The sequence below is a fragment of the Magnolia sinica genome, chromosome 4, assembly GCF_029962835.1.
Source record: "Magnolia sinica isolate HGM2019 chromosome 4, MsV1, whole genome shotgun sequence".
In the NCBI taxonomy this organism is placed as follows: Eukaryota; Viridiplantae; Streptophyta; class Magnoliopsida; order Magnoliales; family Magnoliaceae; genus Magnolia; species Magnolia sinica.
The window spans coordinates 101,484,652-101,537,776 of record NC_080576.1 but is presented as its reverse complement, the minus strand read 5'-3'; the positions used below and the strand labels follow the sequence as shown (position 1 = coordinate 101,537,776).

Below are 53,125 nucleotides of genomic sequence, written 5' to 3'. Positions count from 1 at the left end.
TCCAAAACTTGCCTTCCCAACTCAGACCTTACACGTAGGGACAGAGTATTTGAACGAAAATGCCCCTGCCATTGTAAGAGAATTTTCGTATCCGTAGACTTACAGAGTTATAGGTGACGTAGCAGGGGTATTTTCGTCGTCAAATGCTCTGTCCGTACGTGAAAGGTCTATGTTGGGAAGGTAAGTTTTGGATTTGATAAAAGACGCTGGATAAAAGGTAGGGTTTACAGTGGTAATTTTCTGTTACAAGCTACCGCCATATTTGCATGGAGAAATGTTCTGATACCCTGCCGGAGTATGATGATGCTAAGAACGCACTCAAAAGTTACATAAAATTGCATATACAGAACATGATTAATTCAAACTTAAACCGTCCAAATTATGGGTACCAGTTTAGATGTCTATGAACCAAAAAAATAGTTTTATTTTTCTATCTAAGAACGGAATTGCTTCACATTAATTGGACGGTCAAATTGAAAATATCCAATGGTCTTATTTCAAAAAACAAATGTCCAAAAGTCATAAGTTCAGATTATTCAAAAAATGTAATCGTTAGGTTGTAACTTAGAGACAGTGGGTTCCGCAATATAGTCGGTTTTATTTTGAGTTAATATATTCCATGTATGAATTACTAGGTGCCTGCGTATGAGGGGTCATAGGCAGCCAGAGTATCAAATGATTCCCTGTCCCTTCTTTCTTCTTCTTCAAATCCTCTGGACAAAACCGCTCGCCCAAGGAAGAAAACGAATCTCTCTCTCTCTCTCTCTCCCCTAAATCTACGGAATTCTTCCCTCTCTCTCTCTGTCAATTCGCAAGAGAAGATACAAGAGAATGCAAGGAGGAGATTTCAGCTATTCTCATTATTACAATCAAAACCCTAACCCTAACGATCTTCTCCTTCCTAGCAATCCTCAAACCATCGCCTCTGCCCCTCCTTTCTCTCAGCACTTCTCATCCTCAGATCCCTTTTCCTCTCCATATCCTCAGCTTTCTCAAAATTCGGATCCTACCCCTCCTTCCACCTACTCCCAACCCCCCTTCCCTCCCCCGGATGTCACGTCAGCATCCCTCCAGCAACCCCTTTCCGTCCCTTATTACTCGTACGATCAACATCCAACGGCCGTGAGTTATCCCCACAATCCCAATCCCGATCCGGCCGTTTTGGGCCCTTATCATTCCTATGGCCTGCCGCCACCCACCTACGGAACTCCCTCTGAAAACAGATATGGATATGATGCCCGTCCCGATTTCGAGCAGGAGAGTGTACGGCAGCATTATCAGAATGGGCCCAGCGTTGACGGGCTTGAAGCGGAGGTTTATGCTTACGATGGAGGGAGCGTTGAGCCTTATGGCGCTTGGGGAACTGGGAAGTCGTCTTCTTCATCTCGGTCGGGGTTTGACGATTACGGGAGGGTGACAAGCTTTGGAGAAGACGCAGTGGAGCCCAGTAAGATTGTGAGAGCAGTCCCAAAGGTGGAAACACAGCAGGACGCGAAGAGTGGCGTGCAGAAGTTCCGGGTCAAGCTCTTGCCGGAAGGTGCAGGCCAGACCACCATGGATGTTCTTTGCCAGGTTTGAGCAGAAGACAAAAGACCCATTTTACTATTTTGTTAATAAATGTGATTTTAAATTGGGTCCATTGAAATGTGACTGTTCTATGTTACAGCGTCGCATTAGGTGTCCTTTGCATTAGAATTTGGTTTCTATTGATTTTAGCAGCTACTGTCGATAAATTAACAGATTTTATGTGTTTGAGGGGAGTTTTGGAATGAGCTCTTGTTGCTAGCTTGTGACTTGTGAGGATGTTAAAATGTTTGGTCTGGAGTTAATGGGATTGGAGAGTGACATGTAGGAAAGGATTAGGTGTTTAGAATCAGTATTGGTGATTAGTTCAAACTCTCAGGGCTATGTGTTGTATGGTTGTTGCATATATGTCTATGCTCCAATGGCCTGATTAACCCTGGAATTTTGAGATGAGGGAGAAAAGGTTGCTTGGTGTTTGATGTTGAGGAGGAATCTTTGCGACATTATAATTGGGATTGAGGAGTTCATTGGCTTTTGTGTAGGTTGGGCCGTCTACCCAATGTGTGGGGTTGTGGGGGTGATAGATGACTCTGAAATTCAGAATTGTTATGGGTCCTCAGTTATTCATACTGCCCATGCCTTTTTTTTTTTTGTGTGCATTCATGCCCGAGTGCCTTTTGTAGAGGATTTACTTACTAGAAGAGGAGAAAGGAAGAGCAACGGAGAATGAGAATGAAAGAAAGAGAGAGTGAGAGTTAGGTTGAGAATCTCCCCTCTCCTCACTTTTATTAAGACTGAAATGAAAATACTTTTGGTACCCCACCATAGCACACAAATACACCCACGTGCACACTTATTCACTAATTTCTTCACACTCCCCCTCAAACTATAGCATACCGAGCTTGGGCAATTGGAATGTAGGAGCCAAGGCGTCACCATCAATGCTGTCATTTTTCCAGTTGTCATGGGATGGATCGTTAGATGGAGGCTCCTCCTTATTTCCTATTATGTAACCAAGTTTCCTCTTCCATCCAATATACATGATGGCAGATGGAAACCATTCTAGATAGTTTTTTCCGTCAAGCTTGATCGTAGTTATCACCAACCTAGGAGGATCACTATGATTATGTCCTATTATTAATGAGTTTTATGATCTACCCCTCTGCAACTTTCTGCCATTAAATGATTGGATACACAACCCAACGATCAATGATGAAGGTTCAAACTAACATAGATTTTTTTTTATTTTTATTTTTTTAAAATTTTTTTAAATTTTTTAATTTTTTTTAAAAAAAATAAAAAATCAGAAGTCATCTTTGAATTAGAAATGGAAGTAGGATAGGGGATCCAAAGGTCTCAAGGTGGATTTGGAGCCTATTTACACTGTTTCTGGGCAATTGAGGAAGGTTGATTGCCTTTCCTAGGTAAACCGCACACTGCTTCATTATGGCATGATACTGTAGTAGGGGCTACATTGCAGTGTTGTGAGGAATCTTTCTCGACAAGATCTACAGGTGGATGATGAATAGAGGAAAAAGAGAAGAAATGAGGAAGAAAAAAGGAGAGGAAAGTGTAACAAAGAAGGAGAAAGGAAGGGATCTTATCTCGCTCTATTTCCTTGCAAATGATTTAAATAGTAAAAGAGCAGAGAAGAAGAAGAAGGGAGAAAGTGAATGAAAGAAAGAGAATGGGAGTTGGGGCTGTGAGAACCCCCTCTTCGAACTTCTATTAAGACCAGGATGAAAATACATTATGAGAGGTTTCATCAGAGAACGTAGTCGAATAAAACTTTTTCTCCCCAAATCGACACTCCCCTTGCCATCTCAGGACCACCCGTACACTATCATATCAGATTTCTAAAAGGAATCTAAAAGGAGAACGGTTTGGATCATACCTGTCTCGATTAACGTCGATGTAGAAAAAAAACTATGTTGATGCTACTCCTTCACTTAGGAGATTTCTCCCTGATCTATCCCAATATGGAGAGGTGAAAAAGCCCACGTCAAATCCTTTGGTAGGTGCCAAGGTCGATGTATACCATCCACGAAAGTGGACTACATGATTACACGTGCAAAGGAGACGATGAAGGAGATGGAGATGAATTCTCCTCACTCTCTCTTCTCACGTGCCTAAGGGGGTGAGCGTCCATCGCTTTCTTCAGAGGTAAGCCCTCCCGTTTGGATATGATCATATATCTATACACACACATATGTATTCATATACATGTGTGTGTGTGCGTGTGTAAATGAGGGGTTAGGGTTTCAAGGGGACATCCAATATGGAGTTCCGCCACCCTACAAACTTTGGGATAACCCACTGTGAAGGAAGTCCATCGAATCTGCCTCATTCATGGATATACTCATAATCTAAACCTTCCAATGGCGTGGCCATCCACTGGAGATCTTTATTAAATGCTGATCAAATAGTGGACCATTAGATTTGTGGCATCAAATTATCATTTAGTGTGATCAAGTTAGTTTTAATGGTTAAAACAAAACTTCAACAGTTGGAAGCCTTTGAAAAATAGATTAAAACATTTCAAGTGCTGGGCCCAATGAAAAATAAAAACACTTGATGAGTCTCTGATCTTTGATCTAATTAGATCTAGCCGTATACAAGTCCCTAGGTAAAAACCTAGTGGATCCCTTGTTGGTCCATGTAAGAATCATGGCTCCCAATGAAAAGTACCCAGCCATGTCCACTTTCAATGTCTTCGTGACAACCTTGTGGGAAGAGCCAAAGTCGACCAGTCAAGGTCGTGACCCTTACATGTCCTTAAGTCTAAGGATTAATACTTTTTCATGCATTATGAAGTCCTGATCACCAATTTGATCATAGTTCAGGCTAATGGGCCCCTAGACTATTGATTTGATCTCAATCCAACCAATGTAAGTGATTAAAGGTCTTATCTTGAATCCTGTGTCTATTTATAACTCTTAGTTAATATAAATATCAAACCCTTTCTATAACCAAATAACAATTGTCATAACTCATAACCAAGTTTACAGCTTTTAAACTTATATTATAGTTTAATGTATAATACTAGTTGGCATTTAGTGAAGAGGTTAGGGGCATACCATATTCATGACACCGTCGGTCTATCCTAACAAGCCCCAACCCAACCCATTTAATTTCGGGTTGACAAAACATAACCTGAACTCAACCCATATAGGAAATGGGTCTGACCAAACCCTGACTTTGTAGGTTTGGTCTGGATCGGGTTGACGGGTCAGGTCCAGTTTTGCCATCCCTAGGGATGATGGCTTAGTAAGAGAGCAGAAATTTCATTATCTAAAAGCATGGTTTAAAACCAGAAATCTCGACTAGATTTGATCGTTTGTTGAGTTGGGCTCATGGAGAACTCGGGAAAAAATGATGCTAAGAATTCGGTGATTAATAATTTATTTTATATATAAAAATCGTTGTCATCATTTAAGCCTTATCCAGAGATTTAAATGACGATAATATTGGCTGATACTATCGTAGTGCATGTGGCCAATACGATGTACAAGGGGAGTTATTAAATTCCCATATATTGCAAAAAATATCATAATGCATCACTGATATATTGATACATTGCTATATTTTTTCCAAAAACCTTTCATAAAATTTCCCTCTATTGTTGATACATGTGATACATTGTGCTATATCAGTGATGCATTGTAATATATTCCCCCATTTGAAAATTCAGAAATTCGCAAAAAAACTCCACAAAATTTTTTTTCTTTGAAATTTGTTTGGGGGAATCTGTTTTCATACTTGTATTGTAGGATTTATGAATTATTTGAACTCGTTTTGTGGGGCTATGAAGCGAGAGAGTAGAAGGGAAAGACCAAGTTTGTGGGGCTGTGGTTCAATTGTGTAAATGATTTGCTTACAGGTGAAGGATGGAAGAGGCTAAGGCTGGATAAATTGACTTTTAATCAAATATCAAACGTCGAAATCGAATTACTTGAGTCCCTTTACCGAGTAAAAAGTCATGGTTAGAGTTGACTCTTTGCCCTTTTGAGAGGGACAAGGCCCTATGTCCAAATGATATGGCTTTCTTTTAGGTTCTCTGGGAAACAGTGAAAGATGATGTGATGAGCTTCACGTTGGAATTTGATGATAGGGGTCGTCTATTGGCCGGGCTAGGGACTTCCTTCATTGTTATTATCTCAAAGGTGGCGGGTGTGGATAGCTTGAAGGATTTTAGACCGATGAGCATAAGTGGTGGGCCTTATAAAATTCTTGCAAAGGCCTTAGCTTCCAGACTTAGAAAAGTTCTTGCAAATGTCATCTTGAATGGTCAAGGTACTTTTATTGAGGGAATATAGATTATGGATAGCGCATTTGTAGCTCACGAATGCATTGACTCTCGATATAAGGAAGATGTGAAAGGCATTTCGTGCAAGTTGGACCTAGAAAAGGTATATGATCATGTCGACGAGGATTTCTTGGACTACAAGTTGGGTCGCTTGTGGTGCAGGTTGAAGTGGAGAGATTGGATTTGGGAGTGCTTGCAATTGGCTACACACTTTGTATTGGTAAATGGTTCCCCCAAGTTTTTTTTGTCTCTTTTCTTTTCAAGGGCTCTAGGGGTATTCAACAAGGGGATCCGCTCTCTCCTTTCTTTTTTGTGGTGGTGGTTGAGGCGCTTGGCGGGATGTTGGAAAAAGGGCAGGAAGTTGGTCTTATCCACGGTTTTAGGGTGGCGAGTGAGTGCCCTCCGATATCCCATCTTCAATATGCCGGCGACACATTTCTGTTCTGCAATGCAGATGCAGTTATGGTGGACAACTTTAAGAAGATAAGAAGGTGCTTTGAAGCGGTGCCTGGTTTGAAAGTCAACATTGCCAAGAGTGAGATTTTCGGTATGTGGATGCCTAAAGAGGTGGAGAGGAGGATGGCCTCTAACCTGACAAATCCTCCTGTATCTGGGCTGGGGAATCACAATAAGAGTACAAAACTCCCACAGACGCAATGCAATAGCCTTCCACATAGGTTGGTTACAATCAAGCGCTATATATTAGTCTATTACATAGGTTGATTACAATCATCAAGTTGATTACAATCAACATGTTCTCTTTCTTTCCTTCGTTTATGAACCCAAAAAAAAAAAAAAAAAAAAACCCTTCTTACAAACTTTCTTGGATAAAAACACCAGCGTTGGAAAAAGCATATTGGCACCACTGCAAGTTATCATGTAATACATACCAGATGATGCTTTGTGAAACTTAACGTTGTCAAAAAATTCAGAAATTGATCAAATAGTAAAAAACTAAGAAGAAGGTATATTAAATAGAAATAAGTACTAAATCTCATGTTTGTAATATGAATATGACCAATATATATACACATGTAAAAATACAGTAACAAGATTCTGGGGTTCAAGTCTGTAGCGTTAATGGTAGACAGCCTACATTTCAACTGTGAGGCCTTGGGTTTGAGCCCACCTTACCAATCAAAAAAAGAAAAAAAGTCCAGAATCTTATATTTCCAGTTACATGGAAAACTCCACATGGAAGTGATGTGCTAGCTGGTCTGCGGGTAAAGGAGAAGGGTTTATGTCAAGTGGCCAGCTGGATGTATTACTTTTTACGAAGCAGCAATGAGATTCCTGTTTCCATGTGATTTTTGGAAAAAAAGAGAGAAATGATTGTGGAATTGTAAAGCCAAGTCCAAACAGCTGGAACAAGGCTATGCTGAGGAGGCTGATCAGGCATGCCCTTATAATACGTGTCAAGTGGCATAAAGCTCATAGATTTTTTATTCTTATAAAAACACTTGGCCACCTCTAAATCTTGAATAGTGTTATATTGTTGTATCTCCATTGACAAATTGCATAGCGTTGACATGCACAGGTCAATCTTGGAACTGTATCTTACCCAGAGGGAATCTAGTTACATGACAATGCTGAAGGTTGGATAAACACAGATGTGTTGCGAGTCTCATCATGCAAGAGAAAAGTTGACATTGCGTATTTGAAGAAAGTTGGAGTTCCCAACAATCTTAAAATACAACTCGAGAATTCTTGAAGTTGGTTCTCCATTCTTCCAAGGCAATGTTGGTGCAGACTTCAGAGTTTAATTGTTTCTACTTTCTTTACTTTCCTTCTCCAATTATATCACTGACAGTTAAAAAAAGAGAATGAAATAACCAACAGTTTCTTCAAATGCTTCTTCCAAGACTCTAAAGGCCTTGGTACTTCGATGAATGACTTTAATATAATTCACAATAGAGTCCATGTCAGTTCAACTTTCAGTTGCATGGACCTTCTAACAAGCGCCGCTCCTATTTTGAACTGCTTTTGGACTCGTGCCCTGCTCCCTAGGTATAACATCTTCAAACAAGCATTTCCACATTTTGACAGCCAAATATGCCGCCACTTCCCTTCACTCTTTATATGACCATGGTTCAATTCTTCTTTTCTCCTGTGGGTATGCGATGAGCTATATGGGTCATGGAAGTCTCAAATCTAGCTCCATGCTCCATTGAATATGAATTTATTCTGATTATTGTTTTCCATCCAAATGATTAAATCTTGACGAATGTGGTTTATGATCTTTTAGGGTGTTTACTCCCCTATGATTGTAACTGGTTGTGTTTGTAGGAGATATTGTTGAGGTCATGGATGGGTTTGTTTTTCTTTTCAGATTGGTTTGGATGGAATTCGTATGCTTGACCCCAATACTAACCGGACAATAAGAATATATCCGCTTGAAACAGTGACAAGATGGGAAGTAAGTTGCTGTGTTTTCGAAGAACTTTTTCTCGGTGATTCTCATCTTACCTTGATTTCTATTATTTCCTAAATGTATTTTTGCCTTCCATCTTCTCCTTATTCAGGTAAATGAGCCATCTACCTATACTTTCTGGGCTAAAAGCCCTGTTGACATTGAACCAAGGCGCATAAGGCTGCAATCAAACCGCTATACGGATACCACAAACACCATTCTTGACACCGTTACGGCGGCAACTATTCAGGTTGGGTCCTCTTGTTAATTGCACTTCTTACACCTTTATATTTGCAGAAATATAATGTTTTTTTTTTTTTTCTTTTGCTTGATACTTACGTGCTTCCCAACATGTATGACTTTTAACAAAATAACCTTTTAAAGAATCACTTTTAACAAAATGATTTATTTTTGGTCATACAAAGAGAGAAGCATATTCATGTGGCCAACATGAGGCACCTGCACTAACTAAAAGGGTGAATACAATTAAAAAACTAGTAGAAAATCTTGGTTGAAGGATGTTCATGATGATTGATAAAAATACAACATATTATAATATGCCAATTAGGAGCTAAAATTTCATTCAAGTAGGTAAAGTGTCCAACATGTGAAATAAATAAACCATTAAAGTGGTTCTCTTCGTAGCAATCATGAGGATGTGTCTCCCTTAAGAGGGAGAAAACCATCCATCAGACATTCCAGTAATTGCGAATTGTTTTGAATGGCTTACCCACTACTTGAATGGCTTAACCACTTGAGCCAATCGATCTACGGAAACAACTCTGGATCTATTGTAGCTACTAATCAATAAAGATATAGCATTAAAAAGTAAGATTCCACCCAATATTTGAATTGCCACATTGATAAATATAAAAAGGAAAAAGAAAAGAAAAGGGGAAAAAAACAACCATAACTTAAAATTAGTAACAAAATGCTTCTATGAAATCTCTAACCAGGATGTTCCAACTCTGAGATTGGTTCCAGATCAATCTAATCTGTCCAAAGCAGGGAATTCTGTATCTAAAAGGATTTAGCCAAATCATAATGGCCTAAAATAGAATGTGTAGTCCAGAGAATCAAGCCCTAAAATCACTAGAGACTCATCAAAGTCAACAACTGTAATCTTCCCAAAATAAGTACTGTAATAGACATTCAACTCCTAACATTAGCATCACATCGTTCAAATATTCAAGACATGTTGGGCCCCATGGGGGGCCTTATGTTGCATGATTTCCTTGGCTTGGAGAGAACTTGAACGTTCAACTAAATACTAGTAGAAGTCTGCATCCAACTTTGTCAATTTCTTGCGCATAATCCACATGCATTGAGAAAAGGAGCTATTCTCATTAAGTACTGCCTTTATCTGCCTCGGTTGGTGTCTGTAGTCTTTGTGGTCAGTACTTGTCCAACTTCTTCCTTCTATGGGATCTGTTTGCCTTTGTCAAACATAAATTCTGCTTGCACATTTGACATATTGCCATGGTACTTGAACAAGTCGGCCACATTGAAAGATGGTGAGATATTGAAGTTGTTTGGCAACTCAATCTTGTATGTGCTTCCTCTTGACTTAGTATGGCCCGATTTTCTTAGACTTTGAGCTTATTAGAAGCTCCCTGTTGGGAACCTTTCTTTGCATAGATAAACAAAACTGAGCTGTCTTCATTATATCTCAATGGCATTTGTTCATGTCTTGGTACTTGGCTTTGGTCTCTTCAATCTTCTTCTTTATCTGAGCTTGTAATTTTTGGATATTTTTAGAGAATGCGTTGGCATTGTTGCTCATTCAATCTTATATTAATAACAGTACTAAGTCGAGTGCCTGATGTGGGCTTTTTTGGTTAATTATTTCAAATGGGGATTTGTCGGAGATACGATTTCTTGAGCCATTGTAGGCAAAGTTGGCTTGAGGTGAAGCTCAGTTCCACTAAGATTCATTACTGCTTGCAATAATACTCATACTCAACAATAATTTTTTATGCATTGTTATCGTTATCTATCACACGGCTAGGATCAAGAATCATGTATTGGTATCGTCAATAATATCAAATACCGGGGAATGTATTGCTGTTCAAGGGAAACATTAGGACAGTGGTGGAATTTTTTAGTTAAATTTCAAGAGATGTTAAAGGACAGATGATTACAAGCTTAGGACTTGACATATTACAAAAAATAACTATGAATAACAGGTTTCCATTGTATAGGGACCCAAACTATGAGCTGTGGGACAATGCGTGGTTACATCCCATAGCTCGGTGGTAAACAGCGCATTTCAACATCGAGGTCGTGTCTTTGAGCCCATGTTACCTTAAAAAAAAAAACTATGAGCCATGGACAAATATTTAATAAATATGATTTTAATGCACTAAATTTTAAGAAACAGGGCAATACTTCAACATATAATGCACCGATTTAAAACACCCCTATGAAGAGCTCCCCAATTTATTTATTTATTTTCTAGAATTTAATAGGTATTAAATGCCTTTATCATCAATACATGTGATAATATCGCATGTATCAACGATATATCATATTTATTTCGAAGTGATGTAAAAAATATCGCAAGATGTTTGTGGTTTATCAAAAATATCGGGTATAACTTGTAAATTGTATTATTATCCCCATTATCTTTACTGATGAGGTGTGATATTGATAATATTGGCCAATATTTGATATTTTGAACACTACTCAGAAGGTTACCAAAGTTCCTACTAGTTGCCTCGGTTTGCCTGTCGAAGGGTGATATGCACCCAATAATTGAAGCTTATCTCATGGCCCGAATGCTTCCCCAAGTGCAGACTGTGTACTAGTTGTACACGACACCCTTTGTGGATGAGTTAGCCGACCACCTAAGTGTTAGCTAAGTTGACTTCGAAGGAAAGAGAGCACACAAGGGAGGTGAGCAAAGGGACTTGTATTGCATGATATGAGCTTCTTCCATAATATAGCTTCTGTAAGAGCCAGGAATAATAGAATATCCACAATATCAATTGATGACAAAAGAATTGAAGAAAAGTCAAAGGTGTATAAAGCCATAGTTTCCTTTTATGAGAAAATGCTCTCCAAGGATCCTTGGGTTTGATCTCAACTAGATTTCCTCCCATTCGCTAGCCTTTTGGAGGAATCAACAGGTCAGTTGGGAAGGCAAATCACAGGAGACAAAGTAAAGGAGGCTGTGGATAACTTTGGTCACGATAAGGCCCCGGGGCTGGATGGCTCTCCCATGGCATTCTTCCAAGATTTTTGGAATGTCGTGAGAAAAGACATACTGAATTTTGTCAATGACTTCTTCATTAATGGCCATCTCCACTCGGCTTATGGGGTGTCATTCATAGCCATCAATCTAAAAGTGGAAGGAGTTGGAAATATCAAAGATTATCGCTCGATAAGTCTTATTGGTAGCCCGTACAAGATCATAGTTAAAATCCTCGCCTTGCGTTTTCGTGGAGTTGTAGGCGATATCATTTCATAAAACCAAGGAGCTTTCATGGGAGGTCATTAGATTTTGGACAACGGCCTTTTTGCTCATGAATCCCTAGACTCCACATTTAAAGAAAAAAAAAGGGCGGGTGTTTTTTGCAGGCTAGACATCAAGAAAGCTTATGACCACGTTGAATGAGACTTCATTGATTATTTGTTGAAAAGGGTGGGTTTCGGTGACAAGTGGATAAGCTGGATTTAGATTTGCATCCGTTTGGTGGCTTGCTCAATGCTTATGAATGGTGTGTCATAATGGTTGTTACGTAAAAGTAACAGTGGTAACCATTACACGTTAAAAATGACCTGTAAATGCCATTACCTGTTATGCCTCCCGTCAAGGCCATAACGGCCTTGTAATGGTCCATTATGGGGTTGATACTGGTTTTTTTTTTTTTTTTTTTTAAAATTTTTTTTTCAATAAAGAAAAAAGTGACTGTAACAGTTGTTATGGCCCCCGTAATGGATGTTATGGTTCGCATCGTAAAGGTAATGTTGGTGGTCGTTACGACCATCATTATCGTTACAGAATACCTTCATTTTTTCAGAATGGATTGTAAGGAATGAATTGGTGGACCTACCTTTAGGAGTGGTCAAGTTTACATGGTAAAATGGTCAGGTTAAAGCATTCAAGTTGAGATTGGATTGGTTTCTTCTCTCGCATGTCTTGCTAGAATTATTCCTGCTTGTTCATCAATATGTGCTACAAAGGCTTATTTCAAATCATTGCTTGATATTGTTAAAGTTGGATGAGGAGGTCTGGGGTCCAAGGCCTTTCTGGTTTGAACTATCTTGGTTAGAGGAGGGATTTGCAGACTTGATAAAGGAGTGGTGGGTGTCCTTCCCAGATCAAGGGGGAGCGGGCTATAATCTCTTTCAGAAATTAAAGTTATTAAAGTGCAAGATAAATGTGTGGATAAAATAAGTCCTAAGTAGTAAGGAAGAGGAAACAATGAATATGTTAAATGAGTTTCAAAAGTTGGATGTTAAAGAAGAGAAGGAAGAGTTGTCGGAAGAGGAGAGGGCGTGGAGGGAGATACACTCGGCTAAATATAGTGTTAGAATGAGGGGAGAAGAGATAAAATTGAGACAACAATCAAGGGCCTTTAATGCAGGGGCATTTTCACACTGGGCTCGAGTGGGGTTACCTGTGGGATGTAGGGGCACACTTGGGGTGGGTGACCCATGTGATTTGGGGCCCACGGGAGAGGTCTCGTGTTCGAGACTCTTTACTAGGGGTGATTAATGCGCATTTCACATCGGGCTCGAGTGAGGTAGCCTATAGGATGCGGGGACACGCTCGGGGTAGGTGGCCCATGTGATTTGGGGGCCACGAAGGGAGTTGAACCGATGTCTTAACCAATGTGATGTGGGGCCTGGGCTATGAGATAAAGGGATTAATTCGCCATACTCTAACAGTTCGAGCTTTTAGAGCAAGTGGTTAATTGTCCTGCATCAAATTGGTATCAGATCAGGAGCTCTCGTGTTCGAAACTCCTCACTGGAGGTGATTAATGCAGGGACATTTTCACACTGGGCTCGAGTGGGGTCGCCTGTGAGATGCAGGGGCACACTCGGTGTGGGTGACCCATGTGATTTGGGGCCCACGGGGGAGGTCTCGTGTTCGAGACTTCTCACCAGGGGTGATTAATGCGTATTTCACACAGGGCTCGAGTGGGGTAGCCCGTGGGATGCGAGGACATGCTCGGGGTGGGCAGCCCATGTGATTTAGGGCTCACGAAGGGGGTTCAACTGAGGTCCTAACCTATGTGATGTGGGGCATGGGCTATGAGATAAAGGGATTAATTCACCATACTCTAACAATTCGAGCTTTTAGAGCAAGTGGTTAATTGTCCTGCTTCAGCCTTATGGCTTAAAGAGGGCGACAAAAATACTAAGTTTTTTCATGCTACAGCAAGTGCGAGAGCAAGAGTTTATAGAATCAAATCGGTGGTTGTAGAGGAAGAAGGATGAAAGGAAAGCAAAAAGTGTATGCGGCAATAGTTGATTTTTATAAGAAGCTACTCACAAGGGAAGATTGGAATCAGCCAAAGATTGGTAACCTGCTTTTTGATTCAATTTTGTTGAAGGAGGTGGATTTTCTTGAAAAAGAGTTTTTTGAGGAAGAAATAGCAAATGCAGTCGAGGAGTTGGGTGGCTATAAAGCTCCTGGTTTGGATGGTTTTTTAAAATCCTTTTTTACCATAAAATTTGGGGATTGGTTAAAGGCGATGTAATCAGTTTTATTTGTAATAGGTTCATTGCCCCCGGAGCTAGGTGATACATTCATTGCACTAATCCCGAAAAAGGAAGGTGTAGAAAGCTTAAAGGATTACATACCTATAACCTCTTGGGTGGTCCATACAAAATTCTGGCGAAATTATTAGCTTTAAGATTCAAAGCGGCTATTAGTGGAGTCATTTCAAAATCCCAAGGGGCTTTTTGGGCGGGAAGATAAATTGCGGATAGTGCTTTAGTGGCACATGAACGTATTAATGCATGTAATAGGAGTGGAAGGAAAGGGGTGGTATGCAAGTTGGATGTTGAGAAAGCATATGATCACATTGATTGGAGCTTTTTGGATTGCATGTTGGGTCGATTAGGGTGTGGAATTGAATGGCAATCATGGATACGGACTTGTGTGGCATCGCGAAGTTCTCGATCTTGGTTAAGGGCTCTCTGAATGGTTTTTTTCTCGTGTAGAGGGTTGCGGCAAGAGGATCCATTATCTCTTTCTCCGTGGTGGTAATGGAAGCGCTTAGTAGGATGATTAATAGAGGGGTAGATGAAGATCTAGTGCGGGGATTTAGAATAGGGATCCATTATCTCTATATCTTTGTGGTAGTAATGGAAGCACTTAGCAGGATGATTAATAGAGGGGTAGATGAAGATCTGGTGCGGGGATTTAGAATAGATAACTCCGATTTTTAGATGACACATTTGCAGTATGTAGATGATACATTGCTACTCCGTGAGGCCAATGAAGAGATGGTGGATAACTACGGATGATTCTAATTTGCTTTGAAGTTGTGTTCGGGCAAAAGATAAATATTAGCAAAAGTGAATTGTCGGGGGTTGGCATTTCAAAGGATGAGGCGACATTCTTTTTGCCGTTATTTGGGTGCAGGGAATGTTCTTTTCTATCTTCATATCTTAGGCTACCATTGCGCATAAGTAAACCACCCAAACATTTATGGGATAAAGTCATCGAGTGGTTCAAAAAGAAATTATCTTAGTGGAGGAGTAGGTACCTATCTTTAGGGGGAAGGATACCTCTAATTAAGGCAGCTATGTTGAATCTTCTGATCTATTTTATGTCCCTATATAAATGCCCAAAGTCGGCATCAACAAAACTGGAATGAACTAGGCGAGATTTCTTTTGGAAATGCATGGAAGATAAAAAATTTCATCTCATGAAGTGGGAGGATTTATGTAAGCCATGGGATCAAGGGGGCACGAGGTTTAGAAGCTTGGAGGTGTTGAATGTAGCCTTGTTAGGAAAATGGGTGTGGAGATTCGTGGTGGAGGGTAGTTTATGGAGGGAGGTGGTTGGTGAGAAGTATGGTCTCAATTTAGGGGGCTGGTGGACCCGACCCTTGTCGATGTATATATCGACTTGTCTGTGGAAAGTGGTAAATTTGATTAGAAGTAAGGTATATGAAACAGTGGGATTCTCCTTAGGTAATGGGCTGAAGATTAGGTTTTGGTATGGTACTTGGGTGGGGGAGCAGAAATTGGGGGAGTTATTTCCTAGGCTAGCAAGGCTATCAAGAGGGGAGGGGTTACTAGTTGCTAGTTGTTTCTCCATGTAGGGTGAGGAAGTGATATGGGCCTCGCCGTGTAGAAGAAATTTAAAAGATGACGAATTTGAGGAATTGGTTGATTTGTTGAATCTCTTATCCAAGGCGAGGCTGGTCTTATCAGAATCGGATTTGATGTTATGGCTATAAGAGAAGTCCGGGATATTTTTTTTTGTAAAGTCATTCTTCAATATGCTTAGCGGAGGGGGGGCCAACAATGGGGTTAACTCAACTGCTTCCGTTTGGCGTTAAAAGGCTCCTCTGAAGGTGGGCGCTCTAGCATGGCTCGTGGGAGGCAACAAGGTGCTTATTTTGGATAATCTTCATAAAAGAAATATGATTCTTCCAAATGAATGTATCTTGTGCCTTTAGGATGAGGAATCGGTGGATTATTTATTCATTCATTGCACTTTTACTTGGCAAGTGTGGGCTAAACCAAAGTCTATTGGGCAATTGTACATGATTTGGCATGGAGGGGGTACAAGCATAATGGGCTTGAAAGTTTGCCCGCTATGTCTCCTTGCAGATATTTGGTCGTTATGGCTAGAAGGAATAATTGATGTTTCAAGAATTTAGGGGGGCGAGTGGAGGAGGTTTTCGGTGGGGCCAAGATGCTAGTGGTTGAATGGGTTAAAGCCTCAAAGGTAGTTGGCCATCTTCTTGAGAGTTGGGCTGAGTTGTAATTATGTTTTTGCTCTTTGTATAGTGTCTCTCTGTAAATTTCGGCTGCGGCCTGTTTTCAATAAATTGTTGTGCAATGTTAAGGAAAAAAGATATCCAATGAAGTAGATCTAGTCTGCATGTTCCAAAACAGGTTGTAACTTTGAACACCCAAGTCCCAAGGCTTATTTGGGAGCTCCAGAGGTTTGAGACAAGGGGAAGCCCTGTACCCTTCTCATTCATCATTGTTTGGAGTTGTACAGGGCTGGTAATTGGTTAAGGCCTAAGGGTGCATAAAGGTTATAGACTACTCACCCTAGGCTTCCAGATGATATTATGTTGTCCTGTGATGCATCCCCTATTCGGAATTTCAGATAATTTCTTTCTTGCTCTGTGTCGAACCAGCAGGTTCACCATGGGATGATTCAATGTGAAGGATAAGTGGGAGAACAAGTGTCGGTCATCAATCTTTATTTAGCCAAATCATTCTCTTGGGCCTCTACATTTGACTCTTAACTACGGTTGCTGTTCTTCTTGTAATGAACATGAGGGAGCACCATGCATTCTTCAGATTTTGTTACTAAATTGATGCTCTCCGAAACTAATGTGTCAAAGATAGGAGCGTTGTGGTAGGGGTCAAAGAAGTTGTCTGCACTTTCAGGATCTGTCCATGCTAGAGGGAGCTCATCTAATGCGTCGAATTCGTAAGCTTGCTCCCTTTGGGGGTTTTCTTGGGGCTTGTGGATTGGAGTGATGAGATTCAATAGAATTAGGGAAGGCAACTGTGGAGTTAATGAATTAGCTAAACAGGGGATCGTTGGACACTTGGCTGATCTTTTCTTAGTAACACTTTAATGTTACCCATAAAAAAGTTGAAGATTAATATGTCATTTTTCTCTTTGTTATTGTCAGATGTGCTCTGTGAGTGATTGAAGGAAAAAAGAAATTTAAGTGTACTTTCATTTTAATCTTCTTTATGCTAGTAAGCTGTAGTGGTAAATGACTTTAAAAATCAATTTTCTTGTGCTTCGTCGGAATCCACAGCTTAAGGAGATGGGTGGAAAGGATAGCGTTGCTAGAAGCAAAGGATCTTATGATGATGCTGGGAAGCTATCTGTGGAGCCGATGGAAAAGAAAAAAGGTTTTGGTGATTGGATGAACTTGATAAAGCCTGGCAATGAGGAGAAACATCACTGGGTAAGCCTTGTGGGAGAAGTCTTATTTTATTGTATTGCGGACATTCACACTCGATATTTTTGAAGGGTTTCATTTGAATTTTCTGTTAAAAATCAGTTCATTTTCATTATCTTGTTATGCTCCCTCCACCTCTTATATATATATATATATATATATTGGAAATCCATAGATCTTAATGCATTTCTTTAGTTATCATCGTTGTAATACCTGTCTTCAATATTTTATAAAAATTTTAAAGCACTGTGATCCCATCTTGATCTAGGTGGATATGTTGATTTTTAGAAGTCATCTTGTTCTTCTCCCCATACCATGCACTGTATAATCATAAGAATGGCTGTTTATTTTGGATTTGAAGTGAATCATCCTCCAATTAAACTAGTTCTGTCCTTGCAAAAAGTTTAGATTGATGACTTGTTATTCAGTGTCCGCCTATAGATATTTGCAGTAAATACTTGGGCATTATTCTTCCCCATCTGTTTTGCATAGTCATCCAACACATCTAAGCCATTAGACAAGCCTCAGTGTTCCAACCAAACATTTTTTGATTAGTTTTCTGTCTTGTATCTCATACATCAAATTTGCATTTATATTTATTCTTCCTGCAGATGCACTATGAGATATGTGACTTTTGAATTTATGGTTGTTGTTATGTTAGTGTGAATGGAGTTACGGTTAGTTGATGTGGCTGTCCATCTTACTGTGAATGTTTATCTATTGTAATGTCGCAAGGGAAATCTGGTGTGCTGCTCGCGTTATTTGAGGTGCAGTGGACCATTAACGGCAGTCTCTAAGATATAATTTTGGGGTGGGTGGAAGGTCTGTTGTATCCTTGGAGAAACTCCATTTAGAGTCTGATTCTGTTGCCATTGTTTGGGGACTTTGGAATGAGATAAATAGTAGAATGTTTGAGTGTAAGGAAGTTCTGGCGGCGGCTATCAAATGGAGGATTCAGTACATGGTGGTGGGCTGGGGAGACATTCAGAACCTTGATTCTAGAGGGCTTCCCTTACCCGTTCTCATCTGTGATTGGATCCTATTGTTTCTGGCAAAGGATCGGAGTGGAGGCAGCCTCTTTCTAGGTGGTTTTGTTTTGTGGTGATCTTGGGTTTTTTGGGGAGGCCTGTTCCCTTCTCTCTCTTGTTTTCCTTCTCTTTTGAGATGATATGCCATCATTGCCACTTCTTTTGTTTCGCTTTTGGAGTTCAGTAAATTCTTGTTGCAATTTTAAAAAAAGTTTTCAAGTATGGCAAGGATATTTGGCAGGTCCTGTAATCCCAAATCTTAGGATATGGGTACGACAAGGATTGGTTGCTAATCACAAGCATAATCATGTCAAAGTACATTCCCAATTCACATGATTCAATATAACTTCTAAATAATTGATAGCAGTGAAGCTCAAAATTCTAGTAGATTTGGATTTGATTTCTAAGGGGGGATCCCTTATCCTTTCAATCATTTGAGTTTGTGAGTATTTGAATTGGCTCCATCTTTTTGAAGGATTTGAGTATTAAAGGTGGCTAATTCCACATCAAATTGTGGCAACAGAACTAGATGTTCCCTCCTAGTTTATGTTAACAATTGTGGTTACGGGCCTGTGGCCTACCTATTTGGTCTTGGGGTGTGTTAGGAATATTGTTCTTGTATAAGGGGTATTATTGGCATTTTTGCTTTTATTACTCAAGTATATAGGGAGAAAGAATTAGGGGGTGTGGAGCCCTAGTCTTTTCCTCGTAAAAAAAAAAACTCTCCTTTTCTCCTCTTTTTCTAGTTTCTCTTTTCTATGCTAGCTAACATGCTATCAGAGCGATCCTAAACTTAATAAATTTTCCGTGATCGTTGATGTCACCTTCTTTGAAAATGTTCCATTTTGCTCTCTTTTTTTTTGAAAGGTAATAATACTATCAGGGAATGAATCATGGATCACTCACACCCACTACACTGTCATCTAAGGAGCCAAAGACGAAAATGTTCCATTCTACGTTAAAGATGAAAGATGAGCATACGGTCAAAGTCTCATTTGTGGAAACTTCTTTGCCAAATTTTATTTCCTTCAGAATTTGATGTTGAGATGCCACTGCCACCTCAAAAGGATTTTACACAGACTTATTACAGGAAAATGAGAAAGGCTAGGTATTACAGACTATTCCTCTTCAGTCCACACAATGGACTACTGCACCCACCAAGGTTCTTGTTTTTTCTGAATCTCATGAGGTTACCAATGATCTTCCTATTGTCGTCCAAAAAGGTTACATTCTTATATTACCCATTCCATCTCCAATTTGTTACCTTTACCCATTTGTCTATGAATTATCGAAAATTTGTCCGTACATTGTCTGTTGTACCCATTCTTAAGTCAGTCCATGAGTCATTGTTGGATGAAAATTGGAAAGGAGCTATGGATGACGAGATGGATGCTATGTACTCCAATGATACCTGGAAGCCGACTAATCTCCAATAAGGTAAGACTCCAGTCAAGTATATATGGGTTTACACAGTTAAGTTCTTGCTTGATGGATGAATTGATTGTTAAAACGCTAGGTTAGTTGCTAAGGTGTGTACATAGGCGAAGTAGATTATCTTGATTAGTTTTCACTAGTGGCCAAACTTAATTCGGTTCGGGTTCTTCTATCAATTGTTGCAAATAATGATTGACCTCTTTTTCAAATAGTTGTGAAGAATGCATTCCTACATGGAGATTTACACTAGGAAGTCTACATGGAGCAACCTCTGGGGTATGTTGCTTAGGAGGAGTCGTCAAAAGTATGGAGGTTAAATAAATTTAAATATGGGTTGAAACAATGACCACATGCTTGGTTGGAGAAGTCCAGTAGTATGGTTGTGTCGTTTGGATTAAAAGAAGTAAGGTAAACCACCCATTTTTTCCAAGAACTGTACCTCTGGCCACATAATACTTGCTGTGTATGTGGATAATGCTATAATGACTAGTGATTACTTGGAGGGTATTGGGAAGTTTTAGATCTAAGACCTTGGTTTCTTTCTATATTTTATGGGCATTGAAGTGGCAAGATTGAGAGTTAAAATAAATCTATGTCAAAGAAAATATGTTTATGATTTGTTGGAAGAGATGGTTGTGTTGGGTGCCAAACCGGTTGATACATTAATGGATCCTTACCTTAGTATGTACAGGAGACTTGTTGGCAAGCTCATATACTGGACCATCACTAGGCTCGATATTGCATTCTCATTCAGTGTGGTGAGCTAGTTCATGTCAAGTTCGAGGACATCACATCTAGCAACAATTATAAGAATCCTCAGGTATTTGAAATGTTCACATGGGAAGGGTATCTTATACAAGGCTCATGGTGATCTCTACACAGCCGGTTATTCAGATGCAAATTATGCGGGGTTGAGATGTGAGAGAAGGTTGACTACAAGTTATTGCACCTTCCTAGGTGGTAATATGGTTACTTGGAAAAGTAAGGAACGGAATGCAGTTTCCAAATCAAGTACTAAAGCTGAATACATGGTAATGGCACATACAACTTGTGAACTTATGTGGTTAAAGTCTTCTCGAAGAATTAAGATTCAGAATTCAGGTTCCATTGTTTTTAAATTGCGACAATCAAGTTACGATACATATTGCCAATAATCTAATGTTTCATAAGAGAATGAAGCATATAGAGGTTGATTGTCATTTCAGTCAGGATAAGATATCTCAAGGAGATATCCACACACCTTATATTTCATCCCACAATCAAGTCGCAGATTTATTCACCAAGGCTCTTGAAAAGTCCTAGTTCGACAAATTAGTCTCCAAACTGGACATGCATAACCTCTATACTCCAGCTTGAGGGGGAGTGTTAACAGTTGTGGTTATGGGCCTACGGCTCCCCTATTTGGTCTCGGGATGTGTTGGGAATATTGTTTTTGTATAAGGGGTATTATTGGCATTTTTTTTGCTTATATTACTTAAGTATATAGGGAGAAAGAGTGGGGGGTGTCAAGCCCTAGTCTTCTCTTTTCTTAACTTGCTTCTCTCTTTTTCTCTTCTTCTTCTTCTTCTTCTTCTTCTTCTTCTTTTTTTTTTGTTTTTTTTGTTTTTTTTGTTTTTCTCTTTTCTGTACCAGCTAACAGTACACATGCAAATTCCTAGTGTAGATCTTGAAAATTGATAGACATGTGAAATCTGACTTAGCAAATTTGGTTAAAACCTAATTACACATCAAACTATGGTAACCAAACTGGATGGGCCTTCACAGTTCACATGCAAATTCCCAGTGTAGATCTTGAAACATGATAGACATGTCACATGTTAAATTTGACTTCATTAATTCAGTTAAACCGAAAATTTTATTCTCTTACCAAGAAGGTTAGAGTTTTGCTAAGCCCACACAGATCTCTACACAGGATGTGGAGCTGTGCCATAGGAGGTTCAGCAGTGTCAACGAGGTGGTTCAGAAGTCAGGTGGTTAACTCATCAGGTGGGAAACATGTGCTTTTCTGGAATCAAACCATCATTGCTTATGCACATGTGGCCCACTTGATTGTTGAGCCAGGTCATCTACAGTCCACCTGATGCATGAATTGGACGTACCACACATGCTATGTTGGCAGTTGGAACTGCATCTACAGTTATAGCTAAACTCAACAGCTTAACCATGGTTTAATCTTTTGCTATTTCATTTCCATGCTTAAATGTGACTAGCTGGAAATTTTGTTTTCAACTTTAGACCTTTTTTTTACTCTTTAATCTTTCAAGGTCATCACACCTTTTTTTTTTTTTTTCCAGGTTCCTGATGAAGCAGTTACCAAATGTAAAGCATGTGGAACAGATTTTGGAGCTTTTGTGCGTAAGGTGGTGGTCTTAACTCTTAACTGTTTTTCTTATCCACATATCACATGGTTGATAAAGAAGAATATGCTTTTCTGTATCTTGATTGCTTTTCTTTTTCTTTTCAGCATCATTGCAGGAATTGTGGAGATATTTTCTGCGACAAGTGTACCCAAGGCAGAATTGCTCTTACTGCAGATGAGCAATCACAGCCAGTTCGAGTTTGTGATGGTTGCTTGGTACACTCTCTAACTTGTTTGCTACCTCTGCATTCTCATGCCAACAAATTGAATTCTAATGTTTGATTAATCGTTGTTGATTTCATTGGCCGAAGGTGTTTTACTGTAAGTTAATTATACAAAGAGGAATCTTTCCTCCAATTTTCACCTGAAGGGTTAATTCCATTGCTTTGAATATAAATTCCGTTACAAATGGCTTCTGTAATTTTAAACCACCACCTTATATTGTGCGAGCATCTTCAATTTTATTGTATAACTAATTATACGTGAGGGACTGCACTACTGGGGGAAGGGGCTGCCGAATCTTATATGGATTATTGTCCGACAGTGGAAGTGAATTTATTGTCAACTATTTTGTAGTGACCCAGAAATTAGCAGTGTCTCCAATGTTCTGAAAAAGGGAATTGGGATCGTTAATCGCAGAAGGGGTCAACAAATCACATTTCATCAGATCTTAGAACTGTAAATCTTGCATATTACTTTTGATTAAACATCTAACTTCCATCCACATCTATCATAAACCAAAGGATCGAGACTGTTGTCCAATGAAAATGGGATCATATTAAAATAACATGATCTTCAATGTTTAAACATCCTGAATTCAAGCATCATGCGTCACGAGTATCAATGTAATTGTCTTTTCTGTCATTTGCAGACCATCTTCAGCATTATCCCCATTTTATCTTCCTTGGCACAATCTACAATGCTCTGAATTTTTCTTTTTCTCTTAGCAATCAAAGTTAAAGAATGAAAATTTAAATTCCATTGTCCAAAGGATTTGATTTCTTAAGCTTCTAAGGGTCTGTTTGGTTTTCTAATTACGACGGTAATTGGCTGCAAATGGGTTATGATTACTTACACCTGCAATTGTGTGGTGACATCACTGACGTTTGATTGCAATGATTACACTCTAAGATTGTTTGTTTTACAGGGGCATCACTGTAAAATGGTAATTTTATAATGTAAAAATGTAATGATTACAATTTCATTTACCTGTTTACTTTACAAGTTGTAGTTGTCTTTGATTTTTGTGCGATAATTCTCTCTTAAACAAACACCCTGAAATGATAATGATGGCTTATTTACTTTGAATTACACTAGAAATTTGAAAACCAAACACACCCTAAGAGATGTTCGAAACCTTGGATGTACTTTCATTGTTAATACAATTAGAGTCCTTGCTTCACTGCTAGGCCTCTTTTCTTTGCGTTCCTCGTGCCTCTAATGATTATTTACCACTATTGTCAATCGAGATGTGTCTGGGCCCCATCTTTGTTTGGTCTCTTTGTATCCACTAGCTTGATGATTGATGTATTTCTTTTAAAAAAGAACTTTTGATGAATTTATTGTTGTTGGTGAAGGAAATAAGGATGGGAGACTAATTTTCAGGTGCTTTTAGGTCTCTTCTCAATTTGCAGCAGTTAAAACAGTAAGGGTGAAGGGTGTCGAACTCCAATAGATGGTTCCTTGTCATCTTTGAAGATGAAGCACTCGACTGGATATTTATGGAACTTTTCTTTATATAATAAGATTATCATGACTTTGGAAAAGAGAGATGCATAATTGGAAAAAGCTAACTCATCCATAAACGGATACCATTTCATATGAACTCTGTTTTGTGTTTCGAGGATTAGTTTTTCCACTGTGGATGACGTATAACTGCTGGCCCAGATCACCCCACTTTAATTACATACCAGATTATACTGGTTTATGGCGTCATCAATTATTTGCAAGAATCCAGATTCTAGACCCAAGACGCCACTTTGTTACTAAAAATCTCACTCTTACTTTCAAGCTTCCTATTGCTTCTACCAATGACCTTTCCTACGACGCTGCCACATTTCCTTCAATACCATCTTTAAATCGCTCAATCATCTGCTATCTGTAATGTTTGTTATTTCTAAATCTAGATGCTAATATTATAGGGTTTTTAATGCACAATCGCCAAGCTAATACCTGCATATTTGTAAATACGAGTAGCTATTAATATTATATGCTTATATTCTTCATAGGTATGGTTTTAAATATCAGTTCAGGAGTGTGACTGGCTTCTAGATCAAAACTTGTATTATTCACCTCGACTCATTCTGTTTCAGTAATGCTAACATGAATGATAGCAGGAAGTGTGTGGTGAAGATGTCTGCATTGCTGAAATCTCTACCACGTTGCTTTCTAGCTGCCTAACACTGCCCCATATATCACAACCGGGCTGATCTGGCCATCAGGTGGGCCATACATAGATGCAAATGTGCACTGTTGGTGGAATCTTTTAGCCGCCCATTTTTCGTAATACGTGCTCTACCTGATGAATGGTCCAGCTTGATTTTAGGCCATGACTCTTATCCTGTGTGGCCGACCTGATGAATCAACTGGATCTTACACAAATCTGCCACATTATTGAGTGTGGGTGGTGTCCTATTCCTTTGAGCAGTGATTTAAAATATCAGTATTGATGCACGTATCGCACCCCTGGGATGTGGAAACATATCAGTATTCCATCAGAAATATCACATGTATTGGGGAATGTACTGCTATTTGAGGGAAACATTTGGAAATGACGGAGATTTCCAATAAAACTTTAGGGTAAGTTGAAAGAGACGCGATTACACACTTCAAATTCAAAAAATCACAAAAAACAAGTATGCACAACAAGTTTCCTTTGTATACGATCCTAAACTATGCATTGATTGAGTTGTTTGATGCAATTACATGCAATACGAGTTCATATAAATTCATAAATCATAGAATACAAGTATGAAAACAGATTCCTCCTAATAAATTTAAGAGAATGGATTTTTTGTGGGTTTTATTTGCGATTTTTTTTTTTCCCGGATTTTCTGTAGGCGAATGCATTGCAATGTAAAGCCGATACATATCGCAATGTATCACAACATATCGCATGTATTAACGATACATGGAAATTTTATGTAGTGTTTTTGGCAAAATATTGCAATGTATCAATATATAGGTGATAGATTGCAATATTTTGTGTGATATGAGGGGAATTTAAGAACTCCCCTATATATTTTATCAGCCGCATGCGATATTGATAGTATCAGCCAATACTATCAATATTTAAATCATTGCCTGCGAGTAGAGCCTTCACATTTCTTTCTATTCATTCAAGTGTCTTTTAGTTTCTTTCATTCATTCTTTCTTTGTTGCTCTCACTCTCTCTCTCTTTTTAATATTGCACTGTGCCTTTGGCATCGAAAATCATATGATATGCAACTTGAATGGTTTAGGCCATGCCCACCCTTTTCAACTCTGAGAGCTGTTTCTCTCATGTTGCTCAACAGGCAGAAGTTTCTCAAAGGTTGAGTAATGCAAAGGAAAAGATCGGCAAATCTGCTGTGCAGCACAGTCATGAGGATCTTGCTAGGAAGCTTCAGGTGAACTATTGCTTTAAAACCCAACCATTTAATATTATTTGTTTCAGTTTGTGTTTCTATTCTAATATGAAATATCCTATACTTTTACTATCTTTGATATTTCTAGCTGCATGCAATATTTATTTAGGAGGCTGCAATTCCTAATGCCGTTGTAGATTTTCTTTGTTGAAAACAATGTTTAAAACCCAGACTGGATTGGTGAGTTGGATCGATGATGGAATGGGCCAAATAAATGGGTTGAGTCACCAGAACCCATTTTGGGCAAGAAATCATATGAACTATCCGGGTCGGGCCGGTCAGCTGGTCCAGCCATCCGGTTCTTTTTTTTTTCTTTCAGAAACCAACTTTTATTTTATTTACAATTTGTTTTTTAAATGTTGATTGTAAATGCGCTTGAGTAAAGGTGTTACCGTTGACAAGGGGACGCTCCATCGACTGTTCCACATGTGTTTTGTTGTTTAATGCCCTTGTATTTATTCATTTACACTTGCATGAATGTCATGGGTCTAACTTGTCAGTCTGGCAGTTGGACCATTTTGGACAAAGGTATTCAAAAACAGTTATGTGACAGCTGTAATGGAAAAAGTTACTTGTAATGGCCATAACACCCCCATAACGGTCCGTTACGGGGCTGAAACATATTTTCTTTTTCATTGAAAAAAGGTCATAATGGCTGTTACCAGGGCCGTAATGGCCATTACGGCTTGTATTGTAATGGTAGCCATTACTGCCATGGAATACCTTGTTTTTGACTGAACTATCTGCGCGGGTCTTGTTTTGGTTGTTAATTTTAGTTGAAAGGACCTGTCTGGAATGTATAAATTGTGAATATATGACATGCTTTGCATTTTCCAACATGCATTTGCAACATTGTACTAAATTGAGGTTACTCATCCACAGTGCTCATGGCATACATTCATGGTTATCTAGACCATCAAAATAGTGGGCCCCATTGCCAAAACCAGACTGATTGGACGATGCGTAGCATCCAATAGTGGCCATCCTATATAGCATCGACATGGTACTTTGGATGTGGCTCATATAAAGAACTAGTGCTTTTAGTTATTGTTCATCATCGTCTAAGCTTTAATCCAATTAACTGGGGTCAGATATATGAATCCTGTTCCTCTATTCCACTCTATCAAGGGCCATAACTTCAGTTAGATCATAGGTCATCAAGTCTTTTCTTACGTCAACCCATGCATGCCCTTTTGGGCACTCCCCTTCCTCTTTTAGAGTCTTCCACTTGTACCAACTCACTCCTAGCTGGGGTGGTTCTTGTGTCTCCGTTGCACATGACCAAACCATCCAAGTCTACTTACCCTCATCTTATGGCTGGTCCTATAGCTATCCTATAAAATTTCCCTTTTAGTTTTAGTTATTATCATTAACTTTTACTTTTGGGATGCTTGTTTTGAGATATTAATTGTTGATTTTTAGTTTTTTCTGCTATTGTCATTACTCATTTTTAGGAACTTTTTCGTATAAATAAACAGTTTATACTATTAAACTTTATGATTTTAAATATTTGTGTAGATGTGTTGGTGATTAATTGAGGGAGGGATGGACATGAATGCATACAGTTTATTAATTTGTCACAAGCATTTTTTTTTTTTTTTTGAGTAGGTATGGAGGGAGGAGGGAGGAGGGAGATACACATGCAGACAATTTGATATTTTATGGGATGGAGTGAGATGTTTATGGATACAATATAGTAATTTTTGGCAAGCATACATTGGAGTGCACCCCTTGGAGAAAGGGGTGTGCTCTGGTGGCACTGCTACCACTGTAAGCTATGTTGGCATCAGGCATGTGGGGTCCACGTGATGCATGTATGACACCCAACCTGTCCATCAGATGTGTCAGCACGTGTTCCCTCTAGGGCCCAAAAGGCAGGCTGATTCATGGATCAGGTGGGCCACACCATTGGGAAGAAGTTGAGAGGGGACTCTTGATTTATAGGGGCTCACTATGTTGTTTATATGGAATCCAGGCCATCTAGTCCCTTCATATGGCATGGATGAAGGGTTGGACCAAAAAATAGGCTGTTTTGGAATTCAGGTGGACCCGGTGAGGGTAAAGGGTGGGCATTCCCTCCCAAATTGTTCTTTGAGCTGGGGCCCACCTGAGTTTTGGATCGATCTTATTTTTGGGACCTGGGGGTAACGGATGGGTTGGTCGGTGCTGTATGCATCACATGGCCCAACATCTGCTCAGTACTGGTACCACTGGAGTGCACCCCGATGTTCATGGGTCCCCTGGGTTGCATTGCTGCATGCATCACGTAGGCCCCACATCTGCTTGGTACCGGCACCATTGAGTGCACCCTTTGGATTAATGGGAGGGAGGGAGGGAGGGCTATGTTTTTTGGCATACAATTTACTATCTTGTGGCAAACTTGTATTCGAGTCAAGCCCTTGGAGTAAATTGGAGGTCTATGCTTGTCCACAGTTGGGGCCACTATTTTGACAGTTTGGATATAGTTGCTTTGACCTTGTGAACCATGGATGAATTTTCTATAATTTTAGTATTCTGTGGTAAGCATGCCATTTGAGTGCAACCTTGGAATTGGGACAATCGCGTTTCATCCCGGTCTTTGGGATTTTTTTTTTTCCTCGTTTGTGCTTGATGGTTTTTTCCCCCCATCTGCCATTGAGATACTAGCTCAAACCCAACAATAAAAGGTGCATGATGGCATGAACATAGACAAAAAAAGAGGGGAGTGAGAACATCACATGATCGATCATGTTCTCATCGTGCATCAAATTCGTTCCTCATGCATCCCAAATCAATCAAGTTGTCTGTTGCATCTAAACTTTGTTTCTTGGCATCAATGATGCAAGGTGCATCATTTGGGGTATCTGGTTTTATTCCTATCATGTAGGAATGTTTCTAACGATCCAGACTCAACATAGCCATAGATAGGAGAACTTAAAACACTTTTGAAATAAGCCTACTGAATGAATTTTCTTCTTCGTATTCCTTTTTTTTTTTTTTTTTTTTGGAGAACTAATGAAATTTTATTGCAAATGAAAGAACAGAAACTGCCTAGAGCAGACTCTACGCCCAAAATTACGTCAAGTTAGACAAAAAATTCAAATCGCCAATGGGATAGTTAACTAAGGCTTTAGTAGATGAAGCCAAGCTATTACATCCAACACCACCTTCGTAAACACCCCATCGAGTTGTCGATGGTGACTGCGGAAACAGCTCTCATTGTGCTCTGCCCAAATGGAGTGCAAACCCTTGAGGCAAGCAAGCTCCATGATGCTCCCTTTAGATCCAACACTTCCCCTGAGCCAAGATAGGAAAAGACCTGGTGGATGTTGGCATCACTGGACAACATTGGAAAAGGTTGGAAAAGTGTTTCACATGGCTTTGCTGAATATGCAATGCACCACAGGTTCTGTTTCGCAAGCACATGATGCACACATAAGTAACTAATGACCATATTTCTTTGATGCTAATTGTACACCATGAGCACCCTATTTCTTCCTTCCAACCAAGAAAACGTGATAACTCGAGGCGGTCCCTGTACAACCAAATGAACTCCATCAGCTCCTTCGGTGCCCTCGACCCCAGCAAGCAAATCACCACATGGAAGGACTGGACAAAAACTGCTAGATTTCTCTCATTTCTACACCCAAGAATCCTGCTTCATTGTGAGAGGGAGGAAAGCAACTTTGAAGAAGGTTCAGCAGTCAGATCATATCATCCATCTCGTCCCCCAATAAATTTCTATGGTCTGGATGAATCTGTACCACCTGCCCACCTGAAAGTGAAACACAACATGATACAACAATATCTGGATGCTGGGCTAGCCTTTCAATCTTTCGAAAATGACTGAAGGGGCCTATCAATACACCACACCTCTCGAAATTGGACGCTTGTACCATCTCCAACTGACAAACCAATGGCTTGAAAGCTTTTAATCACTCTACATATAACATCCAAATCACTGATGCTCTATACAAAGTGGATTCTTTTGTAAAACAATCTCTCCTTAACACCACATTTACATGCAATCACTTGTTTCCACCAATGTTTTAAATATTGACGATATCGGACGATATATCCCACAATATATCTTGTATCCCATGTGTGCGATACGAAACACACAGGTAGTGTATATATATTCCACATGTTCGATTTAGTGACCATTTTCAATTTCTGATTCCTTTTATTTTGTTGAAATTTTGTTAAATGGTTACAAATCTATTGGTTCTTCATATTTTGTATGAAAAATCATGGAGTTGGAGCTTTAATTTTGATATCCATTTGTTCTTCATGTTCTCCATGTTTTTTTTTTTTTTCGAAATTTTCCTTCAACCAGTTGTCAATTGAGACTAATTTCGAAGCATTTAAGAGTATTTGATGAAATGAACATCACACACTCTAATTTTGAAATTTGAGTGTTGGTGGTCCAATTTAGGGAAAGTTGGGAAATTTTTTGAAAATTCCCCAATTTCTCCCAAATTGCTTGCAATGTTGCACTCCGAACATGAAATCAAGCATGTATGAGGGCCGTTCTACTAATTTGTTAAGTCCTTGTCAATTTTCGAAAAAACAAATAATAAATTTTTAATTAAAAATTAATAAAAAAAATATTAAAGTATATATATTTTTTTTTTCGAAATTTCCCTTCAACCAGCTGTCAATTGAGACTAACTTTGAAGTATTTAGGAGTGTTTGATGAAATGATCATCACATATACTCTAAATTTCAATTTGAATATAGTTGCATTAGTTCAGTCAAACAACGTATAGCTTAAGACCCTATACAAAGGAAACCTATTATGTGTATTTCTTTTTTGAGATGTTATGATTTAAAAGTGTATTAAGGTCTTTTAACAAGCTTTTAACAAGCTTTGAAGTATCACTGAAAAATTCATCCATTTTCCCAATGCTTCCCTATGTTTTCCAAAAAGCGCGATAAATCACCTGATACAAACGATATATCCTGTGCGATAACCGATACGTATTTGTGTCCTAAGGGTGTGATACATAACACGATGCCGATATTTCGGGCACTGGTTTCCACAAGCCCTCCTCTCAAGGTATTACATAACGGTAATGGTGGCCATAACGGTCACCACTGTTACCTTTTATGATATGGGTCATAACGGCTGTTATGGCCCCAGCCGTTTCGGTCTCTCTCTCTCTCTCTCTCTCTCTCTCTCTCTCTCTTTAAAATGAAAGAAAAAACCCGAAAAACCTTTATATGCCCTGTAACGTTGGAAAAAAAAAAATCCAAAAAACTTGTATTTGCCCCATAACAGACCATTACGGGGCTGTTATGGCCTTTACAGGCATAGTAATGAGCTGTTAACGGCACTTACAGGTCATTTTTTTTTCCTCCACAACAGCTGTTACTGCAGTTACGACCCTGTGGAATTTTTTGGAAGCTCTCTCACCTCCCTGAAAATCTCTCTACTTGAAGAATTTTTTCGCAACCATTCATCGATATGGAAAACCTGTCCGAATGAACACTCCTGAATCCATTTTCTCCACTTCTCGCTACACCCGAACCTTTGAGCATATGATATAGGATTTCCAGTCTATGCAATCATAGGTTTTCACCATATCAAGTTTACATCTGATTCCCTTTTTGCCTTCCATATACTGCGAATTGATGCACTTGTGGGCAATCAAAGTTCCATCTATAATCTGTCTGCTATATACCAAAGCTCCCTGCACCTTGGAGATACATTTCCTAGCACCTTTTGTAAGTGGATGGTAGTATTTTAGCATGGATTTTGTAGGGACTTTCAATCAATGTGATTGGCCCGAAATCCCTCTAGGACTCACTCCTTTTTTCTTTGGAATGAGTGTAATAAGTGATGTTCCCAACTCCAACGAAAACACAACTACTTTCAGAAGCTTACATGCCAACTAGTACTCGAAGCTTACATGTCAACCAGTACTCATAAGTTGTGCAACCAACTCTATTAGATGACTAAAAACAAGACCCTATGCTGGGTATTTGAATTTTTCTCAGAAATGTGTTGCTAGATCTGAATTTTTGGGTAATTTATCCTTCCAGGTAAACGGTAGCAATGATAAACTTCCTTGGATGCACGTGTAAATCGAATTGCAAACATTCAGTTTAATCAAGAAGAATTGACCAAAAAGAAAAAGGCAATGTTTCCTAGCATTCATGATAAGTAGTGCTCAAGTAGACAACTCAGTAGTGATGTCTTGTACTAATTTGTGTTTGCATTTGATCCTGGACCTGTAACTTCTAAAATCATGTAAAAGTGGTGTTCCATCAATGATTTTAAGAAGAAAAAAAAAAGAGAGGCTTTCATTGACCTAACAAAGATGTTTTTTTTATTGTGGTGGTTATATTACAGGAGGAAATGGAGAGAAATCACAAATCATCATCATCAGGTAATGTTAATGATTTTATATCCACATTGGCAAGGGCTCTATATGCTGTATAAAATGTTTTTGAGAACCCCCTTTGAGAACCATCGCTGCTGGTCATCAAGAAACGAAAAAAAGTTCTAGGTTGTGAAGACCTTAAACTGTCAAACTTCTGGCTCAACTCATTGTTTGCTTCCTCAGGTGCAAAATCGTCCAGTGGATCGGGGAAGCAGATGAGGGAGGTTGCGTGCCCTATTTGTACTGTCCACTTGCAGGTTTGAATTTCCCTGCTATTTTTTGCAATTGATCTTAACCCCAACCACCAACACCCCCCCCCCCCGCCCTTCTCTCTCACTCACACACATGCTGTCTGATTCCAGGTCCATGTCCCAGACTCAGGTTCTGAAACAATAGAGTGCGGTGTTTGCCAGCATCCATTCCTTGTCAGCGCACATTGATTCATTGTGCTGCATGTGCTGTGATGGCAGCCAGTTGCATGCCTTGAGAAACCTGTATTGGTTCTTGGCTCTGGTTCCAGGGGCCTCACATAATAAGGTTATGGTTTCTGCTGTGTATATGGCTGTATTTTCTTTTAATACAATCTCACCTGATGGAACTGTTGATATCCTGTATATGAATTTCATCTGAGTTAAGCGTGTCAGGGAGACATTGTACATAAAGCAATTTGCATCGGATGACATCAAACCAAAGCTGAGAATCTTCACACCGCCGGCTTTGGATTGACCAAGGATTTTTATTTTTATTTTCACCCACACCCACACCCCCTACAATGGGTACTCAAACCCATGGTCAAGTTGCATCTCTTGTTTCTTTCTGAATAAGAGAAGTGAAACTTGCAGAAATGGGAATGTTACCATTTGCTTTTCTAGAAGCAAGCCAGTGCAAACATGTAACATTACTCTCTTTTCTTTGTTCTGGCTACGTTTAATTCTTGTTGTATATGGTGAGGATGTATATACCTATAGTAGCAATTCAATTTGATTTTGGATCCAAATGCACCTATTCCATCACATATGAAGACCCAAAAGCATTGGGTTTCTAGCGTTATTGCCATTGTGTGGAGCTTTTCATGTAAATAGATATGGGTCTTTCTAAGCGTGCTGCAAAAGTGGGTATTTGTATACAAAGAAAAGGCCTTCATAAAATGCTAGATGTTGGGTTTTCTATCTGAGAATAACTTTGGCCCTCTGGCCGGTACGATGGCTGATACACAGGCACTTAGAAATTGCCATGTGGTTTACAACTAATTCAAATTAATACGGGTTGCAGTTTAGATGTACGGTAAACCAAAAATTAGGTTTCCTGTTATCTGACTTTTGGTTGGTGTAAACCAAAAATGAGCTTATTTGATGATCTGACTATTGGATTGTTGGACATTGGTTGGACGGTTATAAATAAATTAAAAAGGTATCCAATAGTCATATTCAAACAAACTATTGTCTAAGAATCTGAGGTGAGGATTACTCAAATGGTTAGATTTTCGTGTTGTGATTTAAACACGTTGGTTTCCATAAATTCGGTTTAATTTGAGATGATTTATACAACGCTTGACATTTTCTATATGCTTGGGGGTGTGTCAAATAACTAAAGGGAGTTAATTTGAGAAACTGGCAGAGCATGACAGTCGGATATGCACGCACACAGTTCCTTTGGATGGCTAAAATCGAAATGTCCGAATGATGGTATCCATGTAAGATAGGTTGTGGACCTAGAAGAAGAAATGACTGCTTGATTGTATTCTTTTTGTTGATAGGCATTTGTTTGTTGAATTTGGACCTAAGTTCAGAGAGCTGATCACCTACATGCTGCCTTTCCATACAATACATCCTACTTGCTAAGTGGCATGAATGTCCGAATCGTCTTCATAGTTTCCACTGAAAATTTGAAAATAACATTAATATACTGAGATTTGACTCGTATGATTTTATGCAATTTTATCATGGTTTTTTTTTTAATTTTTAATTTTTTTTTATTTTAATAATTATATAGGTGAATTTAAAACTTCAAATATTGATTAATTTATAAATAAGTATTCTCGGAAATTTTATTTTCAGTGAGATTTTCCCATTAATGTCCAAAAAAAAATAAAATCTCAAAAATCTCTCGATTTCCCAAACTGAGAGACTACATAGTTGTTGGTGAGACCACGGTTTCAAGACGTGGACAAGTCCTGCGAGTCATTTAGACCCGATCCGGTTTGACAACTTGGGCTGATTCACCCACGACTTAACGTATTTAGAGTGGATGAAAAGTATGGTGGGGCCCACGCATTTCATGAGAGCTGCGATGTGTCTTTACATTCTACCATACACAGGTGCATGCTTCTATCACAATTGGAACCCTTCATTTGTCATTTGTCTTCCTGATCAGAGCATGATGCACTACTCAAATGCATTCACATACACACACCCCTTGAATGACATGCAATGCAAATGATTCGACAAAGCATATCTACGACAGATATATAACATTAAAATCATGCAACTTTGGAAATGTATTTTACTAGTTTTTAGAATAAGTATATTGCTTGAATATATCCTCATGAAATTACTATTTTGGAAATGTTTTCTATTTCGAGTCAAATCATCAAATTGACCAATGTCCTTTTTCAGCCATTGCCCTTTATATGGTGGGATCCAACTGACCAATTGATTCCATCACCATCTACGGTCTGCTTAATCAGAAAAAAAATATATATTAGGCCAATCCACTCATTGACTGTTCGCACGTGTAATCTGAAAGTAGCCCACTAGTTCATGCGGGAAGAGTGTGTTTTGTGTGGCCCACTAGTTCATCTGCCAAAATTGGAAATTTGGAAGAACACATCTGGGACAATGGGATAGGTTGGACTTCAGCCTTTGGATCTAGTGTCATATTTCAATGATCCAAACCGTTTATATGATAGCCCTCACCTTCAATATGAGCTAATTAAAAAAATAACAACCATTGGATCAGAATATTTTTTGCATTGATCATTGAACCCTAAGCCTTTGAATGATCAAAGTGAAGAAGGAGAAGTGTCTCCAATCAAATCAATACACCCATATTAATAAAATTCCTTCCTCAAGAAATCCCAATGGCCCAGGCCCATATTTCGAATTGTTTTAGGCCAGGCCTATTCAAAATTTTGATTTTGATAGGCTCTAATTACAGACTAACTCCAATATTTCTTACATTAGGATGGTAATAATAATGAAATATATTGATTTATCGGACTTTATATATATATATATATCCAATTTACATCCAAATAAAATAGACCCAGTGTAAGACCTCTAATATTATAATCCTCCATGAGGGATAACATCACACTTGAATAGATAGTGGTTTGATTCTATATGTGTGCACACATAAATTCTAATGCTTTGATCAAAACACACACTTACTTACATTTGAGATTAAATAAAATTTATCTTTATAAATTTGATCAATTAAAATCCTTTGAAAATATAATATAATTTTTAAAAATATTTTGCAAATAAAATCTCAACTTTACATCCAATGGGTACCTTACGTAAGACTCCTAGGCATCATCGCTACAATGCAATCATTTACAATATTCCACAAATCCAACTTCATGGCCCAATCTTCATTTGACTGCTTTTTCATCGTGCTTCTAACCTAACTAAATTTATACACATGCTTGTGAAAATGTACACCAAAATAGGGTCACTTTATCACAACTTTATCAAATGATGTAAAGTAATAAACACATAAGAGTTATTTATGGGACTAGTTTAATCATGTAGTGATAGGTTGGAGTTAATCCATTGCTTGTGGATAATCGGTCTTGCAGTAAGTGTGGCTCGATTTATATATAATGAAGGATCAAGCATTTATCATCTATAGGATCATCACGTGGTGCATCTCATTTGTATGTGCATCTCATGATAATAATAATATAATTTTAAAAAATATTTTGCAAATAAAATCTAACTGATCATTCAACGTGGAAGTGCATCTCATGTAGGGCTGTACACGAGCAGCTCGGTTAGCTTGCTCGACTCGATTCGAAAAAGCTCGGTTCGACGCGTTTGAGCCAAGTCGAGCTGATTTTTTTAGCTCGAGAAAATTTCAAACCGAATTCGGGCTTGACTCGGATCGAACCTAGCTTGAATTGGACTCGGATCAAACCAGTTTAGTGACTCGGTTACTTTGATATTGATGTTGCTCACCAACTGTTTGATGAAATGACCCAACTAAGTGTCACCTGGTGGCAAAGAAGGTATATATGTGAAACAAATACTCATTTTTCTTGATTTTGATGTTGCCTACAAGGTGTTTGAAGAAATGTCTGTAAAAATGGCTGTTGTTGTTTTACAACCGATGAGAAGTTAAGATACAATCTATGTGTTTGTGAAAATGCCACAGAAGCAAACTTGACTCGAACTGGCCTAAGCTATTGACCGAACCGAGCCAAGCTGGCCAGGCTTGAGGACCAAGCCAAGCCGAGTTCGAGCTGGGGTCGGCAAGTGGCTGAACCGAGTCAAGGTGTGCCAAGCTCGACTCGGTTTCACGCGTGTACACCTCGAATCTCATGTGTATATACATCCCAATATACATCACTTCTATTATGTATACATGCACGTTAGCCTACGCAAGAAAGGAACAATTCTATATACTATAATTGACAAATGTCAGTCACACATCCTAATTCTTCGTAGGGAGTATGAACAATCAACATCCTTCAAATGAATGTTCAATCCAAACGGTTGACTATGTGGTTCTGTTAAAATAGACCGTTGATCTGCACAAGGTGCAGTGATAATGAACCAAGATCTTACTCTTAACTCAAAAGCTCATTGTTTAGAAAAGGGAAAATTAGGTGTACAAAAGGGTACATGTGCACAAGATCTGGACGGTTGATCTGTCAGGTATTAATACAGACAGCCATAGCCACACTCAATTAGACAATCCTTACCATCCGATTGGTGAACTTTCTATAGGAAATTTGTTTATGACCATCCATTTATAGTAGTTACCTTCTTATGATATGTGTATACTTTTCAGTTTAGTAGCAAAATGCCATTTCATTTATACTTTTTTTTCTTTTTCTTTTTCTTTTTTCATATCCAAAATCTGTGGGGTGGGTCCCCTTGACTAACGGCCTATCACGGATCGATTCTACGGTTCGGATATACAATTCGGTTAACGGTTTGGTTCGGTTCTACGGGACCTAAACCAGAACCGAACTGTCAATAATGGTTCAGAAAATTTGGAAACTGGAACCGGACCGTTAGCACCTTGGAACTGGACCAAACCGGACCAATCCAACGGTTCCAATCCGGTTACACGGTTCCAACGGTTAAATGTGCACCCTAGGAAGGGCCCCACCTTTTTAATGGTCGATCCTAGCTTAGATCAAATTCTATCCAATTCTAGCAATGGTATTTTTTGTATTTTATTCTTTATCCTGTCCAAAATCAAAGGAGGATTATACTTCCTGCACACGGAGGATTCCCTACATGTGTGGGCCCATGTCTTCAGTGGCCTAAACCGTTCATCTGATGGGCCTTGCTGTGGATAAGAAACAAGCGTTAAATCTTCCATCTTGCTCGTTCAATATTTTGGGCCTTATGGTCTTCTTTCTAAAAAATGTGAACCATTGCTATTTTTTATTCTTTACCGTTTATTCCTTGGCCATGGTATTGGAGGGTTGGGATCTGCCAATCCAGAGATTTACAAGGAATCCCAAATTGACATTGGGACCCATCAAAAGGATGGTTTGGATCCATGATCGTGGGCCTCAAATCTCAGAAACCTTACTCTACATCAAAACATTCAATGGATGAAATGCCAAAAGTTTGGTTGGTAAACAAGCCTGGGATTTCCACAATCCACAGTAATAAATGAGATGGCATTTGTGTGTAGAATCAACGGATGAGATGTCTCCATCAGCATCTCTTTCTATGCATGTCCCCAACTCCACCTGTGGAGGTATTATACAATGTTCGGTCGAAGAGACTAGAGTACCTTCCGACTCTTTTTAAGTTTTTACAAGTGGGGTCCATGGTTCGATTGAAGACGTTGATATGATGGGACCCACCATTGAACAAAAATCCCATATATTAGAAGATCCAAGCCGTAGAATATTTTTGGCATTTTATTGGTTGAATGAGAACGGTTGATTTTTTGGTCACCTATCATAGAGTTCATGATATTAGCACGGGGGAGCATTTTGGTGCATGAACGACTCTCAGGTGGGCCCACAATATCAATGGTTCAAATCACCGAACAGCAGCCCCACTTAAACGGAAGCGGACTGCCTGTGGCACGACGTGGGCTGAGCTCTGTGGGGCCCACCGTGATGTATGTGTTTTATCCACGCAGTCCATCCGTTTTTCCATCTCATTTTAGGGCATGAGGGACAAAAATAACGCAGATCCAACGCTCAAGTTGACCAGAGAAAACAGTGGGGATTGAACGACCACTGTTGAAAATTTCCTGGGGCCCACAGAAGTTCTGGACCAAGATTATATTTTTGTTTTCCCTTCATCCTGGTCAGTGTGACCTTATGAACAGTTTGGATGGATAATAAAACATCACGATATGCCCAAGGAAGTTTTCAACGGTGGTCATTCAATCCTCACTTTTTCTGTGGTGTGGTCCATTTGAACGTTGGATATGCATCGTTTTTTTATATCGTGCTCTAAAATGATCTGAAAAAAAGGATGGACGGCGTGGATAAAACACATACTTTACCTGTGGTCCCTACTTGAGCCACGTCGTGCCACTTGCAGCCCCCTTCCCACTTAAACTGAAATCACGACGTGCAACGTACATTCCGTTGGCCCGAGTATGATCTGAGAAAAGAGATGGACGGCGTGGATAAACAGATACATCACGGTCGGGCCCCACACAGATCTGGCCGGTCCTTGCTACGTCCGGACGGGGGGTCGGACGCAATCCACTTCCGAATAGGCGAGTACTGTATGAATATGGTGCCTCCATACATCATCTACAATGTGATGTAAGATTCTTCAGTGGTACTGGGATTTTCATATGGCCAACCTGTCACATGTATACGAAATCGCATCCGTATAAAAGTTTTTTCCTCACCTTGTAGATCATTGAGCTCAAAGACACGAAGTTACACTCACTAGGTAGGCCATAACTGTTTATTAGGCATTTCTGTCTATTGTTTCCTAACGTGTGGTCCACATGATGATTTTATATACACATTTTTGTTCTCAGTGATCTTCCAGATGAGGTTACCTTTCTGACCGTTCGGATTAAGTCATATGTGCAGATTCGAGTTCCCCTTACCACTTTGAGAGAGAAATGTTCACATGCAACGTTACATGGGGACATTCCCCGTGGAGAAAACAAGCTCAGTAGCCAAATGGCTACTGAAGTGACATCACCAAGCTCTGTGGACCCCACCATGATGCATGTGTTGTATCCATACCGTCCATCCATTTGGAGAGATCGTTTTATGGCATGAAAAAAAATAATGAGATAGATCTAAAGTTCAAGTGGACCCCACTATAGAAAGCAGTGGGGACAGTGACATTCACCGTTCAAAACTTCTTAGGGGCTACATGAGTTTCCGATCAAGCTTATATATATTTTTTTCACTTCATCTATCTCTATGTTAACTTATGAATAGGTAGGATTTAAAAAATAAATCATGGTGGGCCCTATAAATGTTTCAAAAGTGGGTGTGACTGATCCACGGTTTTCTGTGGTGGGTCCACTTAACTTTATATCTATCTCATTCTTTTTATTATGCCATAAAACGATATCTACATATGGTTGGACGGTATGGATACAATACAAGCATCATGGTGGGGTCCACGGATCTTCTTGACGTCACTTCAGTAGCGATTTGGCTACTGACCTTGTCAGTATCTAATCCGCGCCCGAAAACAAGCAAACACGTCATTTCCAAGAAAGAGTATATTCGTCGTTAAAGAGGAAGAGTGCGATCCAATCCAACAAGCTCACGAGAGAAACAGAAAGATGCTGAAGTAGGTGAAATTTCAGTGAGATGCTGTCCATTCCTAAGTGGGCCCATTTCCACTTATTCCTTACATTCTCCTTGCCTTCCTTACATTCTCCTTGCCGGGCTTCTTTTTCACCCTCCATTCTACTAATAAACGATGATGGCATGTGGGCCCATGCTAAGGATCTGATGTAGGGATTTGTGAAATCCATGGATTTGAATTTTCCCTACTTGATGCCCAAGTGTTCATTTGTGAGCTTGTTTTAAAATGCATTTAAATCCAAATCACAATTACACTATCATTAAGGTGATTTGAAATGCCTAATTATGTTTAGCAGCTTGTAATTGAAATGTTGCATTTTCTACTACCATACCGTTGAAACGATCTAGTCGTACAAAGTCTTGGTTCATAACTTGAATGGAATGAATTGCCTCCATTGTGAAAAGATAATAAATCTATCTTGAATGTTAGAATTTTTAAGTATTTCTTGTACACAACAGAGGATAGAAGAAAATGATAATGAAACGATCAGATCTATCGGGTTCACGGCTCAACTTGAATAGTCAATTTCTTAAGACAGATTTGCTGCCCTTTTTCTTGAAGTTCCAGCAAGTGCAAACGAAGAAAATCTGCAAATTGTCTTCAGGATACAATGAACTTTCAATCCGATTTTCAACACGAAAATTTGCACATTTAAATGTTGAACAGATCTCTAGTTTTGACACCGATATGCCTTAAGATGTTCAGAAAAAAAACTCGTAAAAAAGTCAGATCAAGAGTACTTGCACAGAAGATGATATAATATTAAGGATTAAGAGTTTTATTTATTTATATATCATTTATATTTTTATTTTTAACTTCTCAATTATAATATACAGGATTTATATCAATTGAAAGGTTATAGATTTCTTCCTGAAGATGTGATAAAAACCTCTTTAAGAAATCTATATCCATTCACAGTAAATAATTGTCTTTCTATGAAAGGACATGACTCTTTGTCATATGACAGTTATTTCTGTACCCATTCAGACAGGAGCAGTTATCCAATAGGAAAAACTGTATCCACATAAGCGACACGTGGCATAGGTGCCACATATACAATCATGTCACAATTACTCTCAATCATAAAAAAGGTAATAAAACATTAGGGTAGACCTCAGTTCAATACCAGTTGAACCATGATTCAAAAAAAATTTGAATTGTGTGCTAAGTGCGCCTAATAAAGGGCCAAAAGCGCCCAAGCAGCCTTACGGTGTGGAGCGTGAAGCACCGTCCTCGAGGAGATTTGAACCCTGGTTGTATAAGCAAAAACCCTTTTCTCTTACCGATTGACTATACACACTATTTAAGAAAAGTTTAAATAATTAATATATTTATTTACTTTTTAAAAATAACTTTTATTTTTGAAATTTATTTTTATTCTAAAAAAAACACAACATTTCCCCACAATTTTAAAAATAAAATCACAATTACACTATCATTAAGGTGATTTGAAATGCCTAATTATGTTTAGCAGCTTGTAATTGAAATGTTCTAGAATTTAAATATTAGGTTTGAGAGCTTATATTTAAAATCCATTGAATTTTTAGAATATTCATAATACTTTGATTTAATTAACTAAGTCAACTTTAGTATTTTAAATTTGCATATGTGTGATATTTGACAAAATGTTTATAAGATACCTATGTAAATATACACTTTGATAAAAAAATGAGAAAATTTTAAGCTTTGAGTGGACCACAAATAAACAACTCACTAACGTTTTTTCACCATCAATTTAAATGGCTAACATTCGGATTTTAGTATTGCGGTCGATAATTGGATTGTTTTAGGACATCATCAGGGTGTTATGTGTGTAATGTATTAGTAATCTAGTGACACCTTTGTTTAGCGTGCAACTCTCATTTCTTTAGCAAGGGTGTCGAAAAAAGCATTTAACTCCGATTACACTCAGAATTACAATAAAATTTCAAAACACATTAAAATTGTGTATTTCAAATAAGTCCATTTGCACAAATTTTCAAATACACAATGCTAAATGATGGATTTGGGACAAAATTCCCCCAATTCCCCTCAAGTACAAGGTGCCAAAGATCTTAAGTGGGCCACCCTCTTAACCTCAAGTTCAGCTGTTGGTATGTTTCCAATGGGCCTTGATACTTATTAGGAGAAAAATCAGTAAAATTCTTAGTTTTTTCAAATAGTAAAATACAAACTTGCCAAATCTATGAATTGGTGTTCATCCAAACCCCCACCACCATGGCCCCCACCCCCATCCGTGATTTAGTAATCCAGACCGTTGGGCTGTTGGGCACACATGCCATCATCAAGTAGGGAAAATTCAAAGGATAAGATTGTTCTAATAATAATAAAGGTATATATACTTAGTAGATGAATTTTGATACCAGCTCGTAAAATGGGAGCTAGGAATGATAATTGCACTCGCCCCCACATATGAAAAGAAGGCGGTACAGATGTGGAAGACTGGAGCTATGCTTGTCAGGTGGTCCCTACAATGTAAATGCCATTTCCTAAAAGGTGGGCCACATGATCAAATGTCGTAGACGTCTTCACAAAATAAGTAGTGAAGAGGAAGCGATCAATGGTTTGACTGGTGCATACACAAAAGTGGAGATGATATTCAAAGTGCACTCAAGAGCTGGTGCAATCATTGTAGCAAACATTGCACAGATTTTGAAAATATTGAGACGTTTATGCGTAAATCAACCAAACGAAATTGTAGAATTTAATATTGTAATATATATATATATATATATATATATATTAATTCATCTCAATTTCCTCTGATTTGTTGGTGAAATTATCTCAAAGTAATCGTACACTAACCATTATGTTCTTACTTTTTCAGAATATTATAAATAAAATATGGGAGAAAGATATCTAATTTTTCAGTTTTTTAACAAAAACATGGCATCAGAGCTACCAAATTCTAATTTCTCTAAACATTAATGGCAATGTCATAAACACAATTCCTTCACCACTTACCCCCCCTTTTTTTATAATATTATGAAAAATAAGAAAATAATAGCAATCTAAAAACTACCTTCACCACTTAAATCCGTCACCAGCATGATTCCCCTTTTTATAATATTATGAAAAATAAGAAAATAATAGCAATCTAAAAACTACCCAACATATTCACCCATCTACTCTACCACTACTAAATATCTAAATTACCAAAATATCAACTCAAATTATTCATCATCATCATCAATTAAGCTTTATTATAACTAATTGGGGTCGGCTACATGAATCATTTTCCATTGTTCCACTCTATCAAGAGCTATAACTTCAATCAATGGCTTAACATGAGTTTCGAATATCATATTGTTTGGATTCATGTTTGAACTTATGGCATACAATTTGAGGCCACTGCAAGCTTGATACAACCGTCTCCCTTTATTTAGATTGGGGACTAATAATGATGTAACACCCCGGCCCTTCCGGTACTTTGTAGGAACTTGGCTCCCAAATTCTCAGGTGCCATGGGTGCCCTAATGGGCTTTAAATTTTAATTACATTTGGATGATCTCATAAACAATGGAGAGTTTAGCAAGGCATGCAGCGTAAGTAAATCGTAAGCAGTATCGGTGCCACTAAATATAAAAGTATCTAAACCACAAATCTCAAGTCATCTAAATAGGGAACTAGTCTCACCCATACATGACGCAAAGCGACTAGAGCCCTAACCCATATCCCGCGGTAGCTCGAACTTAAACTAAAAGAATCCGTCGAAAGTTTGAAAGCGGGAAGCTCCTCAACCTCATCTATGCTCACCTCGCTCGGTCGTCGAGCTTCGCCTCACCGCAGCTAGTAAAAGGGACTAGTTGGTGTTTTAAAACACCGTCCCAGAGTGGGAGTAAGTAACTAACTCAGTGGTTACTATTAACCTTAAGTTACAACTAGCAACAATTATATGATGAATTTAATGAAAGGCATACATTCACAAATCCCTAAATAGTCTTGTTAATGCATATGCATGTATTATGATATAATGCATGACCTCGCAACAACACTCCCTCGAGCGACTTCCTCTAACGATCGCGCATGACCAACACTCCCTCGAGCGACTTCGTCTAACGATCGCGCATGACCAACACTCCCTCATTGCGACCCCAATTGTCGAGTCGCCAAATTCTAGTTAATGCGATGCATTAATAATGTTAGCCGAATATTTAGTTAATTCCGTTCATCCAGCAGATTAGAGAAACCGATATACCTCACATATCATTGCCTTCAACTGGTTGCAAGGCCAAGATCCTCAATGTGCGAGACTAGGACCTGCGATCCTTGATCCCATTGGGTTCCCCATCCCCGATTCAAGCACATGGGAAGTGCTGAGAAGAAGGATTGCTCGCGGTCACTATGGGGAGGCTCGTCACCCTAGCGTAGGCCGACGGCTTGGACACGGTATCCCATTCCACCATGCCGGCTCTCGAGTCGGTGGATCGGTTTCATTTTGGTTATTATGGGCTTCAGTGATTGAAAGGTGTTCCAGGTTCCATACGGCATGAGTAGATATGGTTAACAACTATGGTTGGTCAGGTAAGTGGACTAGACCGTGCGAGTTTAGGCGAGTACGTGACGGACAACATTGAGTATAAGCGACCCATGTAGTCCAACTTCTGTCGCTCGTTCGCATCCGTCCAAATTCGTTGGTCTAGCCTCAGGATAATCCTACTAACGGGACCACCTTCTCTCACCTCAGTTTCCTGAGTAACTTAGAGATTTGATGATATTCAATAGCACTTCAACAATTTAGGATTTATCATCTAGCACAAGTGATGTCAAGTAGTTATACATTAAACATATAAATTCAAGTTTCTCTATAAATGCGACTATTAAAATTATTACGAAATAAATGTGCAAGTGTGTTGTGTGGGTTAGTAAGGAAGCCAAGAATTTCATGTATCTCATAGTACAAAATACACAAGGGTTAATGCATCATACATGTTATAAGGAAACATTGTACAAAAATCAAGCAAGGAATGAACAAACAATCATCAAATTCATGCCCAATCATGTTGAGGAACAACAAACATTCCATAATCATTCCATGTTGATTGAGAGGATCTAAAATGTAAGGTCTTGCCTAAATTTTCTCTACATTATCCAAATACATCACCCAATCAAATATAATCATTAGATTCATACTAAAATTGGTGCTATGCCACCCAAGAATAATAGTCTGCACCTTTAAGAAGGAATCTCCGATTTTGAGCTCCTAAGGTTAGGTTTTTAGAGAAAATTATTGAAAGACCTAAACAAACATACAAGCTTATGAGATTTGGGATAAACAACTATTGAAATCCTAAATTATATTTGAGATTCAACACTTACCTCCAACCATTGTCGGGAAAGCTCCAACGACGACTCCGGCTACGACGAAGCGGCTAAAGAGGGGATGAGAGGGCAGAGGTCCCTCTCTTCTCCTTTCTCTTCTTTTTTTCTCCCTTTCTCCCTTTTTTTCTATTGCTCTAAGGCATGAAATTCGTATGGGAGGAGGGGGTGCCCAAATAAGGCCTTTATATAGTGTCAGATTTGGTGTAAATGGCCCTAAGGGTTGGGTTTTTACTATACTAGTCCGCCCTGAAAATCGGGGGTCGCGCATACGCTCAACTCCCGAGTTCCCGAGAGTCACTTATAACCGATTTTTATTAATGTGCATTTAATCCGATTTAATTGCGCAGCATGAAATTTTCTGGAACATGAACATAATCACACAAGTCCACTGAAATGAAAGAGATCAAACATAATTTATATACATGACCAAAAGAATAAAAGGGTCGCACATGGTGCCACCCAACAAAATCACAAAAAGGAATAGTAAGTCCAAAAGAATAGAGCTGAGCCCACTGCTCACCGATCCAATGCCCCATCTACAGATCCGATGAGGTCCCGCCCATTAACTGGGAGTAAGAGAACTCGTCCTCCTCCTCGAAGTTTGCATCGTCAGGCTCCACGTAATCTGCATCACCTGCATCTACGGGCGAGTCTGGTTGGTGTTTTAAAACACTGTCCTAAAGTGGGAGTGAGTAATCAACTCAGTGGGTGCTATTAGTCTCAAGTTATAACAGGCATCAATTATAATATGAACTTAATGAAAAGCAGCCAATCATCAACACCTAGCAATACTTATTAAAATGCATGTATGCGGGGTGATATGATGCATGCCCTCCCCACAACGCTCCCTCGAGCGACTCCATCTAACAATTGCGTATGACCACACTCCCTCAGAGCGACCTCGACTTCCGAGTCGCCACCCTAACTAATGTGATGTAATGCGATTGTGTTAGCTGAGTTATTTGTTAAGTCCATTCATCCAGCAGGTTAGGGAATCTGATACACCCCATGTATCAATGCCTTAAACTGGTTGTGAGGCCAAGACCCCCAATGCATGAGGCCAAGACCCCGCGGTCCGTGGTCCCGTCGGGTTCCTCATCCATGACTTCAAGCACATGAGGAGTGCTAAGAGAAAGGGATCGCTCGTAATCATTACAGGGAGGCGCGACACCCTAGCGCAGGCCAACAGCTCTGTCATTCCACCATGCCCGGCTCACGAGGCTGTGGACCAATTTCAAGTGGGTTATTGATAGGCTACAATGATGGTAGGGTGGATCAGGTTCCATACATAGGTGAGAAAATAGGGTTAACAAACAAGGTTGGTCAGACAGTAGGCTAGACTGCACAAGTCAGGCGAGCGAGAGACGAGTGACATCGGGCACAAGGGACCCATGTAGTCGAACTACAGCCACCCGAACACACCCGCCCAAACCCACGGGTCTAGCCATAGCATAGTCCTACCGATGGGACTACCGTCTCTCCTTAGGTTCCTGACCAACCCAAGAGGGTGAGGGTGACTCATAACATGTCAACTATCCAAGTTATCAACTAACACATCAACAACATGTTCTCATGCATCTTAACTATACAAGACGAATACTCCTACCAAACAAGCAAACGTTATCAATAAACAAGGTGCGGTGAGTATGGGATTTGTGAAGAAGTTAAGCACTTCCTCCATCTTAAGAAATTATGAGCATAAGAGTAATAAAGCATATACACAATGAAGCACCACATATGAGGCAAAGAAAATCAAGCAAACATGAGCATACTATCATCCATACACAATATCATGTGAGAGGCAAGATCAACACCAAATTTGAGAGCTAAGCATGCACATCCATACAATTCCAACGAACATATAATTCCTGGGATTTTCTCTAGAATTTCAAATACAACATCCAAGCAATCAAAATCATTAAGCTCATACTAAAACTGGTGCTAGGCCACCTAAGAACAATAGTTCGTAACTTTGGATTTGTAGAAGGCATGGGATCAACCTAGGAGGGTGGATTTCGGGGGTTGATTGGCCGAAATCCCTAAAAACAAGGTCTTGCATATGAGAAATCTAAGCTAATCTCTTCTCAATACATGGGTTTCAAGAAGAAGAGGTAAAGGATCTTACCTAGATGCTCAACGAAATGATTATTGTGGTAGTGGTGTAGGATTTCCTTTGGAGAAGGGACAGGGAGTTGAAAGGGTTGATTCCCTTGGGCCTCACCTCGATCTAAGGTCCACCTTAGCTCCGCCACTCTCTCTTTCTTCTCTCCTTGCTCCCAAGTTCTCTCCATAGTACCCCATTCTCGGCTCCTAGCGTCCATATGCCAGATTTCGATCCTAAGGTCCTACAAGGAGGTTTTTTTTTTTTTATATATACATTTAACTCATAATAAGCATAACCACAAGATTACCCAATTCACAAAGGCAACATCATCATCACATATCCACTAATATAATCATTTGGGTACAATGCTGAAAGGAAATACATAATTAAAAACCAAGCTCCAGAAGATCGTCGTACGCTCCAAGCTCAACACTGCTGCAACCTAACATCACCTGCACGCATCTATCGTGCATAAGCTTATAGAAAGCTTAGAGGGTGGTGTAAGTGTGTACAAGGTAAGTGCCAAGTATTCAACATAATGACATCATCATATAAGACCAGAAATACCGGTAATCCACAAGCCATACAATATCGGAATAAGCAGAAATATTGATAAGATCATGAATTATCAGAGTAAGCAGGAATATTGACAAGATCATACGATAACAGAATAAGTGAAAATACGAACAAGTCCATAAGTCAATCAATGTCAGAATATGCAATATAGAACTACTATACAAATGAGGAATCATAGGTAGCTAAATATCAGATGCAGATGATACAATACAATATACATTCCTAATGAGTAACACAAATAGCATCAGCCATACCTAAACCATATAAATACAAAGATACAATAGCCCAAAATGCCATATGCCACGAATGTTCTGCAATATGCGGTGCGAATGGAATGACCATGCTGGAGTGTGAAGTCGGGATGATGATACGTAGTATAGCAGGCTATGGGGTCCATCACAAGGGACTTATATCCAAACCAGTCCCATACCTAAATTTGGATAATTAGACTCAATATGGTAAACTCCTGATCTCAGGTTAGTCGCGTGCCCCAACCGAAATCCTGGCCATTGCGAAACCACTCGTAACAAATAGTTGTGCACCACCAACCCGAGTGGATAGTGAATGAATGAATGCATGAATGAGTATGCAACTCCTACTCACTAAATCCACATATCAGTACAGTTCATCTCTAGGATCATCACCGAGGTTTAGTACACTCCAAATGGCACTGCCGCTCTCCCAGCCGCACAGTCTAAGTGAGCATAAGAAACCTCACTATCCGCCTTGCCAATAGTCCGTCAATACCTATCCGACACGTCGATAGCCGACCCATTCACGAGCTAGTCAAACTCAGCCTAGTATTACCCCCTACCCTCGGGCGAGTAAGGCCACACCCCCTCCCAACCGACCACGACACGGTGGGAGAAGCGGCCTCCTGGTATTCGGTACTCGGGCGCTCATGTATCCACTCGGTCTCAACGTTGGGGCGTCTCCTGGCCACGGAGGTTTAGGGATTTTCACCCAGGGACATCTATGGCGCCCGTATGCTAGAACCAAATATTTTCGTGTCCTATTTGGCTATCCACGATATGCTTGTGGAGGCTACGGCCCGATGTCGCTAGGGCATACAAGAATCATAATGCGAGATGCATGAGTCATACAATCCAGTCATACATCGATCCGCACATACCGCGTGCTCATGTGAGATAACCTCCACCTATCGTGAGTCTCATAACAACATGCTCAATGACATTTGTATGATCAACCACCTCTCATAACAAACATGCAGATGATGCGTATGAGCATGTATCATGCTGCTATGCTGTCACATACTCATAACCGATATCCACAACCAGCATCGATATTCAGCCTCGACCATGTGGACATTTAACCAACATTGCCCCCAAGGAATGGCCTACATAGAGTCAAACATATAATGGGCCCACGGGCTCACACAAGGGCCTAATATACAACACAATGGGTCTTACTCAAGGGCCACATATACACAACAGGTGGACCCTGCTCATGAGACTAATACATATCACAATGGGCCTTGCCCATGGGCCATGAATACATCACAATGGGCCTTGCCCATGGGCCTCAAATATAGGACATGTGGGCCCTACACATGGGTCTTGAATACATCAAATGGACCATGTATCATAGGCTTAATACATATCACAATGGCCCTCAACTACGGGTCACATATACATCATATAGGTCTCGACAATTGGCCTCGACAAATCGACACCGATAATCTACATCGATAATTAGCACCGACAATCAGCATCGATAATCAACACCGACTACTGGTCACATAGACAAGACTGGGTCCATAGATGAACATCTGATCAACCATAATATAAAGATCAGCCCTCGGCCGTCGTTATATAAAATCTGGTAGCATGGAGCCATCCATCCGTGGTAAATGGGGCCCACTTATTTGGGTTAACCCACTAAGAGAATGATGAGAATGGGCCTGATAAGGCCTAAGGAAGGGTCACAATGTGGACATCTAACCATCACTGCCCAGCAATGTGGACATTTAACCAACATTGCTCCCAAGGAGTGGTCCACATAGAGTCAAACATAAGGTGGGCCCAAATATCCAACAAGTGGGCCTCAAACAGTCATCACAGGTGGGCCTTACACATACAGCACGTGGGCCTACACATCACGGTGGGTCGATACATTGGGCCGCACCATTGGGCCTAATATACACATCACGGTGGGTCGCATCATTGGGCCGCACCAATGGGCCTCATGCAATTCAAGTCGGGCCTCAATAAATGGGTCGGAAACATATCACAATAGGCCACGACATACGGGCCAGAAATACGTCACAATGGGCCGCACTAATACATCAAGGTGGGCCTCTTTATATGGGCCGCACCAAAAATCATTTCAATAGTTGTAGGTATAACATGTGTATCACTACACCCATGGCCCACGTATGATGATCAGCACTTGTACAAACATATCCATGTAAATCGGCGCCAACCAAACATTGTCCAGCACTATCCCAACATTATGGACGGGGTGGATACAAAATACGAACATCTAGGCGGGCCGCACAAGTGGACGGTGTGGGTGAAGTACACACAGCATGGTGGGCCTGTACAGTGTAGGCCGGCCCAGTACATGCAGCAAGCGGGCCCTGCGCCATCAAGACGGGTAGATGGTGCGGATATACAATACATTTATCATGGCGAAATCACACATTGAAAGGGGCCTTATATACATCATATTGGGCCTCGACCCATGAGCCCCAAATACATCTAATGGGCCGCATCACAGGGACCTCATATATAACAAGCTGGGCCTTAACAATGGGCCATAAATATGGTAAGTGGGCCACACCACATGGCCACGTGTATATCAAATGAGCCACACTCAAATATAAGTGGTGATAATAATTTCCACTACTAAAATTTTCAAGGCCCGCCATAACATTTATTTCTCATCTAATCTAATCATAAGATCTAAAGGATTTCAAAGATAGCCGTTCAATCCTCACCGTGCACTATGGTCTACTTGATAAATAAATCTGTCTTATTTTCGTCCCAAACCTAAAAAAGATCATTTTCCAAAAATGGTTGGATGGTTGGATGAAACACATGCATCATGGTGGGTCCCATAGGGATGGAAGGTATAGATAAGTCACATGTTTCATGATGGAGGTCCACAATTGTGGACACAACACATACATAAATAGGTCTTAAGTAAGACCCACCAAAATGTTTATTTTCCACCCAACCGAGGGCCCAACATACTGTCCATCCAAACTAGGGCCAACATGATGTTTATCTTCCATCCAAACTAGTCATAGGGTCACATGGGCCTAGGGCCCACTGTATTATTTATTTGCAATCCAATCTATTCATAAGGTCATGTGGACCTTGGGCCCACCGTAATATTTATTTATCATCCAACCTGGGCCACTATAATATCTATTTGCATCCAACCTGTTGATAAGGTCTTATAGACCTGGGGCCCACTACAATATTTATTTTTCTTCCAACCTGTTGATGGGGTCACACGATCATGGACTGCAATATTTACTTGCATCCAATCTGTTGATAAAGTTACATGGGCCAGGGGCCCACTGCAATGTTTACTTGCCATACAACCTGTTTATAAGGTCACGTGGACTGAGCCACTGTAATGTTTATTTGTCCACCAAACTTTTGGTACGGTTATGTGGTCCTGGGGTCCACCGTGATGTAGTTCACAAATCCAACCCATTCATTGTGTGTGTCCCACCAATGGGTCTAAACCGAGTTTCAGGTGGATCCAAGCTGCATGTGGACCCCAGCAGTTGATTCCATGTGGCTTGGCATACCACCGCATGAAAGGTGATGGTGTGGGCTATCCGAGAACTTTTTATGACTAATTTTTGGAACCAACGCATCATAAAAGGGGACCTATTAAATGAACGGCATGGATGTAGAACATACATCATGGTAGGGTCCACAATTGGGGCCAAGGGGGCCCTCCCTATTTAACGTTGGACGTCCAGGAGTCTGGACGTCAAGGTATATACATGTATATTTAGTATTTCTTTATTTTTTTCTCTTTTATCCTAGGTGGGACCCACATTAACCAGATCTACTCTGTCCATTATATGTGTCCCATAAACTTAGAGGTCCAAACCAAGTTTCAATCACATCCAAAACTCAGGTAGGCCCCACCAAATGATTTTATATGTTTAGGCATATTTTCACATGATTTTAGATGGTGTGGCCCGCCTGAGTCCCGTATAAGGCTGATTTTTGGGATGGACACTTGGTTTGTGGGGACCCATCAAATTCATGGTGTTGATGGTCGAAATGCATCACGGTGGGGCCCATAGCTGGGGCCGTGAGCCCCAGCCTGTCCGCCCGTCCGTCAGCCGCAGGCAGCGCCTGCTGCGTGCTCTAACAGCAGCAGCTACTGCTGCTGTGCTCCTTTCTCTCTTTTTTTGAAATCTAAATTTCGGTGCTATTTGGTAGGTGGGGCCCACCTCGGACGAATCCAATCCATCCATTGGTCACTGTGGCTTGATACAATCCCAACGAGTGTAATATTGGGCTGTTTTTGATATTCAGGAGCATCAGGAAATAAATCAAAGGTAAGAGCACTGTTTCCTAAACCATGGCCCGCTAGGAAACTAGATTAACCTCATTTTTCGGTTCAACGCCTAAAATGAGCTGGGGAACATAATGGACGGCTTGGATTAGAAACATATATCAAGGTGGGGCCTGCATAAGTGGCCCACCCAAAATCCCTTTTTTTTTTCTTTTTGCTCTCGGACGTCAATACATCCACTGTCAGCAAACACTTCACAGTTACAGCGTCCAGCGTCCCTAGACGCTGGACATTGCTCAAAACATACATTAAGGTGGGCCTCACCCACAGACATGCTGTCCAGGTGGGCCACCCAAATGGTTAGATGATGTGGGTAATACACACATCAAAGTGAGGTCCATTTGATGAATGGTTTGAAAATCACACAACCCATTAGATGGGCCACAC

General features: G+C 39.7%; 1 protein-coding gene across 1 annotated transcript; it reads left to right on the top strand.

Moving 5' to 3' along the window:
* The first annotated feature begins 751 nt into the window (after positions 1-751).
* Positions 752-32,904, top strand: LOC131243540 (protein FREE1-like). The gene is made up of 10 exons (XM_058242966.1): positions 752-1,572; positions 8,160-8,246; positions 8,353-8,490; positions 17,218-17,370; positions 22,121-22,186; positions 22,291-22,401; positions 25,701-25,793; positions 32,146-32,182; positions 32,360-32,433; positions 32,539-32,904. Exons 1-10 carry the CDS (start codon positions 832-834, stop codon positions 32,614-32,616), a joined length of 1,578 nt encoding a protein of 525 aa, XP_058098949.1. The 5' UTR covers positions 752-831; the 3' UTR covers positions 32,617-32,904.
* The last annotated feature ends 20,221 nt before the right edge of the window (positions 32,905-53,125 follow it).

Coding starts and splice junctions, on each gene's coding strand:
- LOC131243540 (XM_058242966.1), top strand. CDS start 832: ATGCAAGGAGGAGATTTCAGCTATTCTCATTATTACAATCAAAACCCT. Junction 22,187..22,290: donor TTGGAGCTTTTGTGCGTAAG/GTGGTGGTCTTA, acceptor TTTTCTTTTCAG/CATCATTGCAGGAATTGTGG. Junction 22,402..25,700: donor GAGTTTGTGATGGTTGCTTG/GTACACTCTCTA, acceptor GTTGCTCAACAG/GCAGAAGTTTCTCAAAGGTT.